The sequence below is a fragment of the Rutilus rutilus genome (genome assembly GCF_951802725.1).
Source record: "Rutilus rutilus genome assembly, chromosome: 15".
Classification (NCBI taxonomy): domain Eukaryota; kingdom Metazoa; phylum Chordata; class Actinopteri; order Cypriniformes; family Leuciscidae; genus Rutilus; species Rutilus rutilus.
In genome coordinates this window covers 30,813,851-30,884,774 of record NC_140220.1, presented here as the reverse complement: position 1 = coordinate 30,884,774, position 70,924 = coordinate 30,813,851, and the positions used below count along the sequence as shown (strand labels likewise).

Here is a 70,924-nt window from a genome sequence, read left to right as displayed (position 1 = left end):
ACACAACTTTTCACATAAGGGCAAGGAAGAATGTGAGGAGTATTCTGGCAGATACCTCCCAATCCCATCCTCTCTTCACCCAGTTTGAGCTCCTAGAGTTCCTCTGGCAAATAAAAATGTATTCACAAAGTCCTTCATCCCAAATGCCATTAAAATGATTAACTCTGCCAGTGATTGGTAAAGTAACAGAAAGTGACATGAACTATACTTTTATATGTAACGTGACCAATTGTCTTTGTATTGTTTTATTGCTTTTTAGTTTCTCAGTAGTTGGTTTATGTGTTGGTGAGCAAAAGACAAAATCCGGTGGACAATAAAGACATTTAAATTCAAAGACCAGCTAAGACCACCAAACTAAGTTTCCTAATTTAAGCATTTTTGCCCCAGTAGGATAAACATTATGAATGAACATTAGAATATTTCATGAATCAAATGTTAAGAACTTACAAAACAAAATAAACAACATTCTGAAAAGTTTCATCATGCTATTATCTCACCGTGAACCTCCTGAAATCTGGTCTGCGTCCTCCACCTTGAACCCAATAATGAGAGTGCATGTTTCTGGCTTTAAATGTCCCCGCGTGTCTGACAGAGTCTGATGTGCTCTGACTCACTGAGAGATTTGTAAATGATCCATTTCATTGATGTTAAGTGTAATTTATAACTCTAAAGTTTAGTTTTTGCTAAAGTTTGGGTTTTCCAGTCTTGCTAGTTGGCGCGCTTCTCAATCCCATGTTGACGATAAATGAATTAAACTCAGGGATCAGTTAGACTGATATTGAGTCACTGAGGGGCGGAGCAGAATCGCAGCTCACACAGCGCGCTCCTGAATCTGATTCATATTGAAGGCGCATCCTTCTCTTGTGAGTAGGGGAGAAATGTAACCTGTTTTAATGCATAATACGGTGGTACTAGTATAGAAGTATGTAGTATATATTACTGCCATAAATTCCATAGCTGAGTAAAATAGAAAAACTCTCAAATCGCATTCCTAATTTTCCTAAACTGAAAAAAACTCAGGTGTTAATTGGACCGTCATGAGAACTTGCCACGAATCGTGGTTCATTCTCACGAGTTTATTCGCTGTCTGCACAAGAGAAGTCAATGTTTCCTAATGTCTTTCTGATAATCTATTTGTTTTATGTTATATTCAGTGTATATTGCAAATATTATTTATGACCAGTAGCCTTCTGGCACTTAAATAGTTTTTCGGTATAATTTTTCCCTTTTCTGTCACAATTTATCTTGTGTGTGTTTATGCACTGTATGAGCGCGCTAGGCACACCATCATGTTGTGTAATTTCAGTGTGGTGGTCAGCTATTTACTATAACTTTAGCGCCACCACATGGCCATTATCTGCAATGGCATATCCATAAAACAGTCGATTATGGAAGTTTATTTCTTGGTGGAGTTGAATATAATAAATATTTTACTCCTAAAAATGCGTGAACTGGTCTAGAAATGTTAAGAGACTTATTTTAGACTGCATTTTTAGTAGCCTATACATGCGTTTATTTGTGTTTACCCCACTTCACTGTTGTTAAGAAAGTGGTTTATATGTCTGTGAGATGTAAAACATGACATTATAGACTGTGGTTACAGTAGACACACATTTATGGGTCTTTCCGAGGGAGCTGTTCATGGTGCTGAAATATATATTTTTGCATGTTTTCGTTTGAAAGGTAGCTAAGCTAAGCATCTTGGCTGTGATATTTGACAGCTATGAAGGCTTCTTAGCATATAGCCTAGCTAAGAAGCCTTCATAGCTGTCAAATATCACAGCCAAGATGATGAAGTTAACAAAACATGCAAACGGACAAGGAGTTATTACCTTCTGTTTTCTCTTCAGATAATGACTGGTCAATCCAAATATTGTATCGGTATCCAAAAGGAGACTGTCAAGTTCCACAGGTGTTTCCCTCTGCTGTATATTCCATGCATTTTGTGTTGAATCACGTAAAGCCATGGGAAACCTCTTGTTTTCATCTGGGGTTTAAAGTCAATTTCTAATTACCAAAATAAAAAGTAAACCATGTGACAGGCATCAAAATAAATTGTGATTTTTAAAATGACTATGATGTCTTTCAGATGCTTCCGCGTATGTTTAACCATCTCCGTAATTTACTCGTGCTTACTCCAGACGCGCGAGCACATCCAAACAAAATAAGCGTTAACCATGTGGCTCAATTCAAAGCTGCGACGGTGTCTCCGCCTCCCTCCTCTCCTCTCCTCTCCTCCCTCCCCTCCGCCTCTCTCTCCCTCTCCTTCTCATTCTCAAATGAGTTTAATGAATTAATTTTATTTCATCCCACTACTTCACCTGTTACAGCGTAGCCTATAGCCAGAATTTTTTCTTTCTTTCTTTCTTTCTTTCGACATTGCAATGGACTCATACATCATATCTTACTTTCAGAGGTGGACAGTAGTACATTTACTTGAGTACTGTACTTAAGTACACTTTCTGAGTATCTGTACTTTACTTGAGTATAATTTTTTCTGGAAACTTTTTACTTTAACTTCATTACATTTGAAACACAAATATCGTACTTTTTACTCCACTACATTTCTGTCAAGGTCCTTGAGTAGAAAGTAGTAACGTAAGTCAGGGGATGATTTTGGTTGTAGGGGTTGCATTTTGATTGGAAATGAAAGTCGGGTTGACGTCAGAACCAGACGTCAGATTGACGTCAACATTCAACGTCGGACAAACGTTGGATTTTGGTTGGAAAATAAAGTCAGGTTGACGTCAGAACCCGACTGATGTTGGTTTCTGACGTCAACCCGATTTTCATTTTCAACCATAATACATCGTCTGTCCAACGTTGGAGATTGATGTCAATCTGACGTTGGATTCTGACATTAACCTGATTTTCATTTTCACCATTGGGTTTGGTCTACTAAATGCTAATTTTGTCATTGTTTTGGAACACACTAGCTTATAGATAGCAGTAAGGCTAACATATTCATATTAAAAGCCAAAAAACTTTTCATAGAGACTTTAGATAGGGCACTATTTGCGGGAACAGCCATTTGGGTGTCCGAAACCATTGTGGACGTTATTGGGTTATCTCACATTCAATCCCACTACTGGTACTGTGTTCTAGAAATAAATTTGATATTGATATGAGGGTAGGGACGATTTCAGACACAATCAATATCTGATTAACGTTCAGTACATTTATTGGCAGGATTGTTGGGCATTTACAATAGCCTATGTACAAAACATACTGTACTTTAAGTAGGCTAGATAATAGCCTAAAAAGAACGTTACTTTGGCAAAGAGATACATGAAATTCAGGGGGAAATAAAGCAAATACGTAACAATTAATATAATATAACCAAAAATTAAAAATACTTAATAGTAATAAATCATTTTCTCAGAACTGTGAGTTTATTAATTGCTGTATGCCATTTAGTGTAATTATATATTTGTCCATTGGGTGGCGCTCTGAAATGTAAGCCTATATTAAGGGCACCTGGGTAATGAAAGCAACCAACAACGCTAATGCGTGTTTCATTATGTTTCACTGAAACAAGATGGATTATGGACAATGTGTTTGAGCTGTATCTGCAAGATATGGACTTATGTATATGGTGTGAACTTGAAAGAATGAGACACCACAGGAAGCTAATTGGAAGCAATGTTTATTCATTAGAGCACAATAGAGAAAGGCACTGTTTGCATCTTACATCTGTGTTCATGGAGTTTTTACGTGTCAAATACTTGCTCACTCCTGTTACCAATACCAGCGGCTTAAGCCGTAACATTAAGTAAAAAACTGTGCTTCTCTTTACCTGTGACTGTATATACTGACCATAACCCATTGGTGTTTTTGTCAAGAATGTATAATCATAACCAACGACTTAAGCGTTGGTCATTATTCATGCAGAACTATAACATCAACATAAAGCATAAGAAGGGTTCTGAAAATGTCGTTGCTGACGCGTTGTCTAGAGCATAATATGTATATATAAATAAAAGAAATTGGGGTCTACAAATTAATGCCTTATGTTTATGATTTAAAGGGATAGTTCACTTTGAAATTAATTTGTTATATGTTTTAGCTTACCTCAAGGGCATCAAGATGTAGGTGTCTTTGTTTCCGCAGTAGTTTCAATTTTGATATTTTTAGGTCAAACCGTTCTTGTCTGTCAGTCATATAATGCAGGTCGATGGTCACTGTCTCAAAGCACAAGCACAGAGTCCAAATTAAAACAATTCCCCATCGTCCAAATGAAACAATTCCCCATCATAAGTACACATTGATGGCCTAAGACACGAAACGAGCGGTTTGTGTGAGAAAACGAACAGTATTTATATCGTTGTTATCTCTTGAAAACAGCACACGTCCAAATGATCTGACGGCGTGGGCGGGTATAGATATATACATAGATGTCGCCTTGGCTACTGCAGTTCATTGGAACGAAACCGTAGCCAAGCGACATCTAGTGTATATATCTATACCCGCCCGGTGGCGGGTATAGATGTATACACTAGATGTCGCCTTCGCTACTGCAGTTCATTGGAACGAAACCGTAGCCAAGGCGACATCTATGTATATTCTATACCCGCCCGCGCCATCAGATCATTTGGACGTGTGCTGTTTTCAAGAGATAACAACGATATAAATACTGTTCGTTTTCTCACACAAACCGCTCGTTTCGTGTCTTAGGCCATCAATGTGTACTTATGATGGGGAATTGTTTCATTTGGACGATGGGGAATTGTTTTAATTTGGACTCTGTGCTTGTGTTTTGAGCCAGTGACCATCGACATGCATTATATGACTGACAGACAAGAACGGTTTGACCTAAAAATATCAAAATTGAAACTACTGCGGAAACAAAGATGCCCTTGAGGTAAGCTAAAACATATCAAAAATTAATTTCAAAGTGAACTATCCCTTTAACATGATTTTTTCTGTGCACTATATGGGACAAGCGCAGTCTGTGTCTTGTAATGTTGTGATGGGTTTGTAATAAGTGGAATCAACAAGTAATTGTTTTTTTTCCCTTTCATGAAGTATACACTCAGAAGATAATGCTGTCATATCATCATATTGGAGCAGAAGATCATAATGGAGCAGAAGTGGATCAGGAAGAGGTTGAAACACAAAGGGAACTGGCTGAATTTGAAGACATTCTGGTAAAGTCAGACGTGGTTGGTCAAAAGTTCAAGAAAGAAGATAAGGAAGATGAAAGAATAGTTTGATTCTGATGAAATAGATTTTAAAGCATCATTGCTATTTAAAAAAAAAACTTTTTAGATTAACCAAATTATTTATTGTAAGCTAGAGTAAAACTTTCCTATAGTAATAGAGCAAATCCTGAGGTCTTGGAAGGTTGTTTTTCAGGCTGTAGGCACTCAGGAATTCATTGGTGGTCACCTTACGCAACAGTGCGTACAGCTGCCCCTGGATTTGTAACCCAATGGAGCATAGGTGTTCACCCAAAATATATATAAACAAGATGACAGTTATCTACCATAAAACCATATGACCTTAAGTAAACTCACAATGTAACAATACTACAGTTCAAAATGATGCCACAGCTGAGTGAGCCTTTTATTGTAAATAAACATTGACAGCTTAATTGCTATATTTCTTACCATCTTTGTCCTGTTCTCTTTATTTTCTAATGTTGTGTCAAACTGTTTATTTAAGCTCTTCTACAGTTTGACAAGTCCCATTTTCCAGAATTTCTCTACCTCTGGCACAGTCACAGCAGCCAGTATTCTTCTCTGCATTGTAAGGATTTCTTGCTGGTTCTCACAGAGCTCTTGTAATTTCTGCAAGACTTTTGTGCGGTAGTCTAAGGAGAAATTGAAAATTATGGAATCAGTTCCCTTAAATGTGTACACTTTTGTGACAAAGTTAGAGTTACCCGACTGGGATATGCTTATAGCTCAAAGTCAACTTTTTTTTATAGCAAAAATACAGAGATGACATACAACTTTGTATACAATATACAAAATGTATTAACAATATGTTCAATGTCATCAGAATACAAATGAGAAAGAGTGAGCTGAAAAATAAAAATAAAATAAAAAAGATAGAGAAAAAGAACATGAGGATATTCATCTATAATTCAGTTACATTTTACAAATTTTGTCATGTTATGTTTAAATAAGTTTCATAAGAAAGGTAGGTAATGCAGGGTCCAAAGATGAGATAGCAAGTTTTAAAGTTGAGACACTCACACATGGATATATAACACATATAAAAAATAAAAAAAAAGAAAGAAAAAAAAAGTTTTTTATAAAATGTATATTTATCTGCAACAGTTATGTTAACAGCAATAATAATACATTTCTGTCGCAAGAACAGCTATTCAGCTGATGGACGCCATGCTGCTGTCATGGGAACATAGGTGAAAATAATGGGGAAATCCAAACGGCTACATAATGGCACACAAGTGTCCTGCTACTCCAAAGTCCTCACTTCAAGGGCTCTGCCTTTTGAAGGGAGTAGGCCATAGGGATGCCAGAGAATGTCTAATAAGGCGAGAAGTTTCACTCTCAGTAAACTTCCGGCTTCTGAACTGGTTGCAGTTCCACTCTGATTCCATATGAGGGCGCTCACAGGATGAGTGCAGAATGAATGGAGGTCTATGGCGCTATACCCCTCAAAATCCACTTTTCTCAGGATATAATTTTTTTGTCTAGTAATTTGAATGTTGTATTCGAAAGGAGATGCAAAGAAATTACACATTGCTGGGTGTTAGATTTTTTAGAGTCACTTATTTGCTTTAAAAAGTCTTTTAAAGTGTCAATGACGTCATACACATCGTACGACCAGAGATACTGCTTTACGGCAATCCTTCAGTCACTCTGGTGCTTTCGCGCTCTGCACTTTCGTTTCACTCGAGGCATCGACAACACAGCTGACACAGGTAAATACACGTGCTAGAAGAGTTTTTGTTTTGTTTGTTTCTGGTCCCGCTTCGGATGCCACGATGCCATCAAGCGGTATCTCTGGTCATAATCAGTCCTTCACTGACCAATCAGCGTTCATTAGCAGAATGCTAGCATGTTATGGGCAACAACAACTCAACCTGTAAGAAATCAAAAGGACTTAAGTACTCGTTCATTCAACTTTCGACCTATAACCCATGTTGAACTTGCAAAACCTACAATCAAATCTGAGATTTCTCAACGGCAATCGGGTGAAAGAGACAAATTTAGCCGTCTAGCCCCATAGACTCTCATTAATACTGCACTCATGGCGATCGCCCCCAGTGGAACTCTGGTGGAACTACAACCAAAATTCGGTACCATAGGGAGTGGGCAGGCTCTCTGTAGACGGGCTCTGGGCACATTCAAGTTCAAAACGGTGCCAGAGAACGTCTAATGAGGGGAGAAGTGCCACTCAATAAACTTCTGTTTGCAGTTCCATTCTTGTTCCATATGATGGCGCTCACATGACGAGTGCAGAATGAATGGAGGTCTATGGAGCTATACCGCTCAAAATCCACTTTTCTTAGGATATCATTTTTTGTCTAGTAATTTGAATGTTGTTTTCGAAAGGGGATGCAAAGAAATTATTGCTTGGTGTTAGATTTTTTAGAGTCACTTATTTGCTTTAAAAAGTATTTCAAAACGTCAATGACGTCAGCATTAGCAGAATGCTAGCGTGTTATGGGCAACAACAACTCAACCTGTAAGAAATCGAAAAGAAATAAGTAGTCGTTCATTCACCTTTCGATCTATAACCCATGTTGAACTTGCAAAACCTACAATCAAATCTGAGATTTCTCAACGGCAATCGGGTGAGGGAGACAAATTTAGCCGTCTAGCCCCATTGACTCCCATTCATTTTGCACTCATGGCGAGCGCCTCCAGTGGAACTCTGATTGGAACTACAACCAATAGGACTTAATAGGGCGTTGGAGTGAACAGGCTTTCCGTAGACGGGCTTTGACGGTGCGCAACGTTTTGCTACGGTTTCCGGGTTGAACATCATGGCTGTTTCTCAATTCCAAGAACGCAGAGAACGGACTTGTGTTCTCGTGGAGACCGGTCTTGCCAAGCTTCCTTGGAAGAACGAACTCGGAACCGGCCGCAATGACTTCTGGGACACCAGGCGAGTAGCTCAAGTCTGCATTCGATGCATCCTCGGTATCAAGAACACATCCGGGTTCTTTCATGCGTCCTCTGTACTTGCGTTCTTGAGAATTGGGTCTGAACTTCGATGGTTAATGATGACGTAAAACGAGAACACAAGGACGCAAGATCGCTGAAGAACGCATATTGAGAAACACCCTATGTTTCCTGGAAACGGCGTGCACCGGTGTGCAACGGAGTTTGAGATACTGGTGGGTGTGTCAGAACTGCAGTCCAATCAGCAGCAACATGTAGGCTATATAAAGCATGCGGTATTAACGTGAACTCGCACAATGGGTTCAAGGAAAGTAATTTACAAATGTGTTCGATGCAGCTCGGTATAGGCCTATGCAACAACTGGGGATATTAGAAGACATGTTTGTCGTAAGTTTTATTGTAAAAATATAGGATATCAACATAATGATGTAGTTGTTTATATTTTCTAGCTTCATTGCAAGTGTATGATATTTGGAATAGAAATAAACAATGGTAATTAAGTGCTTTTCCTAAAAATGAGATAGAAAATACAGGGTATTAAAACAGTGTGTGAACTACAAATAAAGTCAGTATGTGAGGCTAAATAGATGTGTTTTAGTCTGAATTAGGTAAGATGTGTGCTTCCATTTCAGTTTCCACAAATCCCTTAACTCGATTGGGATGTTCTCTTTTGTTCTGGGCGGCAAGTGCAGTAACTGTAACATCGGCCATATTTTGTAGTATTAAAGTAAACACATATTTATACCGACTTCATCGGGCTCAGAAAATTCTTCACAAAGAACACAAAGAATGGCCTTCTCAGCTGCCATAGTTGCAACTCTTGCGTCATCAGAACAGTGTGTTCAACGCATCACCGTTTCGGTTTAAAAAACGTTGTGCAACGTTTTGTCGGGGCTGAACGCAGCCCTGGTTTGGGTGGAAAGTCACATTTCACACCCGCACTAAAGGAATGGATTTATGGGTGTATTTTCACTTTGCTTAACCACATAGTTTAATATTTTCAACTACGAAAAGTCAGATTTATAACATTCTGTTCTCCATATCTGGTCTTTAACACGTTTGTGGTTCTAAGTTCTACACTTATTTAATTGCATTAAACATGTAATTTAATGTCTACCAGTTCTGATTAGTTTGTAATTATTCAAATTAATTATAATTAGGAAATTAAACAAATTCTTATTACTATATATATATATATATATATATATATATATATATATATATATATGTGTGTGTGTGTGTGTGTGTGTGTGTGTGTGTGTGTGTGTGTGTGTGTGTGTGTGTGTGTGTGTATAAAACATTAGGGAATGTTCTGTATAAAATATTTTAGGTTGTTTAAAAATAACCTCTCTGCAATGTTCTGGGAACGTTATTTATAGTTACAAAAAATAAAACCTAAAAAGAACGTTCTCCTAACGTTAGTATTTTTAAAATAACGTTTGAAAATTAATAAAATAATGTTCTGGGAACGTTATTTTATGGTCGCAAAAAAAAAAAAAAAAAAAAAAAACCATTAAGTAACGTTCTGTACATTATTTTTTAGGTTATTCAAAAATAACCTAAAAATAAAACCTAAAGAGAACATTCCCCTAACGTTAGTAATTGTTTAAAAACACACACACAAAAAAAAACACGGAAATAGGGGAACGTTCTGTGTTTGCTTTTTATTGTATGGGATTATTGGGGGTCCGATCTTTATAATCCAAGTTGAATTGATTTGTATCATGTCCAGTGGTCCTTGGAGTCACACATGCTCTGCATCCCAGGGGAATTCAGCTGTTTTCATAGCTATGTAATCTGGCCATGTTCCCATTAATGGCCACCTATGATGAATATCTGCTCGAAACTCTTAAAGTCGTTTCTGAACGTCAACAAACCTGAGTAAACTCGAAAACTGTGCAGAAAGTGGGTTTACTTATTTAGTTATCTGATATTTTCCATTAAAATTAATTATTAGAGTTGATTATTGGTATATTCAAAATTCTTTGTATTCAAATTTATTCAGTTGTATTATATTGATTAATGTAATAAATGTATTAGTTTATTTGATTATTTTTTCATTTTTATGAATCTTATTAATCTTTACTTTATGAATTGTAGTCATTATTATTAATTTATTTATCATTAGTCGTTATATTCCTTATGCAGCCTAGATTATCATTCTTTTATGTGATTGCTTTTATTTATTTATAGTCTAGCTAGCATAAAGCCTACTCTGATATGTTTGATTTTCCACAATTGCTTAAGTTATTCCGTGTGCATTAAGGGCCATGGTGACCTAAGAAAGACCTGCATAGTTTATCTTGAGTCATTAAATTATTGCAAGTAGGCTACAAAGAACTTCACTAGTAGTTTAGTCACTGCATATAAAATGTTTATTTTCAGAAGACTCAGGGCTGCTTCTTCTTCACGATTTTCACTCCTTGTATTCTGCAAACGTCTTACTTCCTTTGGGCCGTTCTTTCTCTATATACTGTAATCTTCAAAAACATCTGTTAGCCTACTTATTAGCCTAATACTTCTATCTTATCTTGAAACTACAAGCTTACAATTTTAAAATTTACTTGATTCATTTGTTTGTCTCTGTCATTTTACATTTTAATAAAAGTTGTTATTACCTATTAAAATGTGATGTCTGACAATCATTACTCGTCTGCTTGGATCTCACTGCATCAATGGACTGTCAAAATTAGAAAAATTTGGTTTAACGCGTAATCTCTAACGCGTTTAATTAAAAGTAAAACAAAACACAAACTTACCTCAAACCCAATACAAAGAAGATGTACCGTTTAAATGTATCCAAAAACTAAATCTAATTGCTACTAAAAGTTGATAAGAGTGCGTTGCTAAAGGCAAACACTAAAGCTGTCCTGTTTGTATCAAAATAAGAAAGAGTATAAAAGTTTTATTTTAAATTAGGTTTATTATTTTCAAACAAAATACGAAAGATTAAATGTAAAGCCATACAATCAGAGATTTCACACATATCAGAGAGAGAGAGAGAGAAAGATAGAGAAAGAGAGAGAGAGGGAGAGAGAGAGAGAGAGAGAGAGGGAGAGAGAGAGAGAGAGAGAGCTAGGCCAACAAGGCATGTCATCACAGTGAATTCAACAAACCTGATTTTAACAAAGTAACAAAGCCGACTCAACGATGAAATTTCCCTTCGTCTGATCAAGTGGTCCTGAACATTTCACAATTTTCAAAAGAACTGTTGAACTGTTGAGAACCACTCGGCCAAAGAGGAAGCCACAGGTCACCGAGGAAAATCAGTGTAGAGTGAACGCCATAGATCCGGCATCTTCGAAACCTGCTTGGAAAAAAACAAACATTTGAAACCGAGATTCTCCGTTTTTAAGAGTTCTTCTTCGCACAGACAAACTGCACATCTCTTTCCGAAAACACGATGCTTTTATAGAGAGCAAAAGGATGGGGTTTCTCACTCAGGGCGGCGTGGAATGATGATCCTGCCGGTTGGACTCGTCAGAGAGGTTCTTACCATGCGTGGGTTAGTTCTCCCTAAACCTGCCTGCTTGACCGGTTATGAACACGCCTTTCCTTATGAGAAAACCATACTTTTTGCACAGTTTTCGAGTTTAATCAAACAATTAAATTCACCAATTTACTGACCTGAGTGTCTTCACTGTGCTTATTTACTCATAAATAAATTATTTACTTAATTCACTTAATGAGTGAGGAGTTTAAAAAACCAGCAGGTTTTTCAACCAGCAGTCACTGGAGAAGAGATATAAACAGTAACTTACTGTAACATGAAGAAAATATTAATATATGCATAATATTGTACTATTAATGCAATTTTATAGTAGCATTGTTGTTCTGCCTTTAATTAACTAAAAATTAATTGATAGTCAGTGCAAATCAAATCATCCTGAAAATACAATTTAATTATATATATATATATATAAAACCACTCGGTTTCAAATTCAAATCCATATATAACTCGGTTTCAAATTTGAAGGATCGAGAGATTCTGTATGAAGGAATGGTTTCTTATTTAAGGCATGCTCATATTTACCAAGGGTGCCAATATTTCTGACCACGACTGTATATACAGTATATTGTCATTTGTCCTTCGGATGAGACGTTAAACCGAGGTCCTGACTCTCTGTGGTCATGAAAAATCCCAGGATGTCCTTCGAAAAAGAGTAGGGGTGTAACCCTGGCATTCTGGCCAAATTTGCCCCTTGGCCTCTGTTCATCATGGCCTCCTAATCATCCCCATATACTGATTGTCTTCATCACTGTCTCCTCTCCACCAGTAAGCTGGTGTGTGGTGGGCGTTCTGGCGCAATATGGCTGCCATCGTATCATCCAGGTGGATGCTGCACATTGGTGGTGGTTGAGGAGATTCCCCCCTTCCATATGTGAAGCGCTTTGAGGACCCAGAAAAAGCGCTATATAGATGTAACGAATTAGTATTATTATTATACATATATAAAAATAAGAAACCATTCCTTCATACAGAATCTCTCGATCCTTCAAATTTCCAAGTCCATGTTGATACACTCTCCATTTAGGGTTCAGATCAGGGGACTGGAATGGTCATGGCAGAACCTTCATTTTGTGTTTTGTGACCCATTTTTGTGTTGATTTTGATATCTGTTTTGGATCCAACCACTGCCCATTATAATATTTCTAGCAAAGGCTGTCAAGTTTAGATTTTTTTATCTGTTGGTATTTGTCAGAATCCATGATACCATGTATCTGAACAAGATGTCCGGGACGTCCAACAGAAAAATAGGCTCACAACATTAAAGATCCAGCAGTATATTTAATCGTGCACATGGGGTATACTTTTTTATCCCTGTGTGCACCGAACCCATCACATTGGGTTTGCTGCCAATTAAGAAGCTCTTTTTTTGTTGTTTCATCTGACCATAGTCAGACTGACTCACTGTCCTGTTTGAAGTTCCAGTCGTGTCTGACTACTGAATATGCTGGAGTTTGTTTTTGGATGAAATCAGAGGATTTTTCTTGAAACTCTCCTAAACTTGGTGTAGGTGTAGGTATAAAAAACTTCTACTCCAAGACCCCAGGACTCAACTATTTTCTGCAATTCTCCAGCTGTGATCATTGGAGAGTCAACTATCCTCCTTGCAGCGCATTAAGACACGCACCCTCTTCCAGGCAGATTCGTAACATATCCTGTGGATTGAAACTTCTTAATTATTGCCCTGATGTTGGAAATTAGCATTTTCAAAGCTTTAGCCATTTTCTTACAGCCATGTTCTGCTTTGTGAAGCTCAACAATGTTTTTCTTTACATCAGAACTATATGGCTTTACTCATTATGATGAATGATTAAGGGAATTTAGCCTTTGTGTTACCTCATATTTATACTCCCCACATTCCTTAGATTTATTTTAATGAAAGGTTAGATTTTCGTGATATTTTTTTAATGAAAGATCAAAAGGATAAACAATGCAGATTTATTTTCACTTGCAACCACCTTTGAACATCAAATAATTCAGACCACGACTGCATATATTCTAATAGGTCATTTGTAACCTACTATTAAGAATTAAAATGTTTGGCATTGTACCCCAAATATATATAACTGACTAATTACATAAAAAAACATATGATGACTTACGACTGTTGCGGTAATGCACCATTACACTGGTTGCCAGCCGCTGTTAAAAACCAAGAAGATTATTGTTGCTTTGACAATGTATTAGTTCACCCTCTTGCTTAACATTACCAGATGATTAAATAGTATGATCAGTTAGTATATAACTGAGAGAACACATTTAGATCTATTCAGCTTGAGAATATAATATGGTAGTGATAAACAGCATTGGAACACATTCCAAATTGCTTGACAAATGCATATCATCATATGGTAAATAAGAGAGAAAAAATTCAATATGAGAGTACAAAAATGTTCTATTGAGAAATATGAATAGACTTAAAATAGCAATCGCCTTAATGTTTGAGACTCTAAAAGTTTAAAGCTGATGTCACTGTATTCTTCAAGAAAGGATTCAAAAAAGACAAATGAATGCCATTCTACAGGATATACTTGTAAAGATGTCATCTTTTCACATGTAAAGTCTAATCAGAGGCTGTTGTTGACACGGCAGACCTGTTCTTTGAGGTCACAGTGAAACTAGCCTAACTGCTAACATTCCTCTGCGTTCAGAAGAATAGATGTGATGGAGGGTCATATAGCATTTTTAAATCATACTAAATGTTTCAACAACATAAGTATAAATACATAGGCTATAAATTCACAATCTGAAATATGAATGAAAAATGAGTTCTATGAAGCTAAGTGCAAAATTACAATGACATCTTAAGTATAAACCAGTCTTAGAAGAAATGGACTCAAAAAGAAATCTATAAAATCTCATACCTAAAAACTTGCAAGTAACTGAAGCACACAGTGTTGTCCCACTCTAATAGAAGAAAAGGTGGTTAGGGTTCTTGAATTTTAAAGAAGCCTTGCATGTCAAAAAGGTTCTATTTAAATAGAAATGTCTTAAATTACTGCATAATACTTTCATATTTAATAGGTTATTTCATTTTTTTCTAGAGAAAAAAGTATGCTTACAAACGGTTGAATTCATAAAATGTAATTAAAATTAAATTAAAATTAAAACTAAATGAATTAACTAAATCCATAAAATGATCCCATGATGGGACCCGTTCTATATTTGAAGTGCCTGACAGAACCCTTTAAGTTTCTATATAACCCTTTTTTCAAAGAGCATGCTTTGGCTAAACTTGCTTGTGAAGTAGAGCTAGTTCCGGTGATAGCATCAGATCGCATTTCTTTGTTTGTTTTTTGAAGGCTCATAGGAGTGAGGTGTTTGCAGGCCAAGTATTACCTAAAGTGCATTTAATGTGTGATATCTTCAGTCTCCTATAAGATTAACCCACATAATAGTTCAATGAAACTTGTCTCCAGTAGCCTTATAGCCCACCACTGGAGTGTCCTGAGAGACCATGGCTGACCTGCTGTTCAAAACCTGTTCAAAACAAAATCAATGTTTGGCAAATTTGAACAGCAGGTCAGCCATGGTCTCTTAGGACACTCCAATGGTGGGCTATGGAGAAAATCAGATGCTATAAACTATAGTAGGAAACAATCACAACATAGAACATTTGTATAGTTTTCTTTGGCTGCTAAGCAACCATATTATATCAGGAAACTGCAAACTGGTAAAAACTGGTCTCAGATGACACAAATGCTATCTATAAAGTCATCATTAGGCCAGTATAGAGAAATGGGAGGGAGATAAGTGGAATGCCGTCTGTACTGAACTGAACCATCGCTCCTCCACATTCTTATTCTCTGAGAGGATTGGTGACATTTTTAGCCTCTGTGACAGATCTGTTTCAAAACAGCTCTTTCATGTGTAAATTAAAGATCCTGTTTGTTACCGACAACCCATGTTCTTTGAAAACGATCAACTTCACATAATCATTGTCGCAAGTTTGTTCAGAACTTATAGGCTAAAGAGGAAACATATGCATTTCTAAGTAATAGAATATACTGTATGGCCCTTTCTTTACACTGTAAAAAAATTCTAACCTCCCTAACTCAAAATTTTCTAGTGACTGATAACATCTACATTTTTCAATTGGCCCAAGTGAAATTCTGTAAATTATACAATTAAATTTACAGATTTTCACTTGGGCCAATTGAAAAATGTAGATGTTATCAGTCACTAGAAAAATTTGAGTTAGGGAGGTTAGAATTTTTTTACAGTGTATAAAGTTTTTGTTGAAATTATTTTATTTGAAAACTGCACATACTGTACAATGTGTCATTTTGCTGAATCATCAGGATGTTTTAACTGAGGGTTCATGTTAGGAAATGGTTGAAATATTCTGTCAAGTTAGGTTTAGATTAGATTAGAAAACTTTATTGATCCCCATAAGGGGAAACTCATTTGCCACCATTACAAACAACACAAATAGACAATTAAACATTAAAAACAACAACACAGTCAATTCATGCAAGAAATTACACAACTTCATTAAAAAAACCTAACTGCAGTATAAAATGTTTTTTTTTTTCTGCCAACATTTTAATGTCACATCCGATGTTATAATGTTGTACAGTATAACCAAAACATGGCCAATATTAAAATGTTAAAATCTATGCAATTTTGTCCATAAAAGTAAAAAACTAAAAGCTAAACTGATCTGATTTAAATGCTAAAGGTTCATTTATACATCGCAACATTTATAATGTAGGCTACAGTATGAAAAATAGATATTCATTTTGGTATTTGCTAAAGATTACATTTAAATTATTGCTGTTTTTAAAAACGTTTGAAGTGAGCGTTAGATGAGGGTAAAGGTCATTAAATCATCTAAATGTAAAAATTGAGAAAATGAGCATGGACAATATACTACATCAGAGGTTCTCAACCTTTTTGAATCAAGGTTATGCTAAATGAATAACTCTAATTGTAAAATAAAGCAGTTAGTGTTATTTTCGAGATGCGTCAATAGGGCTGTTTTGTACCTTTAGCTGTGTGTGTAGCAATTTTATTTTTCAGCCACTTGGTGGAGATAGAGACAATGAAACTGCAAATCCATATGCATGGTGTAATGAATGGTAAGTTGCACTAACACATGCCTTGAAGCCAGTACAGCTTTACATAATAATCAGAATAAAAATAAAAATAATACATACTGTAGTTTTGCTGATTATTATTTAAGGTGTTTGAGCTTCAATAACAGAAGACAGGTAGCCTACCTAAGAACCTAATTATCAGCACGGATAAAATTCCAGTTGCATTTCAAAACAGTAGACTACCACAATACATTTTAGGTTTCACATAAATAAGTTATAATGTAAGGGACCAGCAATAATAAGGGAGAAGCAATCGAATATATTGTCAATGGCTACATGCAAAAGACTGTATAAAAGTGAGGATAAACTCTGGTCCTATAGGTTAAAGAATAAAGCCGTATTAAGAGCCATTATTCAATTTTATTTCTGATTATATTCCCATGTACAGTAAAGGCAGTACAGCTTCTATTTGCAGTTGACTTTACAATTCACAAGAAGTGAATTTGTAAAGCACTGACATCTGCTCATTTACGCTTTACTGAATCTCCCAATGCATGAGATACAACAATATCTCACAGGCAGTCTTCATTATGTCCTATACTGTAAAAATAAGAGTGAATATGAACATGTGATAATTCCATGTAAAGTTTGAAGAGAATTATGTCAGGGTGCTGTCTAAAGAACAACAGTGGAAACAATTTAACTCTGGATTCAGCCTTGTGTTCCATGAACATTTATTTAATTAACATAATTTGAGTTAAAGAATCTAATAACTAAGACTCATATATAATGTTTGATAGAGGTTTTTATACAAAAATACATTTTATCTTGAGGGCTTAATTCTGCTGTCAGAAACTAGCTCATGCAGTGTAAATGGACTAAGTGAGATATGTACAGTATGTTTAAATCATGGCGTTCCTGTTGTACATATAAGAACTCCTCTGTAAAGGATGACCTAGCAGGAGCTCCTTCTCTTGAACTAGACCGTCTAGCAGCTCCTGTTGTCGGTGGTTATGGTAAACCTTCAGGAAGGCTATCACTGTTAGACCCAGCCAGCATAACCAGGCCGACCACAGGCCAAACTGTGGAAAGAAGAAAATATTTACATATCACATATTATGGATATTTTGAAATACATACTGTCAAATCTCAGCTTGTGAATGTAGATTTTATATTACTTGTGGATGAATGTTTACCTGTGCAATGGCAAACTGGTCATAAAAGGAGGAGTTGTCAACACCGAGCTCTAAATCTGTGTCTTGCAGATCCTCACAACTGCCAAAGAGAAATTAAACCAAATTTAAAGCGGAAGTAATATAAAAAGTGACTATATTTTGGAACTATTTATAATCACAGCCATGCCAATATTTATTATATATCTTATACAGTACACACAGTATACACATACATACATTGTAGACAGTCAGCCAGTCATGATCTGCAATGCAGCACTTCTGCTTGTGTGATATTGCTTAATTCTAACTAGATCAAAATGGTTAAAACCCGTCTACCTGCTCGGCATCGCCCCATTTTCAGTGACAGCATCACACCATCCACTGAAGCCAACACTGGAGATAGTACCGGCCACAAACACTATAAAAACCACCAAGAGGGACAGGAGAAGATTCAGGAAGGCATGCAAAAGAGAGCTGCAAAGAGATGAGGACAGAAAAGAACATCATTTACTGCTTGAAACGTTGGGGTGATTTCATAATCAATTTGATGTAAGTGCTTACTAGTCGTGGCCTTTGCAGAGGAAGAAAAAGGTCCGCCACGCCTGTACGGCCGAGAGGATGAGAGACACGATGCCCACGAAAGTGATGAAGCGGCAGGACGACTCTGGTCCCCATTCTTCAACTATAAAGCGCTGTTTCCCCATCGTCATGTTCTCGTTTTGCCACATTCCCTCAGTAAACAGCAGGCATTTCCCCTGAAAGTCATCGCCGTTTTCAGAGAGAGGCACAACGGCGATAAAACCGAAAATAAAAGCTAAAAAATAAAGGATGCACTGGCCAAAGAGAAAATTATCAACGGCCATCGTTCCGGCGACTGCATTCCGCTATTGCGCATGACGGTGAATGTCGGCATCATATTATTGGACGACTATGTCACCACTGCATGCACTGCACTCTTTACTTTTTGATTGCAGTGTTGTCATCGTTGCCTAAGCTAAAATATTAAATGTTAACAAACATTGTTTAGATATGAAAAATATCGAACGCTGCAAAATGCAAAAATTGTGTTATATTTAATATTCAGTTCAGCACTGGACATGGACTTTTTTTTACTTCTGACGTTTTATTTGACACATTTTATAGACAATTGGGGGAAATGGAATCAGATTCATATACAATACCTGCTGTCAGATGTGTTTAGCATCATTCTTACATTCTGCAACATTTTTTCCCAATCTTTGACATAGCCTAATCATTGCTATAGGCTACATGTAAAAAACTAATTTGTCCAGTATACTGACAAATACCAGTCTGAAAATACATAAACATACCAGTTAGGTTCTACCCCAAATCTAAACATTTTAGGGAGTTTGTCCTTGAACTGACCCATGTTTTGGGTTGGTGGGGGTTATTTCACATATTAATAAATAGGCCTACATATGTTATTATTTATTATTGAAAGCATGGGGATGGGGGGGGGGGGGGGGGGGGTGGAAGCACTGATTTTATTCACTTGGGATTGGCCCAGATGGCTTGGAGGTGTTCTGTTAAATCCTAGGGATAAATGGATTACGTGGAGGTCAAAGTGAGTCTGGACGGAAGTCACTCTAAACACGCTTCTCACCTCTTCTGTAGTCCCTTACCAGAAATAAGCAAAAAAGGGAATATGACAGCACCAACAATCAAGGTCCATGGATTACAAGCCCTTATGCGACTATGTGAGATCTGAGCAGGTAGGTTAAAGAGGGATAGGGATGTGGAAATTTGACTGAAAAAGACATTAGCTATTATTCAAGCCATTATTATTTTTTATGTTATTTATTATGTTGTTTTGCAATAGCTAATGTAATGATCTATCTATCTATCTATCTATCTATCTATCTATCTATCTATCTATCTATCTATCTATCTATCTATCTATCTATTTTTCTGTCTGTCTGTCAATCTGTCTATCGATATTGTGTATCGAGTATGACTGAATTTAAGCTGTAATTAATTCAGTAATTTTCAATATGCAATTTCTAAACTTACTGAACTACAATAAGCTTGCACATTACATTAAACTCAGAAATAACCTTTTAGTATTTACAAGAATATGGTATCAGAATATTAGTATATATAGTATTTTTACAAATATATACTATGTATCTTAAATAGCCATTTTCATATGTAAAGTGTCTGTGCATTAATTTCTTACATTTTCATCTTGATTTCAGTACCTGCACTATTATGCAGCCAAGGCCGCCACCCAGGAGTGTAAAAATACCTACTCTAAGCTGCTTATGTGGCCCTCTTGGCCTTCTCTCCCAGTTCACTCCCCTCCTCCCTGTGGAACATGTTCCCCGTTCTCTCCCATTTACCCAGTACGTTAAATCAATGTAAATAAAATGAGCTTCACACATGGACGTAAAAATGTACTGCTGAGACGGTAAAAGTAACACTTTACATTGACAATGGCAGTTTTAAAAGTGACATTTACGAAGACAAGGAGAGACAAACTGGCCCAGGTTTTATGGGTGCTGAATTGGGTGTCTGTGGTCACGGGAGTCACGCTCTTCAGCCTGGGCTTATTCTTAAAGGTGGAGATCGAGAAGAGGCGGGAGCTGATGTCAAAAGAGATCGACTCGGTGCCAAACATGCTTATCTGTGTTGGCTTGACTGCCTGTGCGATCAACTTCCTGGGGGGCAAGATCTGCTATGACTGTGTGGACACCACCAAGTTCCTGCGATGGAAGTTGCTGATGCTGCCTTACATCATATGTACCTTTTTCTTTACGTTCTGCATCCTCGTGGGCGCCCTGATGTGCTATAGCATGCGCAACGATCTGGAAGAGTCGCTGTTTTTAGGCCTTCGTGACGCCATGCGCTACTATAAGGACACGGACACGCCGGGTCGCTGCTACATTAAACGCACAATGGACATGCTGCAAATGCAGTTTCAGTGCTGCGGCAATGGAGGGTATCGGGACTGGTTTCACATTCAGTGGATTAGTAACCGCTACCTGGATATGACCAATAGCGAAGTGGTGGAGTAAGTCAATTTTAGTCAATGCACTTTCATGTTAAGGGGTTAAAGGCATTGTTCACTCAACAATGAAAATTCTGTCATCATTTACTCACCTTCATGTAATTCCAAACCTGTATGACTTTCTTTTCTCTGCAGAACACAAAATTAAAGAATGTTTTGACCGTTTTTGTCTCTACAATAAAAGGTAGTGGGGTCCAATATAACATTGTGTGGACAATTTCCAAATATGTTCCACAGAAGAAAAAACTCATACAGGTTTGGAACAACATTTAGGTGAGCGAAATGATGACATGATGCAATTTTCATTTTGGTTTAACTATCCCTTTAACAGATGATGCAGAAAGCTGAAATAAAGCTGAGGATTATATGCATTTCAATGCAATGCATCAGCCTTCATCATCAAAACATTTCTTTACTCTTATTCATCTGTGTATGCCTTCATACATCATTAATGCACTCTTCTCTTCTTCAGGAGGCTGCGGAGTAACGTGGAAGGGAAGTATCTGATCAACGGGGTGCCGTTCAGCTGCTGTGGTCTGCATTCTCCTCGGCCCTGTATTCAGCATCAAATCACCAACAACTCAGCGCACTATCATTATGACTATCAGAAGGAGGAGCTGAACCTGAACCGAAGGGGTTGCAGACAGGCTCTGCTTGAGCACTACACACAGATAATGCAGTCCATTGGCTTAATCGTTCTCATCATCTGGCTTTTTGAGGTGTGTGATATTGATCTGACAAAATTTAATTCCATATTCTGTAATATATACACTGGTCAAAAGTTGGGAGTAATTTATTTTGAATAACTGAATAAAAGATACTGTACAAACAGTAAAATTGTGAAATTTAAAATAACTTTTTTCAATTTTAATATTTTATAATGTAATTTATTCTTGTGATGGCAAAGCTGAATTTTTAGCATCATTACTCCAGGCTTCAGTGTCACATGATCCTTCAGATATCATACTATGCTGATTTGGTGCTCCTTATTATTGTCAATGTTGAAAACAGTATAGCTGCTTAATATTTTTGTGGAAAGCGTGATACACTACCAATTAAAAGTTTGGGGTAAGATTAAAAGAAAAAATTAATTAATACGTTTATGCAGCAAGGACGCAATAAATTGACCAAAAGTGAGAATAAAGACATTTATAATGTTACAAAATATGTCTATTAATAAATCATGCAGACTGGAGTAATGGCTGCTGAAAACTCATGCTTTGCTGAATCACAGGAATACATTTCATTTTGAAATATATTAAAATGGAAAACTAATTTTAAACTGTAATAATATTTAGCAATACTACTGTTTTACTGTATTTTTGATCAGTGAGCATAAGAGACTTCTTTCTTAAAATATAATATAAATACACTCACACCAATGAGTCAAAACATTATGACCACCTGCTTAATAAGCTGTTGGTCCTCCACATGCTGCCAAAACAGTGCTGACCCACTGAAGGTGTCCTGTGGTATCTGGCACCAAGACGTTAGCAGCAGATCCTTCAAGTTCTGTAGGGTGTGAGGTGGAGCCGCCATGGATCGAACTTGTATACTGTAGGTCCAGGACATCCCACAGGTGCTCAATTAAATTGAGATCTGGGGAATTTAGAGGCCAGATCAACACCTTGAACTTTTTATCATTTTCCTCAAACCATTCCTGAACAATGTGTGCAGTGTGGCAGTGTGCATTATCCCGCTGAAAGAGGCCACTTGGTCTGCAACAATGTTTAGGTATAGGTGGCATGTGTCAAATTTAAGTCCACATGAATGGCCGGAAGCATCACACACTTCCTCCACCGGCTTGTTGTCGTCCCACAGTGCATCCTGGTGCCATCACTTCCCCAGGTAATTGGCGCACACGTACACAGACATCCACATGAAAACGGGACTCGTCGGAAAAGGCAAACTTTCTTCCACTGCTCCAAGGTTCAGTTCCGACGCTTTTGGCAGTGGACAGGGGTCATCATAGACACTCTGATTGGTCTGCGGCTACACAGCCCCATACGCAGAAGAGTGTGATGCACAGTGTGTGTTGACACATTCTTCCCATAACCATCATCAAAATTTGTGTGTGACTTGTGCCAAAGTAGACCTTCTGTTTGCCTGGACCAGATGGGATAGCCTTCATTGCCCTCATGCATCAATGAGCCTTAGGCACCCAACACCCTGTTGCCGGTTTGTCCCTCCTCAGACCACTATTGGAAATTTTTCACCACTGCTGACCTGAAGCACCCCACAAGCCTTGCCATTTCAGAGATCATCTGACCCAGTCGCCTTGACATAACAATTTGGCCTTTGTAAAAGTCACTCAGATCTTTATTCCTGCCCATTTCTCCTGCATCTGACACTTTGGTTATGAGAACTGATTGTTTGATTACCATCTAATAATACCCAGTATCTTCACTTGTAGTCTACTCATTTTCTTTTCTTTTTCCCCCTCATTTCTCTAGGTGTCTGTGCTGACAGGAGTGCGTTATCTTCAGACAGCCATGGAAAATGTGCTGAGGTTAGGGGACCCTGACTCTAGGTCTGATGGCTGGCTTCTGGAGAACAGCATTGCAGACACTGCACGTTATAACTTCAACATCATCAAGAACCTGGGCAAGTGCTACCAGGTAGATGATGATCCCAACATAGATGTACCAAGCACCAGCCAGCAAGCACAAGAGAACGTGCCCATTAAGGAAATCCCTGTCGCCAGGTAGAGCTAGAGACATTGGATATTGAGACTTATCCAGCCATTCAACAATGGCAGCCTTGGAAAGGCAGATCCAGCTCTGCATTGTAGCCTTTGACTCTTTACTTGATTTACACAAAGAGGGAAAAAAATGAAGAATGAACTGGAACAGAAAAACATCATATTGGATGCTGAAAATGTGATCTCAGTTAAAAGGCACTTAATTGCAATGTAATCCTTGTGCCATACAAAAGGAAAATAGTATATGTAAAATGCTGGGGAACAGGACTGATTTGTATCAACTCAACAGCCAATAATCAATCAATCACTTCATGTAAAATCTCATTTTGCAATTCTAAAAAGGGGGAAATTCCAGTGACTGACGACTTGCAAGGTAAATTGGGATTAATATGTTAGTAACACTGTTAAACATGGCTATAAACAAAGATGGTAATGGAAGACAAGCTTCCCTGTGCCTCTACCCTGTAATGAATATTATTTTGTTCATCCTAATGATAATCACGTTTCAAGTTAATCTGAAAAGGGTTCAATTATAGGCCTTTGTTCCATTACTAAGGAGGTATTACCATCCATAAACTATAAAATGCCTTTTGGGATCCAACAAGGATCTTTTTTCTCTTTTGCTCACTTACTTTATTTGTTTCATTTAGATCTATTCAGTTTTACTACTAGTCAATCATTCATATATTACTTTGGAGACTTACATAGGACTGAGCCAATGGGGCTGAATTTGTTTTTCTTTCTTTTTTTCCCCCAGATAACTTATCGGTGCTAACAATGGCTTCTGAATGCATTACTGCAGCACTGATGTTTTATATAAATCTCACTGTTTTGCAATGTATTAAACCCATGGTGTTTTTTTAATTCTTATAATTGTGACTTTATTTTTTACGATTGCTACTTTATTTATTATATTTGGTGTGTTTATTCAAATAAAAAAATAAATTATATATAGGCCTATATATCAGCTATCTTGCATATGCAGAAAGACAGACATCTGACAAGTTAAAGCCATAATTTTAAAATAAAGTCTTAATTATAAGAAATAAAGTTGAGACAATGCCTATCTACTGCATTACAAGTATGCTCTTCAAGGCAAGCTAAGATGCTTAACTTTCAGGCACAAGTACTGCTCCAAACCAAATCCCCTGAACTAAAGAGATTGCACTGCACTTATCTTGCAGTCCGCCACCGAGGTACGCATCCGATTAACAGCGTTCTCTCCATCTTGGATTAAAAAATCATTGACGACTCAATCAACCGCAATAGCTAGCCTTGAAGCCAGGTATGACGTTAGAATCCGGAAAACTAATTCCCCGAGGGTTCCTTCGAGATTTTCGGTTTGTGGTTAATAAAGGTTAATAATATACACATTATTGTGTATAATAAAGCATGTTGTAAACATTATTTGACGATACTTTACACAAATTACACAAACCCATAGCGAAAACGCGAATTTTGAAGTAGTTATGTTCATTTTTGAAAACGTACGTTTTTAATAAGCAACTAGAAACGTCAAAGTATCGTCAAGTTTTGTTTACCACAGGCTTTATTTTACTCATTAGGGGGGGTAAAAACATTATAAACCCCATATGAAAATCTCGGAGGAACGTTTAGCGAGTCTTCCAGCTTCTGACGTCATACCCTGCTGCGCCACTCTATTGTCACGTGTTACTGTTTATGTTCCTTTTCTCAGCGCTGGTAAGGTAAACAGGATGACCAATAATTTTTTTATTTTTTTATTTTTTTTGCAAAGTGTGCAGGGGTATATTTCCATATGTTGCTCAAATATAAATCTTTGAAATGAATATATTTACTTTTTCGTATAATGCCTCAAGACACACAAAAAACCCCACAATGCAGATAACACAAAAGACAATGCAGCCAAACAACTTTTTTTTCTTAGACATCTTTTGTTTTTTTCGTGAACAGCATAACGATTTTATTTAGAAGGGTATTCAAATTGGATCGTCGTAATCATTTTATACTGGAATACATTAATGTAGGTAGGTATATAAATATTATTATTATTATTATTATTATTAATATTATTATTATGTTACCACTCAGTTGTCAAATAGCTAGAAAAAAATGACACAAAGCAAAAATATATTTGACTGGTTAGGAAATAAACAATGCAAAATAACATTATAATAATTTTTTGCTCATGTGCGATGAATGTGAGACATGCGTAAACTACGTACATCATCAAGAATGCGCGAAGGGCGGATGTTGCGTAATCTCCGTACGTTCGGTTTGTTATTGATGGCGACATCATGTGAACGGTTAGTTTTAGACAATTTATCTAACGTTACTGTGTTTGCAGTGAATGATTTAAAAACAGACCTGTCTGTAGTCATTTAACAAGGATATTAGGCACTGACGTCGAATCAAACAATTGTAAGTATTTTGGCCTCCACCATATTTTGGCATATTTTTACTTAACGGTATATGATTGCGTCTCTGTAGAATCTAATGCACGCGAATTCGAACACTGCATTGAATTATGTAACATTTCTATTATGTTTAGTAACAGTGTTGCTGTATGTTAGCGCAGTATGTATGCGAAAAAAAACCTTAAAGTAACTGCGATGTCAACACTGCCTTGTAATCATCACGACTGTTCACGAACTTTATTTCAAATTTCCACATCTTGTATCCCAATTTAAACGATGCTGTTTTGTTTAGCTGTTTTATTTGTCTTATTTTTATTTATTTTTTTGGCTGTGATGAGAATGACAGTAAATTGACAGATTGGAGATTATGACAGATTACTTTACTACAATCTTTAGATAAAGGTCTGCATGTTTATCAGCCTTTAAAAGTAAGCTACATCTGCCATTTGGTTCCGCAAACCACAAAAAAACATCTTAGTACTTGAGATTTTTTACAACGAAACGGCCATGCCATTGCAATGAGACATAAATGAACCAATCCATAGCAAATTGTTGTTCGTTTACTAGTTGTGGCCTATCAAATGTTCAAAGTTCATGCCTATTGATCAGTAACGTTACCTTAACAAAACAATGACAGTCAGCTTGGTGTTTTCCAGTGCGGGCTCTCATATATCACTTTTTTTATTTTTTATTAATCATACATAATTGTCTCTTAGCCCCATATAACATACTGTATCACATTTCTAGGCCCTTTAAATGATCAACATGATCAGAACATTAACGGTTATACAGAATTGCATTGCATTATTTTGCCCCATAAAATTAAAACTGCAGAGCTTTGATCATAAAACTAAGCATTTAAATATCTTACTAAGACATAGCCTATTATTGGTAGATATCGTGACAATTGATTTATATGCATTTTATGTTAGTAGTACTCTATATTGTTGTAAATACCTCATTTGTTTACATTACAAGCTAATCTATCAGAATTGTATCTAACTTTTGGGCCATATAAATAACATCTGCACCAAATTGCATATTTTTTGCTGTCTGGGCCTCTGAATAATTTTTTTTATTATTAATTGTTCTGACTATTATTTCATATGTCAGGCTGTACAGTGTTAATTGTATGAGACCTAATATAATGTAGCTATTTTTTGTTCATTATGATAAATAAAAATGCCTGTTTTTCACCAGAGCAACATGAAGATGGACATCTTCTCCCTCTTGGTCAGGGCAGCTCTCCTTGCTGTGTCAGTTCTTGGGCAAACCACAGATGTCGAAGAGCTTGCCCGAATGAATGCCGACTTTGCTACCCGGCTTTACAGCAAGATTGCTAGCTCAAGTGATGATAATGTAGCCGTTTCAACCCTCGGGGCTACCTTAGCTTTAGCCACATTAGCAGCTGGGGCTGGTGGGGCTGCTCGCACTGAGCTGCTACAGGGTATTGGTGTGGCCTCCATGGAGAAAGAAGGAGAGCCGGAAAGAGTTCAGACCCTACTCAAGCAGCTGAGGGTGACGACTGCTCAAATCCAGGCCACTGGCCTCTTCTTGAAGCAGGACGTCAAGGCAGATGACAGCTTCAGCAACCAGGTCAAGCAGTTTTATGATGCAGATGTTCAAAATGTGAATTATGCCAATGGACAGCTGGCCAAAGGGAGTATCGATAATTACATAAGAACCAAAACAGGGGAAAAAGTCAAAGACGTGGTGGAGAATGTAGATCCACAAAGCATGGCGATGTTAATCAGTGCAACTTTTTTCACAGGTAAGTGAAAAACAAATGATTAATGTCATCATTTATATTTTATCTTAATATTCCAAGTAGTTATATATTATCTTCTGCTAAGAAAAATAGTCCATTACAATTAGGGATGCACAATATATCGGCCACCATATCGGTATCGACTGATTTATGTTCATTTTTAATGTGATTGTTATCTGCCCAAAGAAAATTTGGCAGATATTATAAAGCCGATAAATAATGCATTTTTCCTTCAGCTGGAGACACTTCAGATGTGCACTGTTCGCCATGATGGTTTTGAATTGCTTGAAATATGATTGAAATCACTTAAAAAAAGGAAAATAGTTAAGTGCATCACATGTAAGGTCTTATGGGCTGTATAAAATGATGATGAGAACACTAAATTGTGTGCTTGGGACATGGCTTTTTATTGGTGAGACTTTTGTTTTTATAATCAGGCTCAAAAATTTGGATTTAGAATTATTGGCCAATATATCTGTTATCAGCTTTCAAATTTAAAGAATATTGGTTATCGGCCAAAATTTTGCATCGTTGCATCGCTAATTACAATGTACAAAACAATCAGCTTGCATTTGACTGCGGAATGTCTATTCAACTTTTTCAGAGAGCAGTGCAATAAGCTTTGAAAATGATCCTCTCAATCTTTAACAGGTTATTGGCTTCAACCCTTCAACGTTACCTTCACCCAAGAGGATCGTTTCTTTGTGAACAAGTATAACATTGTGCAAGTGCCCATGATGCTCCATTCAGGAAAATACTACCTGGCCTATGACCCCATATTAAAGGTTGGCATTCTGAAACTGCCCTGTGAGGGTGGCATTGCCATGCTTGTCGTTCTTCCAGATGAAGATGTGGACTACACCTATGTTGACGAATCCATGTCTGGTGAAGTGTTCCGCGGATGGGTTGCAAAGCTGAAAAAGACGTGAGTCATGTAATCAGTCTCTCACATTTTCGCAAATTAATGTTTTTTTTTTTTATGACTCAAATTTCCATCAAACTCATGCTGAGCAGCCAAAGCGAGCAATCATATGACATGCTTGACAGATTCTAGTTACTCTGTAGAAACATGCAATTTCAAGACATTTCTTTTGATCTCTAAAAGATCAATTTTATCTCTCTCCTCAGGAAGCTGGAGATTCAGTTGCCCAGATTTTCACTGAAGCAGTCCAACTCACTAAGCATGAGTCTGCCCAGTCTGGGCATTAAAGAGATCTTTGGGAGTACTGCAAATCTCTCTGGAATCAGCAGCGATGAAAGCCTGAAACTGTCAGAGGTGTGAGATTTTTCTAACAATACAAGGAGACTGTTAAAAACCATGTCAATTCATTTATTAATGGAACCATGATTTTAACTAGTATTGACATAACCAGGAGGGTGTATGTGTGTGCATATATACTGTACACTACTGTTCAAATGTTTGGGGTTGGTAAGATTTTTTTTAATGTTTTTGAAAGAAGTCTTAAATGCTCACCAATGCTGCATTCATTTAATCAAAAATACAATAAAACAGTAATATTGTGAAGTATTACAATTTAAATGAACTGTTTTCTATTGGAATTTATGTATTTTATTCCTGTGAAGGTAAAACTCAATTTTCAGATGCTATTACTGCAGTCTCAGTGTCACATGATCCTGCTGAAAGTATAAATTCCTTTTTCTAAGAAAAAAATATCTTACTGACCCCAAACTTTTACAATGTTATAATATTATAAAACAAAATTCTTTGACATTTTTGTATTTGTATAATTTAATATAATTATTTAAATGAATCTTGTTTATTTCTGACATCTAATGTGCATATCAATTCTATGGAATGGTAGTAAAAGAAGTGATATACCAGCATGCATTGACCAATGCCGCTTGATTCCAGGTGGTACAGAAGGTCACCATGGAAGTGGATGAGACTGGAGGCTCAGTGTCCGACGCCTCCACCAATCTCTTTACGAGCCCACTTCCTCCCAGGCTCACTTTCAACCGACCCTTCATTTTCATCGTTTACCATGAGGCCACAAAATCCATCCTCTACATAGGACGTGTTGTCGACCCAACTAAGAACTAAATATGTATAAAGAAACTACCGGTGAATGTGATTTCACCAAGTACATGTTCCTGGAACAACATTCCAATCAACCAATCAGATTTGAGGGACAAGTTTATAGTTTGTCAAGTTTAGGCTTACAGCCAGGGTTATGTGCTTGTACATCAGTATTATTCACCTATCATTTTCCTCTGATTTTAGGGATAAGTTGTGGCTAGGGTTAGTTTTAGGGGTCGGGATAGGGTTAGAATTTTCGGACAGGAATGTTGTTCCAGGATCAACAAAATATGTAGATCCAGGAATATGTCTTACTTGGCAAAATCACGGTGACCAGAAACTATGGTGTAATTACAGTAAGAAACTAGACTGTATCAAATCCTAACCATTTGTTTTGCTTGAATAACCAACTTCGAATTTAAAATGTATTTGTGTAATATAACAGAGTAGTGTTTTTGATGTTTTAAAACCAAAATATCAATATAATATAGACACAACACAATGTCTACTAAGAAAATAACTGTACATGTATAGTGTTTTCTTAAATGGTTGATTTAGGAGATTTATTGATAGTGTGATGGAGTTACCCACACAGTATAATGCTACATGTGACAAGTACGTTTTTTTTGTTTGTGCTTCCGGAGATGTGCTTTGTCAGTATCAGCATTGTATTTGTATTAGCACTTCAACAGGCTGTTCAAACACAACTCATTAAAGCACGTCATATTCAACATGAATTTTATTCATTGGGTACTAAGATGTTGGCGTTAATCAATCAGGTGCTGGGCAGCACCAGGCACAATCTCATTGGTGGGATGGGATGGAGAGTTCCAAAACTCTTCAATCATAAAAATACATAGTGCTTCTTTTTCTCTTAGCCACTTCAAAAATATAAAACAGAGAATTTGCAAAGCATGCTATCATACAAGAAACAAAATAATGAGGCAGTAAATTAAATACATTCAATTACTCCTCAACTCTCGGTTTATCATGTTAATGATGTATGGTGTGAGTTTTTGTGAGAAATAAGGCATAGATGGATCAATGCAGACCTTAAATGATGCCCCAGCACATCTTAAGCCGTTTCTGGTATAGAAGAGAATGGACACATCAAAATGGAGGGACACTGCTGCTGCCGCAGAATGAAAAGTCTTATAGAAAGGGGCTTTTAAGTCAGAAGGCAAAGTGGTAATCACTCTCTCCCAGACTGCATTCCAAATGAATTCGACTTCCGCTGTCTGTCAGACAAAAACAGAAAAACAACATCAACGAGTTAAGCTCACATTGGCCGAATCATTCCAGTTTACAATCATAAAATACCCAACGATGTTATTTGATTAATAATGATCTTCAAAAAATACAGGATGAACACAAAAGACGTACACAGAGAGCTTCCTAGACTGTGTGTCTTTATTCCCATTACTCCGGTGATCCACAGAGCTGCTCGTGTTGCTGCGGATCAGGACGGGCATGGAGGAGGATGATGGGGTGGAGGAGATTGAAGAAGCAACATTGAAGTGGTGCGGTCGAAGGTTATCGTCTGGAAAACAAACGAGAGCAGGTGAATGACAGATATTTGAAGGCAAGGAGCATACGTCATTAAAAATGATGAAATACTATTAGTTACCATTTAATGGTAGCATAGGACTCTTTCCCGATCCAGGGCAACTTCCTGAATCCTTCACTTTTCTAAAGAGAAAATTGTGAATGTAAATACATTCTGTACAGCAATTAAACTACTGGTGATGGGGTCATGGTAAATTCATGATAACATTTCAAAACCCAGACAGAACTCAGCTGGTGTAACCCACTGCAATAGCAACACAAGATGATTATGCTACGTACAAGGTTTTGTCTGGGTTTGTCATCTTGGTTGTCGTAGGATGGCCACTGAGGGAACGACTGCGAGCTAGTTTGGCCCTCCGCATCTCCTTACCTGAAAACATTATCAATGTTATCAGTGTTGGGAAAAAAAGCACCTTCCAAATCTGAAACTTTCAGAATTTTTTTACTTTTTTATGTCATTTGTAATGTTAAATAAAATAAAATGATTGCAGTAGTTTCCTGCATGCTTATGTACACTACCGTTCAAAAGTTTTTAACTTTGTTTTTGAAGGAAGTCTCTTATGCTTTTATTTGATCAGAAATACAGTAAAAACCAGTAATACTGTGAAATATTATTACAATTTAAAAATAACTGTCTTGTATTTTAACATTTTAAAATGTAATTTATTCCTGTGATGGTAAAGCTACATTTTCAGTAGCCATTACTCTAATCTTCAGGGTCACATGATCATTCAGAAATTATTTTAATATGCTGATTTGGTGCTCAAGAAACATTTCTTATCAATGTTTAAAAACAGTTGTACTGTTATACTTTTTTCAGGATTCTTTGATCAATAGAAACTTCAAAAGAACAGCATTTATATGTAATTTTGTGATTTTTTTTTGTAACATAAACATCTTTACTGTAACTTTTCAATGCATCATTGCAAAAAAAAAATTCTTACTGATCCCAAACTTTAAAAAAAACAGTGTATATGTTAAAAAAAAATCTGCTATTCATTTTAATAACATTATTGTGCATCAGAGGAGGATGCTAACCAGTAGAAGTGGATGATGTTGCTCCGGATGTAGATGCTGACATTCCTTTACTACCAGACAGGCCTGACTTGCTGTCTCGTTCTGCATTACAAACCAAAAAGTGAGCATTCATACAGTAGATCTACAGTAGTATGCTAGAAAAACATCCAACGTTTAAAAGAGTCACTCACGTTTCTTCTCAGACTGTTTATCTCCAGTTAGCTTTGCCTCACTCTGCTGTCTTTCTAGTAGTTCCTATTGGTTGTTATTGAATGTTACAAAACCACAAGTTTCACACAGTAGCAACATTTAAAAATTCATTTTTGTCTTTATTCTGACCTCAGAAAATAAACACACTTGACTTTGCATATTTACATGGGCTTTTCAGGCCGGATCAGTCAAGAGTTAAAACTGACAAAACCATACTGAAGAAACCATAACTAGCATCCAAGCAAGCAATAGCAGTCATTTCACCGTCTAGGTTAACTATAGACTCGATATAGTCCGGCTATTTCTAGCCAAAATAACCTTGAATTTGGTTACATGTCGTTTTTGCAAGGTGTACAAAGGTGTTTCATTTCTTTGTTATCTAATTGATGACTAGTCTATTCTTGGGCTGTGGTTTAGACATCTATTAAATTTTCACAAACAGCCCAAATTTTGCCTCGTTTTAGCCTAGACGTCTGGGCTGTGTTTGGACGGCTATTAGACGTCTTTTAAACGCAAAAATGCTTGCTGGGATAGCTTGTCTTCATAAAAGGATTTAAAAAAGGGTAAATCTCTCACCATTTCAAGTAAAAGATTCTCCTCCTTCTCCTTTTTTTGGTCCAAGAGCTCTCTTTCATGCCTTTTATGATACTATAAATATGAAGAGTTATTTCAACACTAGTGTTCAAAAAAAGAAAAGGTGTTGAGGTGTATAAAAAATGTCAGAACAACTATCTTTTCATACCGGCTCTGTAATGTCCATTTTGTCCAGCTCCAGAACTGTCTAAGAAAACATAATAATACAGTTTAAAAAAATTTAATTACTTCTAATTAATGAAATGATACTTAATGTGTGCAGTATATAATAAGGCGCAGTCACATTTACTGTTATTCAGCACATTTTCGTTAGTGAAATCCTGTAATTTTACTCAAAATCCACACAATCTAAAATTTCGAAAGATTTTGCGGATTCAAGTTGATCAAATGAATTTGCCGCATTGACCAACAGAAAGCTGCTTGGTTTGAAAGTGACTTCCCAGTGAGATGTGCTAAATATGATGCTACACTATTGACAATAAACCTTTATCGCCCATTCAATTTTGCAGAAACTTTGCTAATGTGACCGCCGCACCTTAGTAATGAGAGCCTCACCTTACGCAAAGTTCCCACTACATCTTTATCCTTCTCACGGCACAACAATTTCCGCACACAGAACTCCAGCTGCTGAAGTAGATGTTTGTCTGTTGGTCTGATGGTGGATCTCAGTTTGGGTAACATATAACAGAGTTTGTACCTGCCAGAATGTTGATTTTTTTGATACATAAAACAAACAATAAGCAGTAGTACTTTAAAGCATTAAAATAAGCAATTCAAATTCATGGCACAGTAAAAAAGGACGCAATAACAGATGTAAAAAAAATGTGAGCTGTTCACCTGACGTTGGCAACGGGGTCACTGACCAACTCAAGCGCTGGAATAAGGAAATGTTTGCAAAAATACGACTTGGAGAAGAGATCTATTGTAATCTCACACAGGTCCAGATAGCGAAGCCTGTTCCAGTAGCTTCTACCTTGAGCAAGCTCTTAAGTTCAGAAGAAAAAACAGTCCTGACCAACTACAATTGCTGAATCTCATTCACAAAAATAAGCAGATCTTGCTTTTTTCTTTTTACCTTGCTTTATTTTGCTGATTATCTCTTGCCGCTGTTCCTGTTTGCGGTTATAGCGCAAGAACACACATAATGTCCTGACAGCTTCTCGCTGGACTGGCAGAACATTCTAGAACAGCGTAAACAGAAGGACAGATGAAACACAATTACAATTGACAGGATGTACAGGGAGGAGTGTGCGTGTAAGAAGTTTACAGTCGTAGTGATGATGTTGAACATTCTCTGAAAGAAGCGGAAGTAGATCTGGTCTCCGGAGATGACACGGGGCAGACAGGAGTAGCACTGCAGGAGTTTCTCGTGACCCCGCCAGTGCAGCGAGGATGCCGCTTTCTGTTCCGCCGCCACCAAAGCAGGCACCAAGTCCGGTATGTTCACCTGCTGTAAGGGCGAGTGTGAAACATACACTTCAGTTCAAAAGTTTGGGGTCTTTTTTAATCACAGTTAGAAAGTATCACAGTTTCCACAAAAACATTACACGGCACAACTATTTTAACACTGATAACAGTAAGAAATGTTTCTTGAGCACCAAATCAGCATATTAGAATGATTTCTGAAGGATCATGTGACACTGAAGACTGGTGGAATAATGCTGAAATTTCAGCTTTGCAATCACAGAAATATGTTACATTGTAAAATATATTAAAGTAGAAATCAACTATTTTCCATTGTAATAATACTTCACAATATGCATTCAAATGCATGTTTCATGGGTAACGATTCATTTTAAGACACGCCATAGCAGCCCACGCTCCCTGTAATTATTGACGAGACGTTGGGGAAAAAAAGAGAGGGAAAGCAAGAGAAAGAGAGGTAGAATGAATAGGATGAGAAAGGATGAATAATTTTAGTTTGAGCAAGCAGCTGATCATGCTGTCTTTGAAGTGGAGTGGCAGAATGTGTGGTAATGCTGATTTGCCATTTTGCTGTTTGCACAAAAGAAAAAATAACTTAACATAATTAAAAATAATAATAATAATAATTTTTAAATAAAAAAAGAATATTTCATATAATTATAATAATTATTTATTATTATTATTATTACTTTAGATTTAGTTTGGCCATTTTTGTCCTGACAGGAAGTGAAGAGGGAGATGGGATAGGGAAAGGACCATGAGCCAGGACTGGAACTCGGGTCGTCCGGAGCGCAACTGTGCTACATGTCAGTTCCAACATAACTTATTTTTTTATTTTTTACATTTTTTATTGATTTATTACTGCTAGGACCATAACCATTTCAGGCCAAGCTAAAATGCTAACAGATCACACAAAAGATAACGCTGCCTAAAAGCATCAAAAAGTAAAGCACACTTAGCTGGTACCTTGCTCTCAGGTCCTGCTCCCTCCCCTCTAGAAGTGGCCAGCTCTAAAGTCTCCTGAAGATTGTTCAACAGAGCATCCAGTACCTGCAGATTCAAAAGCATTGAGCTAATGCTGCAAAAACAGACAAAATCAACAAAGCCTGTTGTTGATTTCAACATCATCAAAACATCATCAGATGTTTCAGAAACACATTTCTAGCAACTCCAGGAAGCAATTCTAAAATTAGAGATAAGCTGGTGTGAGATCACTGACTATAATAGATAGTCTATAATGTTTGGTTTCCATCATCATTAATCATGAAAATCACTACTGTACGTCTGATGGCTCAGGGAGCTTTGCACTATAGCGGATGCTAATGCAGTGTGTGACTAACACCGCTCAGAGGATCATGACAGAATAAACAATACCACACTCCTAGCCTCAGCTAGGGAGGTGCAATGCATTCATTCATCCTACACAGTTGCATGCAACCTCCGCAAAGGCTTACACACTTGAGCATGCGCCCCCAAACACACACACACACACACACACACGTAGGCATTGCATGTCTGGCGCATATCATGAATTTTTGGTAGTCTGGTGTTAAAAGAGATGTGTGCAACTTTCAACGCTGAAATCGTTTTCAAATATCAAATAATTCAAATGAGCAAAATCAAAACATTGCTCTATTTGTTTGAGCAGTCAATGGTGTGACCAATTGCATAAGGAGGAAGTGTTTGGGAAACCTGTCATTATTTTTGCAATTCCATTTAGTAATGCTAGTGATGCAGAAATGACACTTCACCTTTAAGGTCTACAAGTAGTTCATTTTTGTTAATACATTATAAAGGATGAAACCAAACAATCTGCTTCACACACTCCAAAAGGGTACATCTTTTCTAATGGGCATCCAAATAAAAAGGTTACATAAGCACAGTTGGCCTTGCGAGAAGGAGGTTTTTAAAGGTCAGATGGCTATTTGTTCATGTGAACTCAGCAGTCAGTAGAGAAACACTCTGAATGAGGAAAAAGGTCCTGAGAAAGATTGAATCGTTCCGTGAAGAAAGTTGTACGCCTTGCACAACGCGATGTGCCGAAGAAATTACTGTGCTGACTGAAGCTGTTACAGACACCTGAAAGCTTTTTTTAATAAACAAACACACACATACACACAAACCTTTTTTCAGGACTCACCTCTAATGAATCATCCTGCAGCAAAGTGATTAGCTCTTTGTGTACGTAATGCACATTTGGGCCCAGCAATTTGACCACCTAATGCAGAGGAATTAGAGAAGACGGTACTGTGCATTCTGAACAGAGGCATTGCTACTTGTCAAAATGTGAGGCTCATTGTGTACCATGACAAAAATTAGAGAAAATGTGTACCTCATGGAAACCACCAGCTGCCGTCCTTCGTACTGAAATCTCAGGATCATGACAGAGACTTGAGAAGGTACGATATAATTCAGACAGGAAGTGGTTTGGATCTGCAAATAACACTATGGCCTGCAAATAAATAGAGAAGAAATCTACAGAGAAGAGTCCAGTCACACAACAATATGCTCATGAATTGCACAAGAAAGTAACCTTAAAAACATATACTAATGTTCAAAAGTTTGGGGTCATTATGATTTTTTTTTTTTTAAAGAAACTAAAAATGTTTTTCAGCACAGATTCAATAAGTTGATGACTTTTACATTGTTACAGAAAATATTTTAAACATTTAAAATATATGCTGTCGTTTTAAACCCTGAAAAAAATGTATCATGAAATTTTTTTTTTAATAATAATAAGACATCAACATCAACATAATTAGAATGATTAGAATGTGACACTGAAGACTGGAGTAATGATGCTGAAAATTCATCTTTGCCATCATAGTTACACCAAATTGCATTTTAAAATATATTCAAATAGAAAACTTTTTCTTAAATTGTAATAATATTTCACAGTACTACTGCATTTGTGATCAAATAAATGCAGCATTGGTGGGAAAAACATAAAAAAAAAAAAAATCTTACCAACCCCAAACTTTGGAACAATAGCATAGTACATTTTACAAAAATAAAAATGACTGGCAACTATTTTTCAATATATTGAAAGTGAATCAAAATAAGTGAACAACAAAATAGATACGTCATATCTACGTCATACATTTTTTTTTGTCATTCAATGAAAATCTTGATATTAACGCTTTCAGTAGCGATGCATGATGAACGGTGACAAAATCGTTCTTTTGAGTTGAATTCAATGAATCAATGAGTAAATGATCCAGTTGCAGCCCACTGGAAGGAAACATCATTAGTGAATAACTTACATATAAAGTACAAGTCATAAAGACTACTTTTATGACACTTTTATCAGGCTTTTCTGTAAATGAATATAGAATTTTCATTTTTGGGCGAACTGGTCCTTTAATGATAACCACTCTGAATTATTTAAAATGAGTTTCTTAGACATAACTTTCAGTCACCTTCATCTCAGACTGCAAACTTATTCTGAGTGACTGCTGCTATATATAACCACACTAACAACAAAGGAGCACTTCAGACGTTGATGACGGAGCAGTCAGAGGTCTGATTTCCTCAAATGAGCTATTGAGCTATTCCAGAAGTCTTTGGCTCCACTGACAGATGTTAAAAATAGATGATTGTGCAAGATATTCGTTGGTCAAAAGGCTTTCAAATTATTCAAATATTCTAAAAACGTTTTAAAAGCCAAGCGACCTTAGAACTTTTAGAAACCATTCATTAAGACTTACAATAAACTGCAGGGAATCTCCTGGACTGAATATTTGAAGGATTAAATACACACCGCATACCTTCTTGGTCTTTCTGAGAAAGTGCTCAATACCAAAACCACCCGTATTCTGAATTAACCTGTTCACATGTTGGATGAAGCCAAGCTACAATTGGATTATCTACAGTAGGTCTATTAATCCGACATCGCAAAAATTTGAGTGACATTTTAAAAATACAATTTATTGCCTTAGTCTGACTGAAATCTAACTTTTAAAGTGCATACTTTTACTTTTTGTTTTAAAAGCACCACAGAGCAACAGTGTTTACACTCTTGAAATGGCTCTGCAAATATACTTGGGATAGTAAAGTACTTCAAGCCGAAACAGTTATGGATGTAAGGCAGGGAAACTCACAGGAAAGTTGTAGGCACAATTCCTGCGCACTAGGGCGTATTTGTTCTCTAGCTCCAGTGGGTAGGGTTGGCTCTCACAATGCCCATTTTCATGCTGCAGACCCAGGCAACACAGCTTCTTGTAAAACTCCAGAAACCAGAGGTGTTGCTCGTCAGTAAAAGACTCTGTTAAAAAATAAGGTACAAAAATCCATGACTGTAATCCTAAAATATATCAGAAAGACTTAAAAAGAAAACTGACACTGACCTGAAAGCCCGTGACAAAGCTTTCCATACTGGAAGGACAAGGAGGCCAGCACTGCTTCATCTCCTTTGAAGCATTTTTCACAGAATGCCTTCACCAAGGGAAATATGACACAAGTCCTGTCATCTGTGAAAGAGGGTGATAGAAAAAAAGGGAGGGTGAGATGTTGACAGAGAAAGAGTGTGAGACATGTTTCAACACAAAAGAGCCACTTGCCCGTATCTGATTCTGATGTCCCAGCATGCAAAACAAAGCGCTTAAGATACGGAAATAAAAAGGAGCTGCGTCTGATGATATGAGCAGGTACACAGCATGTGTTTCAAACAGTACTCTGTGAAACAACAGGAAGTGCAAACGCTTTCACCCAAGTGTGACACCTCTCCGTTTCTCTGTAATTTAACTGTATTTCAGATTGTCTGACTTCCACAGCAGAAAAGCTGATATAAACATTGGTAATATCCTTTAAAAAATGTGTTTCATATATTAAAACAAACAATAACTAACAATATATTTATCCACATATGAAGAGTACATTTTTATTAAAATATCGATTAAAGAATTTACATGAATTGTCATTTTAATAAAAGAACTAACATAAGAATCAAACTAATTCAAGAAGGGCTGTAAGTGGCTTACCACTGTCAAACATCTCTAAGAGGTTGATGATGGTGTCGAAAGCTGCAAGTCTCACAGTACTGGCTTCGTCTTGGGCCAGCTCAACCAGTTCAGGGAGCACTTCAACCTTAGTGTGGTCCAGTCTAGGACAGAACAAATCAGTGAAGCTTGCATAAAACTAAACTTTAGTTTAACAAAAGAAGTGCTTAAGTCTACGCATCAGTCTGTCACATTGTGAAAGGTTTAAACATGTCAGTGAAAATCTCTCAAATTTGGAAGAAGCAGCAAAAACAACTGCTTTAACTTATCTAAAATCATATACACTTTACTCGATATTTACAATATGCATGTATTATACAATATACTGTGTTTTACTGCATAGTGTTCTATCTAATGTCTGTGAATCAAGGTCAGGACTCTTCCATACAGGAGTAAGCCATTCAGACTAAGCAGCATTAGATATTCAAATAACAAAATGTCTCTCTGCTTTATATCTTTTTACCCAATTCCCCTGGTGATGTTCTCCAGCTGGCGACACATGCAGGCGCGCACCTCGTACTCTACATCCTGGCATAGCGACCTGATCAATGGCAAAAGGTCCTTCTTCACTCTGCAGAGAGAAGCCACGGTAGACACGGTAGTCAGCAAACAAGTGTAAGTGTATCTTTACTTTATGAAGATAAAATTATTCTTTATTAGGAGTTTCATAAAAACTGTTTGTTTTCGATTGGTCAAGTGGTGTTTCAACTGTAGAACTCACATTGATGACTCGAACTTGCAAACAACTTTTCCTAAAATGCGACAGCTGGCCAGACGTGCCGGGACAGACTGGGAGAGCTGATGTTTCGACAATAGAGGACTCAGAATCTGTGCAAACAACCGACCAAAGCAAACTTAATTTTAATTCACACTAACAGCTGATCGCTAAGACATATCCCATAGGTTTAGAAATGATAGGCAGGAGAAATAATGCAGTTGTCATTACCTCTTGCCTGATAGTTTCCTTTGGTAAAGCATCGATTGCTGACAACAACGTCTCCAACCAAGCATTGCTGACCACTATTAAAAATAAAGATGATTTATCTATCGGTGTCCATGATATACAGAAACGTGCATATTTTACTCTCGCATGCCCTACCATTCAAAAGTTTGGGATCAGTACGAATTTTTTTAGGCTTTTGAAAGCAGTCTCGTATGCTCACCGAGGTTGCATTTGAGCAAAAATACTAAATATTATTACAATTTCAAATAATGATTTTCTATTTGGATATATTTTAAAATGTCATTTATTCCTGTGATGGCAAGCTGAATTTTCACCAGCCATTACTCCAGTCTTTATTGTCACATGATCAGAAATCATTCTAATATGCTGATTAACTCTTATTATTATTATGTTAAATGAACAGGTGCGCATTAGCATTTATTTGAATCAGAAATATTTTAACATTATAAATGTCTTTACTATCATTTTTGGTCAATTTAACGTATTCTTGTTGAATAAAAGTGTTCATTTCTTTACAAAAAAAATATCTTACTGACCCCATTTTGTGAATAGTAGTGTATGCTAAATTATCTTCCAATCACAAGACTTTCAAGGATTCAAGCAGTCAATTAAAAAAATAATCCCAAAATAATCAAATGTACAATATATGCTTTTCTACAGGAGCTTTACAAGCTTTCTTAAAGAATGACAACCTGTGTCCCTGTGGTCAAGATTTAGTAGAACTATCTGCAAGATTGAGTGGGTGTGTGTCTGGATGAGGACAATGTCATCTTGGAGGACGGTCAGGAAAGATCCTGCTGCGGCAAGCTGCATATCCGCCCCAGCTACATGAAGCACTTCCTGTTGGAGGTAGAAGAGGGAGCTCTGTATGATCATTCACAAACAGCACATATCAAGAAGTCATAGAAGGATCTCAAATCCAAAAATCAATGAAAGAAACATGGTTTGGCCTACCCTGACTTTTGGCACCACCCTGCGGAAGGTCTCTGCTGGGTTCTGACGCACCAGGAATGGCAGGTTTATGATCACACTGGCCCGTTGGACATCCTCACCAGAACTGAACAACATAGAAATATGGCTGATGATATAAATAACAACAGATGATGGCCCAAAGCTACCAGCTTTGTCACATATCAAAACGATTAAATTGTTGTAGTTCTGCTGTATAACAGAAGTTATTTATGTACTATACACTCACCTAAAGGATTATTAGGAACACCTGTTCAATTTCTCATTAATGCAATTATCTAATCAACCAATCACATGGCAGTTGCTTCAATACATTTAGGGGTGTGGTCCTGGTCAAGACAATCTCCTGAACTCCAAACTGAATGTCAGAATGGGAAAGAAAGGTGATTTAAGCAATTTTGAGCGTGGCATGGTTGTTGGTGCCAGACGGGCCAGTCTGAGTATTTTACAATCTGCTCAGTTACTGGGATTTTCACGCACAACCATTTCTAGGGTTTACAAAGAATGGTGTGAAAAGGGAAAAACATCCAGTATGCGGCAGTCCTGTGGGCGAAAATGCCTTGTTGATGCTAGAGGTCAGAGGAGAATGGGCCGACTGATTCAAGCTGATAGAAGAGCAACTTTGACTGAAATAACCACTCGTTACAACCGAGGTATGCAGCAAAGCATTTGTGAAGCCACAACACGCACAACCTTGAGGCGGATGGGCTACAACAGCAGAAGACCCCACCGGCTACCACTCATCTCCACTACAAATAGGAAAAAGAGGCTACAATTTGCACAAGCTCACCAAAATTGGAGTCTCGATTTCTGTTGAGACATTCAGATGGTAGAGTCAGAATTTGGCGTAAACAGAATGAGAACATGGATCCATCATGCCTTGTTACCACTGTGCAGGCTGGTGGTGGTGGTGTAATGGTGTGGGGGATGTTTTCTTGGCACACTTTAGGCCCCTTAGTGCCAATTGGGCATAGTTTAAATGCCACGGCCTACCTGAGCATGGTTTCTGACCATGTCCATCCCTTTATGACCACCATGTACCCATCCTCTGATGGCTACTGCCAGCAGGATAATGCACCATGTCACAAAGCTCGAATCATTTCAAATTGGTTTCTTGAACATGACAATGAGTTCACTGTACTAAAATGGCCCCCACAGTCACCAGATCTCAACCCAATAGAGCATCTTTGGGATGTGGTGGAACGGGAGCTTCGTGCCCTGGATGTGCATCCCACAAATCTCCATCAACTGCAAGATGCTATCCTATCAATATGGGCCAACATTTCTAAAGAATGCTTTCAGCACCTTGTTGAATCAATGCCACGTAGAATTAAGGCAGTTCTGAAGGCGAAAGGGGGTCAAACACAGTATTAGTATGGTGTTCCTAATAATCCTTTAGGTGAGTGTATATATATTTACTTAAAATATGCAAAGTCAGACATGTACTTGTTCAGGTGTGAGATTCTACAGTCTTGATGCACAATTGCTTGTATTGTTTAGCTTCTTTTAATCAACTGGATCAGAAAAAAAAAAATCTCAAAGAAATTCACAAAAACCTTTCAGAAAAAAGTTCTGAAATTTCTTAAGATATATATTATGAAGTTTGTAATAATGTTGCTTTGCTTACTGCAATTCTTTCGTTCAGCAAAAATGAAAATTCTGTCATCATTTACTCACCCTAATGTCATTCTAAACTCCAAAAAAACTTTTAATGAAACCTGAGACTTTTCAGTCCCTCCATTGAAAGTCCAGGTAACCAAAACTTAGAAGATCCAAAAAGGTCAGTTGTGTTGAATGCTGCTGAAAATGATGTCGTAATTGTACAATTTAAAAAAAATGAGGCCCTTATTGACTCATTTTTGTAGAGGTATTACTAAATTTCTAATTCATCATTTAGTCACTTTTTTGGGCATTATTTAAAAGTGTATATCTCCTTGTCCACACAAACTTTTTGCAATGTTTTTGTTCCAAAAATCTACAAGAAATGTTCCCTTTTGGAACAATGGGTAACAATGGTAACCAAGATTTTTTACGGGTTTCCTTGCTGGCTGCATAAATAGGGAAATTAGAGACAATTTTTTTTATTTATAAGGACAATTATTCAATCCCAATCTTCATATGCAGGGTCAAGACTAACCTTTTTCAACAATGCTTGGCTTAAAGGGACATGATGTAATTTTTGTCGCTAGAGGTCACTTATTCAAAATATTAACAAAGGCGTTGCTTGATGACGCCATGAATGAGCGTGGATTTATGGGAGACCTTCACAGCAGATGGAAAGCAATCCAATGAGACTCATTATTGGCCGACGCTGTTCACATGAGCACCATGATGTATGCGAGTGATGCTGACGCAGGAGCTGGCCAATAATGAGCCGGCGTTCTGACGTTAGAACCTGGAAGCGCTGCACTCTGTTTACTACATGAACAGTGTAGGCGAATGATGCTGAAGAGAAGAGATTGTTGAATGAAGTCTTTATTTTTGTTTTGTTTTTTTGAGCACAAAAAGTATTCTTGTCGCACTTCTAACATTAAGGTTTAACCACTGTATCACATGGACTATTTTAACAATGTCTTTATTACCTTTCTAGGCCTTGAAAGTTGCAATGACGTTGCTGGCTATGGCTGGTTAAAAAACCTCTCGGATTTAATCAAAAATGGCTTAATTTGTGTTCCGAAGATGAACAAAGGTCTTACGGGTTTGGAACGACATGAGGGTGAGTAATTAATGACAGAAATGTACATTTGGGATTCAGTAAGTACACAAGTCAACAAAATTTCAAACATTTTTCTAGTGGTTTTGGGATATTTTTGTAAACTTCTGTTCGCTTTTTTTCACTAGTTTTATTGCATGTATATGAGCTTTCTTTGTACTGGTTCAAACTTGGTTTCATTTGTTCAGGAAGCACTTCTTTCCTACTGTAGCAAATGATGCTCCGAGTTGCGTGCTTGCCATCTGTTGATCACAATGGTCTTTGATGTGAAACCAAAGCCCTTTTTGTATGTTGCTCAGCATTGGAGTGTCTGCTAAATGCCTCTGATGTAAATGCTTTAAGTGCCAGTGAACTACTGCTGTGCCCAGCATTGAAGCTTCACTGAGTGATAAAACTTGTGATTTTTCCTTGTAGGTCCATTATCTTGTCTCCAGCAGTCAGTATGAAGAGCTTCTTTAAAGGTCCTTTTAAAGAGTTGACAAAAAAACTCTTTAAAGAACTTCAAAGGTGCACAAAATCATTTTACCCACTTTAGACCTAGTTTTAGACCTAGACATGAATACTTTTGACAGAAATGATGTACAGTCACTTGGGATGAATACTCCAGCCATATCAGTAGCTTAAAAATAAAACAATACATGAAAAATAAGCTACTTTATTCTAAATAAGGCGGTTCACCCCCTCATAGTGGCCACCATCTAGAGATCCCATGACCAGTCATTCTAACAATTCAAAATGCGCTTTTCACCAATACATGTCAGTAAGTTTCAAAAACATTTGGTTGATTAGGAAGAAAAGAGAGCACAACATACATAGCCATTTTTAGTGCACCTTCAGTTTTCTTTGTAAACAATTTTGCCATTTTATTTTGGATGAAATGTGCAAGTGATGTAGCCATAAAGGTGAAGAAAATGCCCACATGTTCTGATTATATTTAGAACCATTGTGCTGTAGTTGTTTCAACCATTGAAGCAGAACCCTCTGAAGCTTAGTCCAGCTGAACCTCCCAGACGTCCTTCTCTGTCTGAACACTCCCATGTCTATCAGTCTCTCGTGTGTGCTGTTGTTCTAAATAATGAACTATAAACAGGTATTCATTACTTTTTCAGGGATAAGTTGTCCTTCTGTGTCCTTTGTTGGCAGAGGGTTATTTAATAACCAAGAAACAGCCTGACCTGCTGCCAAGTTTGTCTAAGAAGGGAGTAATGTGGTCATGCTTTGTGCACTTCTTGAATATGGTCAATAATGTGCAGCACCTTAGCAATGCCTGTGTTTATACACTAAACGACAGAGGTATACCACGCAGAGAGAGAAGCAGCTGGCATCTACAGGAGGATGAAAGAGATAACCAGTTAAAGACCAGGTGCTGAATGGTTTGGAAACACAATCCCACTGCCGTGAGCCTCGAGTCTCTGTTTGTTCCGGACAGGTCCTATCTGGAAAGTGGTCAGAAAGTAAAAAGAGCTATGCTCGCATTTGTAATTAGATTTCCCTGGTGAGTGAATGATATCCGATGGCCTAAACCCAGAAGAACATTTAATGAATTTAGAAGTTCCTTTTTCATAGCTCAAGAAAGTTAATGGAGATCTCTGATATGTTTCTTCTAAAATGAATAGAACAATAGAAACACATGAAGTAATTGTTAACATACTCAATAGAGCTATAAAATTAAATGAATAGAGCAAAATAAAGAAAGACTTGGAGGCTTGGATAATTTGATTTAGGAAGAATCTGGTGAGGAATGTTTGAATTCTTATCAAAAAATCTCCGGCTGCTTATCAGAGTTTGGCAAATCTGAATTCCTAGAGGAGGAGACAAATGTGAGATTACATTGGTACATTTCTAAGAAGAAAATATAAAAACCAAAAATATCTCCATTCGCTCTCCATTTAATCTCTTTGCTAGCTAGGAGAAATAATTGAATTATCTCATTTTACAATCTTCCTTTCCTATGGGGTGGTTATATGACAAAATATGTTTAGAAAGGCCTATTTTGGAAAGGAAACTGTGAAACAATTCACATCAAACCCCAGGTGAGCTCACGTAGTTGGGAGAGAGCGAAAGTACGAAGCCCCTAAATAGTGGTGGAAAGAAATATGCATTCTGCATTCTCTCGCAAAACGTTTTGCATTCCCCCGAGAAACTTCATTCACTCGTAAACCTTTTGAGCTCTTTGCGAGCGAACACAAAGTTTCTCAGCGGAACGCTACCGTTTTTGCACGGGAATGCAAAGCTCCTCGGGGAAACACAAAACATTTGCGAGAGAACGCATAAGCATTGACAACATTTATTTATTTATTTTCTTCACCATGTCCCTCCGTACGAAAGAGCTCGAGCAGACAACACAGTGGCAAAACGCTGGAACACTGTTTGATTTCTCCCCCACCAAAAGAAATGAGTCGGCAGTTGATTGTTGAGCCAGCAGGACTGTAATGAAACCTAAACAAAGCCCACTTAGCAATTAGTTTACAACTGGCAGCCTCTCTAATCCTTCCAACCCCAACAGGGCCAATGATGATGCTGGGGGGGGGGGAAGTGAAGAGCACACGCTGTGTGCAGTCTGGCTGTGAACAAACATTTCATTCCCTACATTTCAAAAGAATAACACTTTCTTTGCAATTGTGCACATCCTTCATTCCATAATACTCTTGTATCTGGAGTATCAATGTTTTGAAGATTGACCAATTCACGTACATACACAAAAAAAATGTATGGTAACCAAACCTTTGGAATATACAATGCCCTAAGAAGAAACAAGTCCTGACTCCTGACAAACAACAAAAATCATGTCCTAAAACCCTGCAGACTCATCAGTATGACTCTCAGAAAGAGCATTGACGCATGCGATGCTGCTCCTGACATCAGCACACCAGAATGAAAAAATCTCTCACTCACTGTACCTTAAAGCGGGTCAGCAGAACCTAGACTTTCAGAGTGTTTACCTATTACTCAAACTGTCACTGAAATGCACAATTCCAGAGTTTTATAATCTCTCATATTGTTGCAGCATAGAGTATACATATTTGTGAATTATGCCCAATGATATGCAAACTTTAACTACATACGATATTTTTTTTCCAAAATGTGCCTCTTGTAAATGATAACAAGTTCACCTTTAGTTTAGAAGTTCTGCTCGAGGGTGAAAAAGTTCCCCATGCAGATTTCACTCGTCTTCAAGTTGGTCGTGCAAATTCGCAGCACTGACCAACAGACGGCTGCTTGGTTTGAAAGTTTGTTCTGTGACAATGGATTTTTCTTGTTCGCAGAATTTCGCTGAAATACTGCTAATGTGACTGCACCTCAATGCTTCAAAACTCAAATTAAAATTAAATACAAAAATTAAATAACATAACATTTTATGCTACTGAAGTTAACCTGACAGTATGCAAGGCATTTAAAATATAAAATCATTGTGTACGACAGTGAGATTAATAACAATATCATGACATTAGGCCTCATGTTAGCCTGACAGTTGACTCGGCAGTTACTTGATTATCAAGGTGGATTATTCAAGCAAACAATTACATTGTTGTCACAGAAGACAAACAACTAGACACTATTAATGAATTAAGTGCATCAACAACTGTGTTGATACACTGAAATATGATATTGGTTTATACAATACAAAATAAACATCCTAAAGTTTGCAAAATGCTAAAAATGTCTCACTAAGATGGCACCATGTTTGTGTAACCAATAACCATAATCTATGAGGTGTCTACACATCAGAAACACCTCTTCTTTTAACCATTCATCCATTTCTTAACAAGCACTCTCTTCCCTGTCATCTTACAGATGCTCTGGCAGCCTGCTTTTACGTGCCAAATGACAACGAACAGGGGCAATTAAACTGTTCTCAGAACTAGTTTGCCACCCGAGGGAGTCGGGCTGTGGACCATTTAATTAGCACAGGCAAGGTGTAATGTAGAGTTTTATAGGTTAAAGAGGGACAATATCAGATCTTCCAAAAGAGGGAAGGTGTCTGAGTTTTGGGTCAAAAAGCCTAACATGAAAGAGTTTTGGATATTTGGTCCAAGCGTTTTAGTTTTCATCTCTGCATAGAATGGAGGCATACATCATGTAACCAGATTACAGGTCAACTACTGCTATGTTGCTCTAGTACCGAGAAACCAATATATAAATATATATAATGAACTGGTGAACATGGCAGTTAGACTTTGACCCAGAAGTTGACTCCATAAATCACATTTCAAAAACAATGGTGCTCCAACTAGGCTCCTGTAGTGAAAATATGTCTTTATAATAACTATACTAACTCAGCATTCATGTAGCTCAAACAATAAAGCATGGCGATAGCAACATTAAGGTCATATGTTTGATTTCCAGGGAATGCAGGCAGGGACTGATAGGAATTTAGTCACTTAAGATAAAAATGACTGCCAAAAGCATTAATGCAAATGTACGAAAATATCAATATCAAGATGAATATATATTTTCAAGGACCTTTAAACATGATAGTTTATGTTGTCTAAACATTTCTTGTAATGCTGATAAACAGGTATAAGAGCAACACAAGCAGACAATTAGCCTACAATCTAGTCATTAAAATGGTCTCCTCTGATATAATATTTGTTTGGAATTGTGTACACAGCTTGGAATATTCTTAAAATTGTCTTGACTAAAACTTCACAAGAGACAAAGTTTGACCGAGCATGTCCATTTGCTACCTATAAATTCATGATATTGTAAGATCTAGATGATTCTGGGAAAATCTGATCAAATTTTAACTCCGTTTCCCCAGTAATCAGCACCAGACCCATTCAACTTTAATGATCAGATAACACCATATCACTGCTAAACCTGCATCTGAGCGACAGTAACATGGAAACTTAAGAGTGGTGACTCCCCAAAGTCCTTCGAGATGAGCATGCCGTTAGTTAGCTCTGCCTAGATATCAATGAGAGACCATTCAAGGGATCCATTATTCATAAGACTAGTACAGCGGCGATGACACTACCTGCCCTGACCCACTGAGCTGGATGTTCTGTGCCAGTCAGCAAGCATTGAGTTGTTGTTGTTGTGCGGTCAGCTTACCCAGGATAAAGATTTGGCTAAACAGCTGTAGCCAACAATGCTGGCACAGGTAAACCGTTCCCAACCAAGTGTCAAGTGGAAAGAAAGAGCACTGAGCACAACTGACTTAGACAATCTGGGTTCCAGAGACTTGACTAATGATGCAAAACATGGAATAGTGAATAAACTTATCCCTGCCTGAGCATGAGATGTGGCTTGAGAGGTTGCAAGTTTGAATCTTTCTCAAGTGATAACTTGTTTTAATAAATAAAAATTGCAACTGGTTGTCAGTAAATTGTATATCAGTCAGTAATAATAGTGATAATAAAATCAAAAAAATCACTGGAACAGAGATCAATGACTGAGACTAGAAGGATGGATAATATATAATGAACTTTAAAGATGGTATGAAATGAAAATTCTTAATGATCGTATAGTGAACAATTAATCCGTGCATGTGTTTAATATTTTTCATTAAACCCCACCTCTTTCATACATTTTAATGATGTAAAATGGTTACGTAAAAGTGTATTTACACATTTTTAGGGGTGCTGATTGCTGAGATAGCAATTACAAATCAAAACCAACAAACCAAGCCATAAAAAACATAATTTATTATAGTACCAATGCCACAAATGGGTCATATTTTACCTGAGAAGGTAGACTGCTCGCTCTATGTCATTCAGATCTTCATCCACAGTGAGCTTGTCAATCTCTTCTGCAGTCTGCAAATGGGGGAAACAAGATCTGCACTTTACCAAACACACAGTGCTTTAATAAAGAAGGAAATAAAAGTTATTAGCATGAAATGTTGAGCATCTCCGTTATAGCAAAGGCGAAGATTCTCAAAAGTAGTGTATCTTAAATAAAGAATGGCCAGGAATTGGGCAAGATTCCATTACAGATGACTCAGCCAAATATGTGAGGAGGCTTGCAGGGAGGCAGGATGCGAGGCATGAGGGACTGCGTGGGAAGAGATAGTGTGGGGGACGGGAGCCATGTGTAGGAGCCTAGTCTATTACTTTAGGGCTCTCAGAGCCATGCTTTTCTTTGGAACCTCCCCATTAAAAAAAGATAAGGGACAGAAAACACCCGCCCCCTCTGTAGGCGTTGCATTATTCCCGCATACGTGATGCTGAGTGAGAGATGAGGGAGTATCCATGGTTAACTTCACTGCTGCTGCCAGGTACATGATTGCAGAGACCCACAACACGACGTTCACACAACTATACGCTGCTACCGCTGTACATGAAAGGATTTGAGGTAGTAATGGGAATAACGTTATGGTTTGAAGTGGAAATCCTCTATTCCGCAGTGGCGAGAACGAGGAGGCGAAGCAGTGATGCGGACAGCTGACAGAAACTGCGTCACTCAGCAGACTGAAGTGGGCAACCCCCGTCCACCCCAAAGGATGCTAGTACAGTTACTACTTCAAATAAAGATAATAGATTGCATGACGCGATAATGTCGAAAGGTCGTGGCGCGCGCAACAAAATAAGCGAAAACGTCAAATAGCGTGAATGTTTTCTGTTTTAGTCTTTTCCCTAAAGACATCATCTGCAGCGTCAAAAAAAAAAAAAAAAAAAAAAACTCCACTGTTAGATATAAGTGTTGAATCATTAAATGTCTAATTATCACGGTATTGTTTGCAGCCAATGAATATTATACGAAACAAATAGTTTAAAATGTAACGTTAGTCATTTATTGACAGAAGAAAATGGTAGGCTATTATACATACCTTCAGGCTCCTGCGTATGGGTCTCTCGATGAAAGTAAGGTCCTGCAGGTCATCTATTTCTCCAAATAAACTGGACTGACTCGGTGTCATTTTCCTGACAAACATCTGTCCTAAGTGTCTTCGTCAATGTGTCAGACGCGGATGTCAAAGTCCTGTCATAATTGTGGCTCCTTGACAGTAAATGACTGATGTGATTTCTTTGATGAAGAGAGGATGGTCCTCCCACGACAAACGCGTCCCACTGGTAGCAAAGCTTGATCTAGCACTAATTTATTTGCGTGGTGTTCAATTGTTTGTGCAGTTTCTACACGCGCTTTCAGTAGACGCGCGTGCGCTGACGGCACATTGTAAGGGATTCCTGCGATAAAAGTGTTGCTAACTTTCCGAGGAAAAGGTGGATTTGATGTGCGTGTTCCAACTGGAGCAGCTCGAGACGTCGAATGCTTGTGGTCAGCGCGTGCTGATGATCAATAATAAAATCCTCCCCCCGCTGATGAGAAAACAATTCAGATATGGCTGTTGTCATATGAAGAAGAGATGCCTGATATTCATGATGGATGCTAAATGTAAGATCGCACTAACATCAGCATATAGCGTGAACCCGGTCGCACATACCTGTTCACCTGCCTCCGTTAGCTCGCTAATGACACGACAACAAAGTTGGGAGGGAAAAAAAAGGCCTGTCGAAAAAGCTCCTCTCCAGAAAGCCGTGCATTTAGCCTATTTAATACTCATCTCAAGTAATCCTCTGTAAATCTAGCTCAAATGGTAAACGGATCATTTCATAAAAGCTACGTCTTTTATATTGTGGATGTGCTAGCAAGCAGGAATATTCAAACCACGCAAACGCACTGCACCAACTAAACAGGTTTCCATGGAGACAGCATGCCACAGCTCCTGAGCGGTTGGAACGTCAGAGCGTTGTGTCGAGGTTCGTCATCGAAATGGATTCAGAACAGCACAACTAATGCTTTCGACTGTTGTGTTGTAATTGATTACGTTCACTTACGGCATAATATTCTAAATATGGCTAATTCCGGGTAAACCTTCGGCTTAGAAGTGTGACGATTTACTCATTGTGTAAAAGCCACAGTAATTCAGGTTTACACATTTAACACACAGTGTGGTAACTTGGACACGGCATTTTTTTAACCACACTAAAACATTGTAAAAGTGAAAACTGCATTAATACAGCGTCTTAATGATCACACTTGCACTATAAAAATGGAAACTGCAGTAGCCTAATAGCCTACTTTGTTGAAATTACTTTCCACAGTTTTTACATTTTATTTAAAGCTGGCACATGAAAATTGCTACATTTACCTTATTGGAGTCATTAAAGTCACCATGAAAGCCCTCGTCATTTTTAATCAATTTCCCTCCCTCTTGTAACAACATTTCTGATTACTGGGGCAAGGTTAGGACAACCAGTCACTCACATGAGATCACAGCAATAGCAAACCATAACGTTTTACTCAGATATACATAACAATATGGAAAGAAAAGACTATCGCAACTTCTGTTTTATGCTGACTTAATTAACTGCAGTCTATGTTTGCAGTCTAGCTGTTAAACTGCAGGTGTATTATAAAAATAATTTGCAGCATTTGACAGAACTTCAGTTATGTATTGTATCGATCTAAACTTGTATTCCAAAGCATTTTAGCAATTTTTTATTGTGTAGCATCATATTTACGTTGGCCCAATAGTGCATAACAGAACGAAATTTAAAAAGCAAACATAAGTTTACAACACAACAAAATTAAGCCACAACACAACGAAATCAAGCCACAACACGAGTTCGACCAGATTGACTTACTATAGGTGAAATTTTGCCAATACCAGCCTTAATGTATGTACAGTAAACAATTATTTTTAGAATAAAATTACTGTATTTCACCAAAAGGTTTTATTTTTCATGTTCCAATGGCTGTAATATGTTTCCAGTGGCCAGACTGACTTACTACTGGTGAAATATTGACAATACCTCCCTTAATGTATTTACAGTAAACAAATATTTTTATAAAAAAGAACTATTTCACCAAAACGGTTTCAAAGGTTGTAGTATGCTCCTAGTGACCAGCCTGACTTACTACAGGTGAATAATGCAAAATCTCACCTGTACTCAGTCTGTCTGGTCACTTGGAATGTACTACAACCATTGGAACATGGGAAAAACCTTTTAGGTGAATTACTGTATTTTTTCTAAAAAAAATTCTGTACTATACATAAAACATAATTTTTTTTTTTTTTTTTTTTTTTTACAATTTCACCAGTAGTAAGTCAGTCTTACCCATGGAAACCTACTACAAGCTTTGAGGAGGAAAAATTACGGCAATTTTGTAAAAAAAAAAGTTCTAAACAAATAATTGTTTACTGTACATACATTAAGGCAGGTATTGGCAAAATTCCAGCTGTAGTAAGTCAGTCTGGTCACTAGGAATGTATACAACCTTAGGAACATGGAAAAAACTTTTGGTGAATAGGGTAGGCCATATGTCGAACGTCCCATGACCAAACTGGAACTCTGGTCTCATCATCGCATCCGCAATTAAAGTGTTAACATCAGTATGAACTGATGCCGATATCTATTGACTTTTAAGGTAATCAGCTAACCTACCTAGTTCACTTTGTTATTGGTGTTTCATTTTATTTAAATATCTAAACGTTAGTGTGAAGAAGAAAAATAAAAAAAAATGTTTAGATCTGCATATGCGAGGGACATTGGTTATGCTCATCTGTGCTCGCTCATTTATTATCTTGAGTAAAACAGCTAATTTTTTCACAAAGGACATACAAAGACCTGAACCGGAAGCGATGTGATCTGTTTTGCAGAATACGTAAGTTAAAGCTGCAGTTTGTAGTTTTTCCTCTTTGTCGCCATCTCTGTTAGAAATCTGCAATTACAGTTATTTGCGGAATTATCAACTTTACATGGGTTGTGCCTCGGCACGGCACAGCGCGGATAAATCCAATGTTTTGAGTGTTTTGAGGAGAATGTGCGGCTGTCAGTCACCGCACCGTGTGGATACTGTCATTCAGAATCACAGATTCTACTTTTTGGAATATGACCACAGTGCCGCTGCTAGCCACTTTGGTGCCCTAAGCATAATTCCTTTATGATGCCCCCCACCCTGACCCCGAAAAAAAAAAAAAAGTTTGTTTTTGCCAGTTTCACTTTTTATTACCAAACATATAACTCAATACCAATAATAACACAATAGCAGCATCACAGTATAAAACTTAAAGCGATAGTTCACTTTGAAATTAATTTTTGATATGTTTTAGCTTACCTCAAGGGCATCCAAGATGTAGGTGTCTTTGTTTCCGCAGTAGTTTCAATTTTGATATTTTTAGGTCAAACCGTTCTTGTCTGTCAGTCATATAATGCAGGTCAATGGTCACTGTCTCAAAACACAAGCACAGAGTCCAAATTAAAACAATTCCCCATCGTCCAAATGAAACAATTCCCCATCATAAGTACACATTGATGGCCTAAGACACGAAACGAGCGGTTTGTGTGAGAAAACGAACAGTATTTATATCGTTGTTATCTCTTGAAAACAGCACACGTCCAAATGATCTGACGGCGCGGGCGGGTATAGATATAAACATAGATGTCGCCTTGGCTACTGCAGTTCATTGGAACGAAACCGTAGCCAAGCGACATCTAGTGTATAGATGTATACACTAGATGTCGCCTTCGCTACTCCAGTTCATTGGAACGAAACCGTAGCCAAGGCGACATCTATGTATATATCTATACCCGCCCGCGCCGTCAGATCATTTGGACGTGTGCTGTTTTCAAGAGATAACAATGATATAAATACTGTTCGTTTTCTCACACAAACCGCTCGTTTTGTGTCTTAGGCCATCAATGTGTACTTATGATGGGGAATTGTTTCATTTGGACGATGGGGAATTGTTTTAATTTGGACTCTGTGCTTGTGTTTTGAGACAGTGACCATCGACCTGCATTATATGACTGACAGACAAGAACGGTTTGACCTAAAAATATCAAAATTGAAACTACTGCGGAAACAAAGACACCTACATCTTGGATGCCCTTGAGTTAAGCTAAAACATATCAAAAATTAATTTCAAAGTGAACTATCCCTTTAAGAACACTAAAAGAGAAAGTAAAATCTTCACAGCTTTGCTGACTTTGTATTATGTAGAATAGCCGACACACACTACACATTTGAAAGTGCAAACTTTTCTTCAGTAAACAGAATAGCAAATAAATAAATAAATTTGAATAAATTACATTTATTAGACAAAATATTCAAACAAAGAATCTTATACCGGAAAAAAATGATAAACATTTAAAACTGAAAGCATGGCAGCCAAGGAGTTTTCCCCCTTTATTCCTTATTTATCAACTATTTGATAAATCTAATCTAATTAAATATAAAAGCATAATAGAATGAGGTGCAATAATGCACACAATTAAACAGTAATGTTTGCTTTATATCATTCATAATGACATTTTATATTGTATATATATATATTTAACAGGAATTGCCATGTGCACTGCACTGACTGCTAACGTTAACTGTTACTGAGAAAGTTTTAACCACCGTCACGTCAAAATAAACCATAAACTACTGCTCAATATCTAAAGGAAGATAGTAAAGAAAGTAACAGCTAGCTGGCGTCAGTTATTTGTAAAATAGGTAATGTTTAACAGTAAAATCTCAATTTAGCTTGCACCGAAGTTATAATAACATAGTTTGCTAACATTAACGTCAGCAAGTTCGAGGCGCATTACGATTAGCAGCAGCACCATGCAGCACATTTCCCGTATTTAAGAATGATTAAACATGGACTTACCTGCAAGCATAGGCGTAATTTGCGGGTGGGACGGGTGGGACATGTCCCCACCACTTTTTGCTAAGGTCGATATTGTCCCCACCACTTTTGAAACATCTCGCGGCACGAATGTACCAATACAAATAAATAAAAGATCTCCAGTTAACTAGCAGAGCATTCATTTAGTTCGTTTGTAAGAGGCGATCTAGCACTGAAATGTGTTGTTTTTGAAATCAAGTGATCAAAGTGCTCGTTGTCGCTGCGAGCAGATACAGATACAGACACAGGCATGGATACTGTGTTCTCTTGTGGCTCGCGCACAGTCATCACTCGGACGCGTGCTTCAATCCGTTGTGGAGACTCTCTATTCGTTCCGGTGAAATTACAAAACAAAATGCATATAAACGTATGATTGCCTGATATACAACCACTGATAAACATAATGGGTTTTAATGAGAAAAAATATATATACGAGTGCGGATTAGAACCCACAACCTCTTACACGCTTGGCAATAGTTCTACCACTGGACCATTTCAGCAAACACAATTTTTTAAAGGATTTACCAATACCAACATATATCAAACCTCATTAAACGACAAATTAAACCCATGTACTATTTCAATCGATTGATGGACATGTTATTGTACATACATCGATTTATGATTTAGCATTCATAACCCCCCCCCCCCCCCCCCCCGTAAAAAAAAAAAAAAAACGTCCCACCCACTTTTTAAAACAAAGTTACGCCACTGCCTGCAAGTGATGCACGGGCATCATCTTCTTTCTTTTCTCAGATCCTGACTCCTGCTGTCTTTTCGGGGCCATTTCCAAAAAAAGTTGCCTACTGTCTGTCTGTCAAACTTCGTCAGGCGCCCGCGCGAACGCGTCCTTCGACCTTCGCAAAGGCGGCCGCGCGAACAATCGGGACGGACCATCCAACGGGGGGCGGTACTTTCTAGACTAGAGCAATTAAATTATCTTGTTCCCCCTTTTTGTTACACATAGGCCTACATGGCTAAAATGTGCCTAATAATATTTCTATAGGCTAATGAAATAATATCGGCATTATAATTTTTTTTTTCATTAGGCTATTTTTGGTGCCCCCTCAGCACTTGGTGCCCAACGCACAGCGCGTGATGCGCGAGGTGAGAGCGGCGGCGCTGTATGACCAACATTTTCACTGGAAAATGTAATCTGAACAAGTAAGTAACATCCACTTTTGTTCTGACCAACTAAGGGGAAAAAAGCATTGCAGTGAATCATTAAATCTAACGATCGCTTATCATATCACGTCTAACCTTGCAATATGCTTAAAAACATTATTACAAGCTTACCGTTTTGAATCAAGCTAAGGCAAGCAGATCGTTTTGAACACTGGCTGGTTATGTACTTGCTCAAAAATTTATTTGGGATAATTTTTAACCCAAAAAAGTTACGGACTGCAGCTTTAAGTTGCACATAGCTTCCCTTACAGTATTATTTTTAAATAACTGCTTATTGTACAAACATTAAGGGTGGTATATTGGCACAATTTCAACTGTAGTAAGTCATTTTGGTCAGTATTACAACCTTTGGAACATGAAGAAAAAAAAAAGAAAAAAAAAGCATGTATTATAGTATTTTTTTAACCCAAAAAAGTTACGGACTGCAGCTTTAAGTTGCACATAGCTTCCCTTACAGTATTTTTTTAAATAACTGTTCATTGTACAAACATTAAGGGTGGTATTGGCACAATTTCAACTGTAGTAAGTCATTTTGGTCAGTATTACAACCTTTGGAACATAAAAAATAAAAATAAAAAAAGCATGTATTATAGTATTTTTTCCTGAAAATAGTTGTTTACTGTAAATACATGAAGGGAGGTATTGGCAAAATGTCACCAGTAGTAAGTCAGTCTTTCCAATACAATCAAGATTTGGAATTAGAACATGTCCATTTTTAAATTTTAAAAGTTATTTTAATTAATACAAATTATAGCCTACCTTTAACCACTTGGTGGAATTTGCAGACGTTCCCTTAGGCATCATGCGCCTTGGAAGCACGTCAAAGCATTCTCGAGAATAAATGTGCATCTATAATGCACCTAGGTGATTTTGAATTCATATTTCATGTCGATATACAATTGTCGTGGTATTGCTATCTTTGTAAGACTGCCGACTCTAGCTATAGAACAGTGGCACGGAAACTAACTTTACAGCACTCCGAGAGGCCCCTGGTGGTCGGGAGCATTTATGTGTTGTGTTGTGGCTTGATTTCATTGTGTTGTGGCTTGATTTTGTTGTGTTGTGGCTTGTTTTTGTTGTGTTGTGAACTTATGTTTGCTTTGCTACTGGGCCACCGTACATATTACGACACAAAACGTCTCGGTTACGAATGTAACCCTTGTTCCCTGAGGAGGGAACAGAGACGTTACGGCAGTGAATGACGAAATGGGGGTTACGCTTAGAAGCCTATCACCTTCGAGTTTTAGAAAAAGAGCCAATGGCATGAAAATGCCTTGGGTCTGCGGAATTTGCATGCCGCGATTCCGCCCCACCGCGTGGGTATAAAAGGAGGAGCAGTGGCGATCTCACATTATGTTTCCTCGCTGTGGAGCCGAGACTGAACTCCAGGCAATTCCAGTGGTACAGCGGTTGTGGCAGAGGGACGTAATTGAGACGTTCCCTTTCGTTCAGTCACTATGAGTTACATCAGTGAATGACGAAATGGGGTCCCAATTCAATCACGCCACATCGGCTGTCTTCCAGTGCCCTGCGCAAGACTGAGCTCCCTGTCATGAGACTAGCACGGACGAAGGGCTAGGCTTAACGCAAGAATACCAAGGTACACTGGGTAACATATCCGGGAGGAACATGTAACACAATGCCTACCCGTAGGAAGGACTTAGAAAACACATATGACCCGTGTACGGGATGCATATGGAAGACTCAGAGGTATCCAGCCCGCAGGGTGGAATGTTTCAACCTCGAGAGACAGGGAAAACACGAGCTCGAAGGAGACTTACCGTGGAAATACACATGTGGGGGTCACCCAACGGGGGAACCATGCACATGGAACACCTAGCCAATCATGAGGGCTGAGCAACCGGGCAGCACTCTGGTGACGGCATCATAATTGTAGGAGGAACTCAGGGTCTTGAAGGAAGACTAGCGCACGCATCCAGTCCATGGAGTGGAATGGCGCAGCAAGCGATGACACCGAGCGGGTCCTATTACCGGCCACTAGTGGCGAGTACATGAGAGGACACTGGCTCCATTCAAAGATTATAGAATCTCGCGAATGTGTTGGGTGTCGCCCAGCCTGCAGCTCTGCAGATGTCTGTCAGCGAGGCGCCATGCGCGAGAGCCCAAGAGAAAGCCACACTCTTGGAGCGAGCCTTCACACCAAGGGGGCATGGTCGACCTTGCGCCTGGTAAGCCAAGACAATGGCGTCCACTATCCAGTGAGACAACCTTTTTTTGGAGAGAGTCTTTCCCTTCAGCTTCCCACCATAACAGACAAAGAGCTGGTCTGAGGTCCTGAAACACTGCATTCTGTCTACATAAGCACGGAGGGAGCAGTGCCAAGGCCAGGTCTGCCTCCTCCGAGGGCAGCACTTGCAGGTTCACCACCTGATCTCTGAACGGAGTGGTGGGAACCTTGGGCACGTATCCAGGCCGGGGTCTCAGGATCACGTGAGAGTTGGCTGGCCCGAATTCCAGGCACGCTTCGTCAACCGAAAATGCCTGCAGGTCCCCTACCCTCTTGATCGAGGCCAAAGCGGTCATGAGCGCTGTCTTCATGGACAGGAACTTAAGCTCCACTGACCGCAAAGGCTCAAAGGGAGCTCTCTGCACGGCAGATAATACCACTGCGAGGTCCCAAGAGGGTACAAGAGGAGAGCGAGGAGGATTTAGTCTCCTCACTCCTCTACGGAACCTGATGACCAGGTCATGCTTCCCCAAGGACGTACCTTCAACTGCATCGTGATGTGCGGCGATAGCGGCAACATACACTTTGAGGGTGGAGGGAGACAGCCTTCGTTCCAACCCCTCTTGCAGGAAGGAAAGCACAACACTGATCGAGCATTTTCTGGGGTCTTCCTGGCGAGAAGAGCACCAGGTGACGAAGAGGTTTCACTTCAACGCATAGGCATGTCTCGTGGACAAGGCTCTAGCGGAAGTGATGGTAGCCACCACCGGAGGTGCCATAGGGTGCCCCGTCTCTGGGAAAGGAGGTCCTTCCTCAGAGGAATTGGCCAGGGAGGTGCTGTCGTGAGGAGTACTAGTTTGAAGAACCAGGTCCGGGTGGGCCAATGAGGCGCAACCAATATGACCTGCTCCTCGTCCTCCCTGATCTTACACAGAGTCCATGCAAGAAGGCTCACTGGGGGAAACGCATACTTGTGGAGGCCCCGCGGCCAGTGCATCCGTGCCGAGCGTGCCCTTGCTCAGGGAGTAAAACAGGCTGCAATGGGAAGAGTCATGGGAGGCAAACAGATCTATCTGTGCGTCGCCGAACTGTTCCCAAATCAGCTGAACCGACTAGGGATGGAGTTTCCATTACCCAGGAGGTGGCTGAAACCGTGAGAGCTCGTCGGCTGCATGGTTCAACTCTCCTGGGATGTGAATGGCTCGAAGTGACCTCAGATGCTTCTGACTCCATAGGAGGACGTGGCAGGCAAGTTGCGACATACGGCGAGAGCGTAGACCACCTTGTTGGTTGATGTACGCTACTGTCGGGGTATTGTCTGAGCGGACTAGTATGTGTTGGTCCTTGAGCAACGTACGGAAGTGGTGCAGAGCCAAATGTACCGCCAGCAACTGTGGTGGAGGCATCTGTTGACACAACAACATGGCTGGAAACTTGTTCTAAGGGCACACCGGCCCGTAAAAAGCTGAGGTTCATCCACGGGGTGAAGGTCTGATGGCAGGCCGGAGTAACTGGTACTCAGAGCGTGCCCGGTTGCCATGCCCACCTCAGGACTCGTTTGCGAAGCCAGTGCTGAAGCGGTCTCATATGAAGCAATCTGAGCGACGTGGCTGCAGCTGCAGATGCCATATGCCCCAGGAGCCTCTGAAATAACTTCAGTGGGATCGCACTCTTGCCCTCGAACTGTCTCAGGCAAATCAGCATAGACTACGCGAGTTCGCTCGTAAGCTGCGCACACATGGCGACCGAGTTGATTTCCATACCGAGAAAAGAGATCCTCTGCACTGGGGAAAGTTAGCTCTTTTCCCAGTTGACCCGAAGGCCCAGACAGGCAAGGTGCCGGAGCATCAGGTCCCTGTGTTCGCAAACCTGGTGAGAGAGCCAGAATCAGCTAGTCGTCGAGATAGTTCAGGATGTAAACCCTGTGTTGCCAGAGTGGCACAAGGGCTGCCTTGACGAGTTTCGTGAAGACACGAGGAGACAGGGCTAACCCAAATGGAAGAACCGTGTACTGGTATGCCTGCCCCTTGAAAGCAAACCGTAGAATAGGTCTGTCAAGTCAAGTCAAGTCAAGTCTATTTGTATAGCGCTTTTCACAATACAGATCGTATCAAAGCAGCTTCACAGTATTAAATTAAAATAATACAACAAGGTTTGTTTCTAGTGGAATTTATTGATTGATAAAATCAAATTAAATATCCCCAGAATATCCCCAGAATATCCCCAACTGAGCAAGCCAAAGGCAACAGTGGCAAGGAACTGAAAAACTCCATCAGGTGACCTAATGGTGTCCTAAAACTCCATCAGGTGACCCAATGGAGAAAAAAAAACCTTGGGTGAACCCAGGCTCAGTCGGGGGCCAGTTCTCCTCTGGCGTTTATTAACTAGAGGCCGGATTGTAATTTGAACTGTAAGATTAAAAATATTATATGAATGCCTGGCTGAAGAGATGCGACTTTAATCTAGTTAGTTTTAAACTGGGAGAGCGAGTCTGAGCAACGAACACTATCAGGAAGGCTATTCCAGAGTTTTGGAGCTAAATGTGAAAATGCTCTCCCTCCTTTGGTGGATCTGGATATCCTAGGTATGACCAAAAGCCTTGAATTTAGTGATCTTAAAGAGCGCGATGGATTATAGGGCGATAGAAGATCCGTTAAATAGACTGGAGCTAAGCCGTTTAGGGCTTTATAAGTCAGTAGCAATACCTTATAATACGGAACTTTATAGGTAACCAATGCAGTGATGATAAAATCGGTGTTATATGATCATATTTTCTTGATCTAGTAAGAACTCTTGCGGCGGCATTTTGGACTAACTGTAGCTTGTTTATTGAGGATGCAGGACAACCGGCTAATAAAGCATTACAGTAATCTAGTCTCGAGGTCATGAATGCATGAACTAACTTTTCTGCATCAGAAACTGATAGCATATTACGTAGCTTAGCAATGTTTCTAAGGTGGAAAAAGGCAGTTTTTGTAACATATGAAATATGATTTTCGAAAGACAGGTTGCAATCGAGTATAACACCCAGGTCTTTTACTGTAGAGGATAAAGTAACAGGACATCCTACGATGTTAAAGTTGTATTGCGAGAGGTTTTGTGGGCGGTTTTTTGAACCGATGATTAGTACCTCTGTTTTGTCTGGATTTAATAAAAGAAAATTACACGTCATCCAATCTTTTATATCTTTAACACACTCTGTCAATTTGGATGATTTAGTGTTTTCATCTGGCCGTGATGAAATATATCGTCTGTGTCAAGGAAGAATGGAGACAGAATACGCGTCCTTCAGGTCGATCGCTGCAAACCAATCCAACGGACGAGCGCATTCGAAAATGCGTTTCGCTGTCAACATCTTGAACGGAAGCTTGTGAAGGGATCGGTTCAAGACGCGCGGGTCCAGGATTGGCCGTAACCCACAGGTCTTCTTGGGTACAATGAAGTAGGGGCTGTAGAAGCCAGACTTCATTTCAGCTGGAAGGACAGTCTCGATCGCACCCTTCGCCAGTAGGTTGGTGACCTCCGCACGCATGACAGGGGCATTGCCACCGACCATGGTGTAACGGACTCCCCGGAAGCGGGGAGGAGACCGCACAAATTGGATCACATAGCCGAGCCTGATGGTTCTCGCGACCCAGTGGGACAGGTTGGGAAGCTCTAACCAAGCTCCCAAGAACTGAACCAGCAGGGTCATGCAAACCACAGACGTACCCTCGATGGGGCAGCGAAGCGGAATGACCGGCCCAGACCCAGTGTGAGGGCGCGGTCATTTGCCGCATCCTGACAGAGGAGGCCAGGGAAGGACCAGCGTTCCACGGGACTCAGAATGGCTTGTAGGAGTGAAGAGAACTCTTGTGAGATTGCCACCGATCCTCCTTCTATACCCACTCGGTGGGGCGGAGTCGCGGCATGCTCGTTTTCTAAAACTCGAAGGTGATAGGCTTCTAAGCGAAACCCCCATTTCATCATTCACTGATGTAACTCGTAGTGACTGAATGAAAGGGAACTACATATTTAATCGTATGGATTAAAGTAATGCAATATCATTGCAATTCGTTGTTACAAAGGATGGAAAAGTTTGCTGTTAGGCTCAAAATTGAGTCTGTAAAATGTCTACTGAATTATCATTGTAGAACTCATGCAGGAGTCTGGTTATTTAAAGTCTCCCTGTAGTCAATCATTTTATCCTTATCTTTGATCACCAAAATTACATATTTAACCTTTTTTTTTTTTCTGTAAAAAGAAAGAAAGAATTATTCATGCCTTGAATTAGCTTTAATGTAACTCTACACCCTTGCTTCCTTTTGTAAATGCAGATTTATTAATATGCAAATTAGCCCCGCCTCCACTCATTCACTCCAGCTCAGAGATCCACTCGTCAACAAACGGTGGTGGAAACACATTGGTATTTCTAATAATTGATATGATTAGCCTTTTGCTTAGCTACGTTATCAAACAGCTAATAATGTGTTACAAAACATGTTCCTATTCGTCATCTCATAGTCAGACAGCTGCCTTCTAAAAATCTGCATCTTAGAAACGATTTGAACAACTCAGAACATCAGTGGAGGCATAGTTCCTCATAACGTCGTAATATACATCATATACAAATTCAGTTGCTAACTGTACCCGATTTTTCATACAAACAAAAATATATAACCATGGGGTCTTCCCCTGCTTCGCAATTAATGATATTCTAAAGCCCACCGGCACGTTGACATGAGTTCCAAGGTAGTTTGTGACATCAGAAACACCAGTGATTTCAAACCGTGTTTTTGAGACTGTCTGTAGTTCATTGCAGTTTTAAGGAGAAAATACTCAGCAATGGCGTTGACTTACGAATTTGCACGTGGTTTGTCTTAAAGTATATAAAAAACACTATAGACATGTAAAGTACTTGATTTTCACCGCAGGGGGCCTTTAACAGACCTATTTATAAGCACATGTTGCTACAAGCAAATGTGAAGGAAATAAATGTTACTTTGACCTCCAGTGATCTTCACTATCCTTAATATCCCTCTTGGACAACAGGTCATATCAGGCCAGCTGGAAAGGGTAAGTCTCCCTACCTCTGGGATCCCAAAGAATCCAGGCATCCTCCCCCTGACCTAAGTTTCTCATATCACTGCTAGACTGACAAGTCAACTGTACATAATCCTCTCAACATGTGCTGTCTCAGATATCTGAATGTCTCTCTGAGTATATCAAATTAAATGTCCAGTCATGACTTCACGATATGTCTGGGCTTCTCTTACGTCTAGCAAAGGAAGGTCCTAGTAAATTTTACGTTATTGTAAATGTTATTGTAAATGAAAAATGCATGGCAAACATTATTTTACTGCATAACCTATATTGTAAATAGTGTAAATGTGGAGTTGTTGTTAAGGAGCTATTTCTACCTGGATTACTTTAGTCGGTTGATTCTCTCTGATTCTTTTAAAATATATTTTTGGCTTCAATAAATCCAATATTTAGTTTAGTTTAGTTATATATGAAAAAGCTTGCTTATTATACGAGGAGTTCTATAATGATTTGTACTGCTAGTTATTTTTTTATTTATAATCAGAATAATGAGGGTGAATAAAAAATAAAATATCTTAAAGGTATAGTTCACCCAAAAAATGAAAATTCTGTCATCATTTACTCACCCTCATGTTGTTCCACACCTGTATAAGTTTCTTTAAATCTGTTGAACACAAAAGAAGATATTTTGAAGAATGTTGGTAACCAGACATTTGACGGTAGCCATTGACTTCCATAGTAGGAAAAAATGTATTTGGCTGCCGTCAACTGTCTGGTTACCAACATTTTTCAGAATATCTTCTTTTGTGTTCAACAGAAGAAAGGAAATCATACAGGTTTTGAACAACATGAGGGTGTGTAAATGATGACAGCATTTTGGGTGAACTATCACTTTAATCTTACAGGTAAAGATTTGGATGTTTGACATATTTTAACCACATGGTGGTGCCAATGTACTGATTTTATTCATTAGAAACCAGCAGGAGTCTGTACAATTAATTTCATGCATTGAAGCTTAAATTGTGTAACATGTTTACTATCATTTCAACCTGCAAATCAAACAACAACAACAAGCTGATGCTAAAATGCTGGGTTGTTTCAACCCATGTTTGGGTCAAATATGGACAAATACAAACTTTGGTTTACATTTTTAAATTACATTTTTAAACCAAACAATTGGGTTTGTCCATATTTGACCAAACCATGGGTTGAAACAACCCAGCATTTTTTAGAGTGAATACATTTATTTCAATAATTTATAAATTCAAAATAGTCATCCTATTTTGAACGAATAAATTAATTATTGAATTAATAATAATACGCTTTTCACAATACATATCGTTTCAAAGCAGCTTTAAAGAAAATGCATGTGTCTACATTACAATTTAGAGTGATATTACAAGAGGTGGCTGTAATTTCAGAAATTTATAGGCCTAAATCACGCAGTTAGCTAACAATGTATAATTTAAGGCAGAAACAATGAGCTCTTTGAAGGAATTATTACGAGTTGTGGACATTATGATTACAAATAAGGAAAATTTAGCATTGGTGCATGTTGATTCAGAGTTTACGTCATCTAAAGTTCTCGCAAGAGTTGGCGCCGTCTCTTCACGGGTGTTGGGTCATTTGAAGTTTTCGTAAGAGGCTGGATCCAAACTGGAGCTGACGTACACTCTAGTTACCTCGGGATGGGCATCGGCATCCTGAGATAAAAAAGAAAAGCAGAAGGAAAATAATTAGCGTAGCTGCTGTTCATAACATTAAGCAAAGATAATCATGTGCATTTGATCTGATATGACTGGAGTACGAGGTTACACAGTAAACATAACACAGGAAACAAATACTGAATGTGTTAACCTCACAGGTCAAGTGAGGTAAAGGATACAACTTTGAGACATAATACATTGAAAAGCACTTGCATACATGCAGGCTATTCTTGCTGCCTTAAGTAATGGCTTAACATCAATCATTTTGAATTCCACCAATATACAGACAGAACTGCATGTTTGGGTCAAAAGGTGGTCAGAAATGTGGTTTATAAGCATTATATCTACCTTGAGATTTCATTACTTGCACTGTTTTGAAGCTGATACCTTCATTGCCACACCACTACAGATTAAAACGCATGAGTCATGTAATAGAACAGGAGGTGAGTGTCCATCTGAGATGTTTACAGAGTCACAGAGAGGTTTCCTGCACATTCATGCGTTCAGAGACAGCTGTCTCTGAAAATAGGGTCACTCAAACATAGAGCACATACTGATATCTACGCATGAAGAAATGTGACAGGACATTTGTAATTAATGCATGTAGAAAGCTGTATAGTGGTCATCATAGGACACAATGTAAATCTTTACAGCACAGTTTATTATAGAGTATAACGTTCAAATACAATGTACAAATAAAAACAGCCATTATTTCACATAAGCAGGAAACACATTCATATATAATTAGTCATATTATATTCCTGTTTTTTGCACATTTAACTAGGCTACTGAATGAAGTCCAGTGCTGCAAAGTTTGATTTATAGCAAATTTATTCAATTTGTGGTTAAATGTTATTTTCTAGTTCAGGGAAAAGGTGATTTTACCAGTTTCAAATCAAAGTAAACCAATCCGATACTAGTTCTTCTGCTCTTCCCGTTTCTTGGCCCATAAGCAAAGAAGATCATGTCACATCTAGGCCAGATATGATATAATGAATCACATGCAAGCCAGGCAGATATATTTATAAGATTTTCAGTTTTGTTTACATCATGACGTAAAATCAGACTCTTCATAAAGCAAGCAGCAGCAACTGCCGTATACAGAAGAAGGAGGAGAACCACATGCACACATTAATAATTGTTGATATTCTGCAGAAAGGTAGGTGGACTTCTTAATGATAATAGTAATGAATTATAATGTTGATGTTAGGACTTATGAAACCAAAGATGTAAGGGAACTTGTGTGCATTTTTTTTTTAATGTTTATTATTATTTTTTATGTTTATGAGAATTTTTTTTTTGTAACCTGGTATTTTGAAGCTAATTTGTCTTGACAGTTTGATTGATTAGAACTAGGCCAACAATATTTGAACGTTTTTCGGGGTTAAAATTTCTGAGCATTTTACTATCGCAGGTGCAAAATGGCAGCAGCCATGGCTGTTCCAAGGACAATAAATGAAGACCTAGAGGACTACAGTGCGTATGCACACATGTCTGAAGAACAGCTGCTACAGCTAGCTATTGAACGAAGTCTAGCTGATGCAAATTTAACTCCACGGCAGAATCGACAACTGCATGCCCACACAGAGCCAGCTGTTCCTACACAACGACCACAATTTCACCCTAACTCAGCAAACCCACCCAGGTGATTTTTTATTTATTTTTTCATCTTGTTATGCACAACTATGCTTCAAGTAAACAATCACATACAAAAAATCACTTTTACGTCTCTATATAATGAAACTTTATTGCTGCCCTCCTTTCAGTGAGAATATATGTACACAAGATCGTTTCTTCAGTAAGGACAAAGACAAGGTGATTGCCTGGACAAGGCACAATGGACACCTGCAGGTCACTGTGGAGAATGTGAAGTGAGTGGCAGGAAAGATCTCATTCAATTTGTGTGTGTGCTGTTGTTCCGATTAGCAGCGACCTATTACTGATATTAAGACCAACAGCACAATTGCGAGTGCAGTACTGCTTTTGTACAACAGTTCAATTAGCAGGTTAATATTGAGTAACTTACATTTCAGACACAATATTTCCCATTAATTTGTTCATAATTGCTTTTCCAAAATGCATAAATGAATGACACACTGTAGTGTTTCCTTCATGAATTAATCATTGTTTTTGAACTAATTGTTTGAATGAATGACTCACTTGTCGCCACCTACTGGCGCAACGTTGTAACAAAAATAAGTCAATAGTGAAAAGCAATATCATGTTCATGGATTAATCTCATCCATTGAGATAACAGTCCTATTCTTAAGATTCTCTTATTTGTTCTTTCAGTGATATAGACCCTTTTCTCTCAGCCATTTGGAGAGGAGATGCAATGGCTGTACAAGAAATCATTAATTCCAAATCTAAAAATATCAATGAACCCAATCTAGACGGCTGGATACCGCTTCATGAGTCTGCATACTATGGCCATATCGAGTGCCTCAAGATTTTGCTCAAAGGTGATGAGTGAATCAATTCAGATTCATGTCCAGTCCAGAATGGCATTCTTCAAAATCACAGTTGTATCCCATCTCTCCCACAGCCAGACCAGATACAATCAACAAACAAACAAACACAAGACAGACACCGCTCATGCTGGCAGTGGGTCGCAAACATGTTTCTTGTGTATTGCACCTCTTAGAGCAAGGAGCTGATCCTAACATTGCAGATAACCAGTGGGAGACACCACTGCACAAAGGTAAACATATGTTTAGCAATGATATCTCTCAACAACTGCACAAATGACCAGAAAGAGGTCTGAACCATCACTGCTGATTTTTTACAGCATGTGAGAGACCTAATGAAGAGATTGTGGAGCTTCTTTTGAGATTTGGAGCTTCACCAACCAAAACCTGTATTCAAGGTGGTACTCCACTACATGAAGCAGTGAGGAACAAGAAGTTAGAGATTTGTAAGATATTGGTACAAGCAGGGGCAAAGCTGTGGGCCAAAAATGTTTATGGCATTGACAGCCTGTTTACAGCTGCTCAGTGTGATGCTGTCGATGTGCTTAACTTCCTAATTTGTAAAGGTAAGAATTTTTGTAAGGTACGACAAGAGAAAAAATCTATTACTTACTTTAATCTAGTAGCATTAAACAAGTTACCTATTCTTTAGGAGGTAATATTAATACCCAGGCAAATGATGATGCAACTGCATTGTTTGAGGCTTCTAAGAATGGTCATGATGAAGTTGTTGAGATCCTCTTGAAGAAAAGAGCTGATGTTAACAAAACCAACAAAGCTGGATTACTTCCTATTCATATTGCAGCAAAGAATGGTCATGAGAGGTTAGTAGGCCTACTACACTATATAAGTACATCCCATATTTATCTTTATTACACATAGCTCTTGAGATTACGTAAATTTGATTGGTTCTGATTGAAAGCTCCAAATCTGATTGAAATCTGATTGGTGGAGCTTTCTTTGCAGAATCATGCTATGTTCAATGTTCAATCAATGTAGTTTTTCACCAGGAATTCCACTGCTGAACATGGCTGTTTGACAAAAATAAGTTGAAATAATGTGAACTGATGACTTTACCAAAAGCATATACCATTGATTAATAGCCTTGGAGCTCATAGTAGGTCTGTCTTTCAAAATGTATGATTCTTCGTTAAAAATCTAAAGTCCCATATATGGAGAAAATAAATGGGATTTTTACTTCTGGAACCCGACTGCACTAGTATACTCACCATTGTCCGCAGCAATATAAAAGTCCACTCATCAGTAACTGGCTCTACTTCCGTGTCTCTCCTATCAAGCCACAGACTCATGCTCATTTCATACAAACGTAACTGGCATCTCAAGTTATTGATTATATTGAAAATGACCTTGAAGAATTTTATTCATGAAGAAATAAATACCTCTCTTTCTCATCTTCCTCAGCATTGTTGCCATGCTAATCTCAAGAACTAACATGGCCAATGTGAAATACTCCGGCATCAGTCCTCTTCATCTTGCTGCAGAAAGTAACAGAGATGATGTTCTAGAAACGTTGATTGAGGGTGGATATGACGTCAATGCCACGCTGTCAGATGACTGGTCAAAAATGCATGAAGATCGTCGCAGCACGGCTCTGTACTCGGCTGTGGCAAACAGGAACATTGAGGCAGCTACTATGCTGTTAGAAGCAGGTGCTAACCCCAACCTGGACATTTTCAACACCCTGCTAGTGGCTGTGAGGAAGGGAAGTATGGAAATGGTGGCCTTACTGGTACAGCATGGTGCTAATGTCAATGCCCTACTGCCAACTCATCCCACCAATTTCCCAGCGGTTTTGGGTTTCTGTATAAGGCACATGTTGATGATGAAGTATCTACTGGACAATGGCTGCGATGCACTATCATGTTTTAACTGTAAATATGGCAGTAATCCTCATCCCCCCATAAAAATAAGACGGAATGGACATGAAAGAATATATTGTTTGAATGACGAACCATCAGAATACTGTGTACAGGTGCAGATTTTTTATGAGATGATTACACATTTTGAAAACATTTAGAATAAAACTGTCTGTAAGTTTATATAATTGTTTCATTATATTTTATAAAATAAAATATAGAATTTAATCTTATTATTATATTTATTACACTCTATATTCAATTGTATCATTTTACTATTTTCTGTAAAATCAAATTAATTTTTTTTACAGTTTTGTGAGATAATCTCTCCTCCCTCAGTCAGCGAATTGGCGGGACCCATCATAAACATGTTTCTTGACTATGTGGGTCATGTTAAACTCTGCTCTAGAATAACTGAGTACCTAGACAGCTACAAAGAATGGGCCCATATTAAAGAAAAATCAGGTAAGAAAGTCTTTCTAAAGTCTAAAATGATTGATGTGCAATTAAATCAATTTTTCAAATAATTGGAACTAAAAATGAAAAACTGAAACCTCTCTATTTCAGTTCTTCCTTGCACACTGATGCATCTGTGCAGACTCAAGATTCGTCAGCGAATGGGAATCACCAGACTGAGGCGAATCAATT

At 38.2% G+C, this 70,924-nt stretch overlaps 6 protein-coding genes across 9 annotated transcripts in view; 3 read left to right on the top strand and 3 right to left on the bottom strand.

The window, feature by feature from the left end:
• Positions 1–583, bottom strand: part of kif26aa (kinesin family member 26Aa) — a 77,403-nt gene extending 76,820 nt beyond the window's left edge. Inside the window, 1 exon segment of the mRNA XM_084432393.1 lies at positions 498–583. Within this exon segment, the coding sequence (XP_084288519.1) occupies positions 498–557 (60 nt within the window). The 5' untranslated portion in view covers positions 558–583.
• A 16,838-nt stretch (positions 584–17,421) lies between these two features.
• On the bottom strand, positions 17,422–18,727 carry tmem179aa (transmembrane protein 179a-A). The gene is made up of 4 exons (XM_084432883.1): positions 18,383–18,727; positions 18,158–18,295; positions 17,843–17,921; positions 17,422–17,728 (listed from the first exon to the last, which is right to left on the bottom strand). Exons 1-4 carry the CDS (start codon positions 18,682–18,684, stop codon positions 17,549–17,551), a joined length of 699 nt encoding a protein of 232 aa, XP_084289009.1. The 5' UTR covers positions 18,685–18,727; the 3' UTR covers positions 17,422–17,548.
• Positions 18,728–19,394: 667 nt separating this feature from the next.
• prph2lb (peripherin 2-like b) lies at positions 19,395–24,418 on the top strand. 3 transcript variants are annotated; one of them, XR_014629966.1, is made up of 5 exons: positions 19,409–19,554; positions 20,038–20,852; positions 21,322–21,568; positions 23,303–23,923; positions 24,308–24,418. XR_014629966.1 is itself a non-coding variant. In XM_084432277.1 (4 exons), exons 2-4 carry the CDS (start codon positions 20,275–20,277, stop codon positions 23,555–23,557), a joined length of 1,080 nt encoding a protein of 359 aa, XP_084288403.1. In that variant the 5' UTR covers positions 19,395–19,554; positions 20,038–20,274; the 3' UTR covers positions 23,558–24,418. The 3 variants fall into 3 exon arrangements, 2 of the variants coding, with proteins under 2 accessions (XP_084288403.1, XP_084288404.1); XM_084432277.1 differs by having other exon boundaries at positions 19,395–19,554; positions 23,303–24,418; XM_084432278.1 differs by having other exon boundaries at positions 20,401–20,852; positions 23,303–24,412.
• A 1,336-nt stretch (positions 24,419–25,754) lies between these two features.
• Positions 25,755–30,483, top strand: serpina10a (serpin peptidase inhibitor, clade A (alpha-1 antiproteinase, antitrypsin), member 10a). Its single transcript, XM_084432406.1, has 5 exons — positions 25,755–25,950; positions 27,147–27,717; positions 28,366–28,639; positions 28,843–28,990; positions 29,588–30,483. The coding sequence occupies exons 2-5, from the start codon at positions 27,153–27,155 to the stop codon at positions 29,774–29,776; spliced, it is 1,176 nt and encodes a 391-aa protein (XP_084288532.1). The 5' UTR covers positions 25,755–25,950; positions 27,147–27,152; the 3' UTR covers positions 29,777–30,483.
• ppp4r4 (protein phosphatase 4, regulatory subunit 4) lies at positions 30,475–51,945 on the bottom strand. 2 transcript variants are annotated; one of them, XM_084432394.1, is made up of 25 exons: positions 50,980–51,945; positions 49,893–49,966; positions 41,480–41,582; positions 41,218–41,365; positions 40,508–40,581; positions 40,283–40,389; positions 40,025–40,132; positions 39,544–39,665; positions 38,911–39,033; positions 38,665–38,828; positions 36,897–37,016; positions 36,705–36,782; positions 35,531–35,614; positions 34,407–34,589; positions 34,215–34,320; positions 33,977–34,124; positions 33,695–33,836; positions 33,288–33,326; positions 33,122–33,193; positions 32,527–32,590; positions 32,357–32,437; positions 31,598–31,688; positions 31,380–31,441; positions 31,136–31,292; positions 30,488–30,990 (listed from the first exon to the last, which is right to left on the bottom strand). In XM_084432394.1, exons 1-25 carry the CDS (start codon positions 51,082–51,084, stop codon positions 30,945–30,947), a joined length of 2,601 nt encoding a protein of 866 aa, XP_084288520.1. In that variant the 5' UTR covers positions 51,085–51,945; the 3' UTR covers positions 30,488–30,944. The 2 variants fall into 2 exon arrangements, with proteins under 2 accessions (XP_084288521.1, XP_084288520.1); XM_084432395.1 differs by lacking the exon at positions 33,122–33,193 and having other exon boundaries at positions 30,475–30,990; positions 50,980–51,877.
• A 15,084-nt stretch (positions 51,946–67,029) lies between these two features.
• Positions 67,030–70,924, top strand: part of asb2a.2 (ankyrin repeat and SOCS box containing 2a, tandem duplicate 2) — a 7,096-nt gene continuing 3,201 nt past the window's right edge. The window contains exons 1-10 of the mRNA XM_084432403.1: positions 67,030–67,090; positions 67,346–67,576; positions 67,698–67,802; positions 68,224–68,393; positions 68,477–68,632; positions 68,720–68,965; positions 69,052–69,223; positions 69,822–70,392; positions 70,588–70,741; positions 70,844–70,924. The exon at positions 70,844–70,924 is cut by the window's right edge and continues 3,201 nt beyond it. Of these exons, the coding sequence (XP_084288529.1) occupies positions 67,353–67,576; positions 67,698–67,802; positions 68,224–68,393; positions 68,477–68,632; positions 68,720–68,965; positions 69,052–69,223; positions 69,822–70,392; positions 70,588–70,741; positions 70,844–70,924 (1,879 nt within the window). The 5' untranslated portion in view covers positions 67,030–67,090; positions 67,346–67,352. The remainder of the gene's footprint in view (positions 67,091–67,345; positions 67,577–67,697; positions 67,803–68,223; positions 68,394–68,476; positions 68,633–68,719; positions 68,966–69,051; positions 69,224–69,821; positions 70,393–70,587; positions 70,742–70,843) is intronic.

Excerpts from the sequence above, each read along its gene's own strand:
- ppp4r4 (XM_084432394.1), bottom strand. The coding sequence starts at position 51,084 with ATGTTTGTCAGGAAAATGACACCGAGTCAGTCCAGTTTATTTGGAGAA. Across the intron at positions 40,133-40,282 it reads TGCAAGTTCGAGTCATCAAT|AGTGAAGAAGGACCTTTTGC; the intron begins GTGAGTTCTACA and ends TTCTCTCTGCAG. Across the intron at positions 31,293-31,379 it reads TCCTATGCTACCATTAAATG|ACGATAACCTTCGACCGCAC; the intron begins GTAACTAATAGT and ends TTTGTTTTCCAG.
- serpina10a (XM_084432406.1), top strand. The coding sequence starts at position 27,153 with ATGAAGATGGACATCTTCTCCCTCTTGGTCAGGGCAGCTCTCCTTGCT. Across the intron at positions 27,718-28,365 it reads CAGTGCAACTTTTTTCACAG|GTTATTGGCTTCAACCCTTC; the intron begins GTAAGTGAAAAA and ends AATCTTTAACAG. Across the intron at positions 28,991-29,587 it reads AAAGCCTGAAACTGTCAGAG|GTGGTACAGAAGGTCACCAT; the intron begins GTGTGAGATTTT and ends GCTTGATTCCAG.
- prph2lb (XM_084432277.1), top strand. The coding sequence starts at position 20,275 with ATGGCAGTTTTAAAAGTGACATTTACGAAGACAAGGAGAGACAAACTG. Across the intron at positions 20,853-21,321 it reads ACCAATAGCGAAGTGGTGGA|GAGGCTGCGGAGTAACGTGG; the intron begins GTAAGTCAATTT and ends TCTCTTCTTCAG. Across the intron at positions 21,569-23,302 it reads TCATCATCTGGCTTTTTGAG|GTGTCTGTGCTGACAGGAGT; the intron begins GTGTGTGATATT and ends TCATTTCTCTAG.
- tmem179aa (XM_084432883.1), bottom strand. The coding sequence starts at position 18,684 with ATGGCCGTTGATAATTTTCTCTTTGGCCAGTGCATCCTTTATTTTTTA. Across the intron at positions 18,296-18,382 it reads CTCTGCAAAGGCCACGACTA|CTCTCTTTTGCATGCCTTCC; the intron begins GTAAGCACTTAC and ends ATCTCTTTGCAG. Across the intron at positions 17,922-18,157 it reads AATGGGGCGATGCCGAGCAG|TTGTGAGGATCTGCAAGACA; the intron begins GTAGACGGGTTT and ends TCTCTTTGGCAG.